At 42.3% G+C, this 72,089-nt stretch overlaps 3 non-coding genes across 3 annotated transcripts; 1 reads left to right on the top strand and 2 right to left on the bottom strand.

The window, feature by feature from the left end:
* Positions 1–20,994: 20,994 nt before the first annotated feature.
* Positions 20,995–21,109, top strand: TRNAL-CAA (transfer RNA leucine (anticodon CAA)). Its single transcript has 2 exons — positions 20,995–21,032; positions 21,065–21,109. It is a non-coding gene; the product is annotated as a tRNA-Leu (tRNA).
* A 25,214-nt stretch (positions 21,110–46,323) lies between these two features.
* TRNAR-UCU (transfer RNA arginine (anticodon UCU)) lies at positions 46,324–46,396 on the bottom strand. The gene has a single exon. It is a non-coding gene; the product is annotated as a tRNA-Arg (tRNA).
* Positions 46,397–50,102: 3,706 nt separating this feature from the next.
* On the bottom strand, positions 50,103–50,175 carry TRNAK-CUU (transfer RNA lysine (anticodon CUU)). The gene has a single exon. It is a non-coding gene; the product is annotated as a tRNA-Lys (tRNA).
* Positions 50,176–72,089: the final 21,914 nt, after the last annotated feature.

The raw sequence follows: 72,089 nt of genomic DNA, 5'->3' as shown, positions 1-72,089 counted from the left end.
TTCCGACATCCTGGCATAAAAATGACTTCACGCCACTTCTTCCTTAGCGATTTTCTTTACATATTTCACGGAAGTATTGTCATGCATTTTGACTGGTTTGCTTCACATAGTTTTTTGTTTTGTTTTCGTCTGAGCGGACCACTTGCACAACTTTACTGAACGTCGTAGATGCGTGATATTAGATGAGCCTTAGTCATGGGGTTGGGATCAGCCTCCTTGGTTATCAGTCAAATTAACCGTCCACTCTAATTACACTTGGCTATCATAGGAGCCGAACAGAAATGGGGATCTCTGTCAGACAAGATTAACAATAAAGAAACTTGTCTGCTGTCACCTCAAGCTCTTCCGGGTAATGGACGATAACAACTGAGACCGCAAGAGTGAGGAAGTCCCCATCTCTCTCTCTCTCTCTGTTTTCAGTTTCACACACCGACACTTGTACACACACACACACACACACACACTCTCTCTCTCTCTCTCTCAAAGATCAGCAATGTTCTATCACCAACACATGCCTCATTGTAGAACCGTAAAAAACTTGAGGCAGGCCACACCTCCGCGCTCAGTTTTAAATAATGTGGATCTACTGTAAATCTTTTCTTCCGTCATCCACTCAGCCACTTGAAAACCGTCATCCCTACCACCAAACAATGCCGATACCTTGGCAGATCCTTTACATCATATGCCTGTCACGCCACATCTGAAACATCACTATCACCTCTGTACGACTCTCAGATAAGGACATTTCTCAGAGGGGCGGTAAAATAATCATCTCTTTAGTCTGGAGAGGACGTCTTAAGTTTATTCTTGCTCTCAGATAATCCTACTCAGCCTGGGGAACAATTCTGGAATATAGTTATAAATGTATGTACTGCAGTGGCCGGCTTACACACGCATGACATGGCCTGGCTGCCTGTACTGAACAAAATATGGCTCAGGAAGGGGTTGGGAGAGAAGTGTGATCGAGGCAGGAGGAGGAGGAGTAGGAAAGAGAGGAAACGGGAGAGACGAAGGCGTTGAGATGATGAGAAAAGTGGGAGTGGGAGAGACTGAAGCTGGGGGAACGACAGCAATGAGAGGGAGGGGAAAAGGAGAAGTGGGGGAAGATGAAGAAAGATGGGGAAAGGCAAGAGTGCAAAAGGGAAAGGGGAGTGGAAGTCGGGAGAGAACTACAACACACACTGTACTCGTACAGCGTCTTTGCGGCTACATTTGGCTCAGCTGGGAGAAAATTACTAAAATGAAGACTGTCACAACCGATGCTGATCCACAGACTTCGGGGTAAATGCTTGCTGTTGAATATCTCAGGCTGTAGTAGTTCACGCTCACCTACATGAAATCCTCTCCCGTTAGCTGGAATGGAATGCTTGAGTTGTCCTTACTATGGCTGGGTTAATGGTGATAGTTTTAACACTTCGGCTCCTATGACTCATGTTCAGCTGAATCAAACTTGCTTGGCGTTAACTGGAGGTCTGGAGTGCAATACTAAAGAAGACGTGACCATAAGTGAGGGGAGAAGTAGACTGATTTTTTCTTTTTTCTTTTTTTTGCAATTACTACACGACACCTACTGCCTCTGATGAACACAGATGAGTTGGGGGGGGATGCATTCTGAGATGAGTGGGGGGGGGGTGTACATTCTAAGACCCACCATTAAGTCTATGTGTAAGAGCTGGAACCATGGAAACTGGCCAGACATTGCTCAAGAACCACCCATGCCGCCACGCACCTTCACTACGTTCCTACTGTGAAGCCGCTCCAGCGAAACACGTATTGTTGCGTTGGATGACACAGATACCACTGCATGTACTCTGCGTCAGTACGAGCATTTATATATATGTAAGTTTTAAAATCAGCTACAATAGTAAACCATATTCACAGGCATAATATACTACAGTCACATATAATCTTAGCATTAAAAGTGCAGATGAACAGCGCACGGTGCACCTGGAACGCTGGAGGTGAAATGCGTTTATAACCTCCATTGGGATAGGATATGCCGGAAATATCTAACGTCAGATAAGAACAGCCTCATCTCACATTTCACAGTGTAGTCAGCAACGATACAAAAACAAGTTGCCGTACTAACAACTCTATTCCAGCTAAAGTGAGACGATTTTATTCAGCCAAGAGTGCGTCGTTAGTGCCTGAGTGTAAATATGTCATCATCAACTCTCTTAATTATACTGTCATGTCGCTGCAAGTCTGGTATTCTATTGTATAGAACTAACATCAAATTTATGTAGTTGTATGTGGGTGTTGATTATCTCACCATTAGTTCTCCCGCGGTTGGGGAAAAAAAAAAAAAAAAAAAAAAAAAAAAAACTATTCTGTTCCTGGTGAGAGGAGACGATTATATTCAGATAGGTGCATACGGCAGCCAGAGTACACATCAGGAGACGTTTTTTTTAGATGCGGGAACATCTGTAGGAGTGGTTGGCCGTCTGTCTCTCACTAATGACTTTCGGACGCAAGGCGCTTCACTCCCGTATGCCTTAGCAACTTTAGCGAAGCCACACCACACCACAACACCCACTTACAAAATCACTCGCAAACCGCACCACACCGAGGGAACCGAAGCGCCCATGCACCAGCAATGCATTTGGCGCTTTTGCATTTGGTACCTATCAGTCACATGCTCCCACGTCCAAAATGACGCAACCGTACTGAAGGTTAACCTTTTCAATACGGTGACGTTCTATTCATATTACTGCTTCCCAAGGCGATTCTATTAAACTTTGGAGAGATGCCTTGTAATGCAGGGATAAATGAAGGATGTATATAACCCACCTTGCAGGAAAAGTCTCTCCAAAGCCGAATGAAACCACCTGGAAACAGCAAGATTAAGATGGAAGTACTTTATCAGACGGAAGGTGTTAAGGCTACAGACGGCTGTGAGAATATCGGTCAACTCTTCAAGATTACAGTCAACAACGACGACGATGACCTTATAAAATCACCATACAACACAATACAACATTCAGCATATCACCATGTTTATACGTAACCCCTTCTGCCTGAGGATGTAGTTACTGTCTTCTTCCTGCTGCACCTGACGATTCTGTCATCTTAAGAAAGCAACTTATAACAGTCACAAACTCATTAAAAGCCATATCTAACCCTTCCTAGTTCCAAAAAGTCTCCCATGAGCTGAATAACATCGTCCAGGAATAAAGGAACAGAAAATAAACATGCCAGCGTATTCCAGGCGTTAACATAACTATCTTGCTTTCAAATCCTTCACGTCAAAACAACTAACATTTCCTTCCTTGCAAGACTTGGAGACTTTTTCTTAAGCAGATCTTCCCTACTGGTTTATTTCTGTATAGCACATTAATATTCTCCAGTATGGTACTTATGCAAAATAATGTACCGGTTTATATTCGAAAGATATACGGCATAAAATACAAGAATACATTAAGGTGTAAATTACAAAACAAATAGCGAAGAAAGTATCCTCCTGAGCCATCGAAAATACAATATAAAGTTACAATCCATAAAGAAATCGTACATACACTGAACAGGAAGAATTCAGAACAAACATACAGAAAAAAAGAAAGAAAAACCGTCAACAGCATTCGTTCATCCCAGAGGAAATACAAAGAAAAAAAAATAGGGAACTTGAAAATGCTCCTCGAGATATCTGATCATTGAGAAATTAGAAAAAATAATGAGGTCAGAGGAAGTTATAAGAGAGGGGAATGAAGTGGTTATGGAGGAATGAGAGGGAGGCAAGTGTAGGGGGGGGGGGTGGAATGCTGAATGGGGTAGGGGGCAATAGAGGAGGGGAGGGAGGACACATAGAAGGAGGTTAGTATATTGAAAACAAAGGGAGACGAGCAAGGTAGGGGAAGAAGGAAGGAGGAGAGGAGGAACTGTATGGAGTGGCCACATGGATAAAAAAGATGGAGACCGAGATAATAAGTTGGATTCTAAGATATCTGATAACGTTATTTTGAACGTCTGTTCTGTGAGTGAGGTGCATGAGGCAAATATGTTGAGGTGTGAGGCGCGGCATTTCAACAGGAGTAGACAGGGGTGTTCTGTGAGCTGTATTTTGTGCTGTGAGAAAAAGATACAGGTGTTGTGTTCTGCAGGATGGCATTAAAGTGAGAGCTGAGTACATTGTATTGTTTTCGCTGTGAGAATAAGATGCACGTGTTGTGGTATGAAGGCTGGTATTACAATGAGAGAAGAGCATGCCTTTTTTTGAGTTACATTTTGGTTAGTGTGAGGTGCAATGTGTGTTGTGGTATGAAAAGCAGCATCGTAGTGAAGGCAGAGTCTTTTTGATGTCAATTGTGTTATAAGAATGAGGTGAACTGGGTGATAGCCTTGCATGTGAGGGGTGGTATAGTATAATCAGAGCACAGAGGACTGTCTGTGAGTTGTATATCTGTATTGTTTGGTCCTGGTGTATTCTAGGAGTCTTTCTAGAGTAATATTATCACATGTTTCAGGGTAAACTGAAAATGCACAGGTGTATGCAAGCCCCTAAATTCTGACGGGTCATTTATGGAACACCTGTATTTATATATGGTCATTCAGCATCCCGCATGACGATACAGCAACGATACAAAATGCCACAAACATGTATTTTCATCACGTTTCAAAAAATTTCGGTCACAAATTGGGGGCTTGGTCACACCATCTTGCTCGCAAGTTTAATAATACGACCATAACTCTTACTTAAGTGTGGTCAAGCAGAGAGAAGTGAAGGGAGGATTTGTGTACCGCAGTGTTTAAGATGAGAAGAGGCGATGTTTGTCATTCTATAAGGGGTTGTCTATAAAAAGTACGTCCCCCCCCCCCATGTTTCTGCAAATGAACACAACAAGACGTGCAATGAAAGATGGAACACTAAGACTAACGGTAATAAGGTCTACTAACATAATGCAGGAGTATACATTTGACAATCAGAAGCCTTCGTCCATTGTGTCACACTGTATCGATGAGGTATGGGGCCAAGATTTTTTCTGAGACGCTGTACATCGCCTACTGAGCCGTGTTCTCGTCGGTTTAAGACTTCCTGGTTTACTATTCATATTACACAGTGCACCTTAATATTATCTTGCAGCCCAATATTCTCTTGCACTTTAACAATCTCTTGCACCCTAATCTCTTGTCTCTTCGTCATACCTCTGTTATATTGACATGCTTTTTATCAGCAACATACAGCAGGATATTGACGCGAATTAGGCAACATAAATTAATGAGAAAAAAGTGTTACGAATCTAATAAACCAAACAGAAGACGGTCTATTGTTTCTTAACGATGGGTGACTGTACCTTGAAGACGTATTCTATGGCTGAAGGGGTAGCAACTTTTCCTTAGCGATTTGTCTTGCATATTACGCCTTTGCATTGTCTCGTAAGCTGTTTACATCGTTTTATTATCGACAGTTTGCATCAATAACATACAAGAGATTATTAAGGTGTAATGTGCGGAACAAATCGTTAAGGAAGAGACAATACAAATTTACGGACGTGATGTATCGTGGTAAAATAGATCTAATAAAGGATGGGAAATATTCTCGTGGGGTAGGAAGCCTACTAACAACTCTTTCTTACCCATTTATTCCTGATTCTGCTAAGTTCCTATATTCTTGTGTTTTATTTATGAAATCTATGTCAGTATTAAAAAAAGATAAATTAAGCAACACTCAGGATTATAATGGGCAGTTCGGAAAATAAATCGCTAAGGAAGAGGTGCTGGGGAGTACCTTTGCTTCGTGGGAAGGATGACCCGTCCGTACAATTATGGTCTAAGTACATCCTGCAGCTCCTAGTGCCGCATATAGGAGGCTTCGTAGTGCCCTTTCTTCAGCGATTTACTTTCCATATTATACAGTACTTTAGCATCGTGAATGTTAGTGAGGGAAACCATATCGAAATAAGGAATATATAAAGTATGTAAGTACTTTTTTTTTTTTTAAGTATAGCATAAAAAAAAAAAAATCGCTGAGAAAAAGCTGCCACGAAGTATACTAATCCACCTAGGCTCGTGTCCTCTTCCTTAGCGATTTATTATTGGATATGGCTGGTTAATATCCTTTTGTACGTTATTTATACTGAGAAATTGTAATGTTCGAAGGATTTATAGAACAGAAGAGGACAGGAAGGTGTAATAAGCAAAATAAATCGCTTACGAGAAGGTGTTAGAGAGCTTCCTTACCCGAAGAGGAGCCAGCTCTAGAATTCTAACTTCTAACCCTTTCATTACGAGAGGCTTTCCTTAATCTGAACAACACTGTCACGATTTAGCTTAGATATAATAATGAAGATATTGTTTTAAATCGTCTTGTATTTAATTTCAACCGTCAGATGATTTTATTTATTTTTTAAGAATATATAAGTGTTGTACTGGTATCACAAAGCCTCTTATGGCTTGGAACAATTCTGCAATATTAGTCCAACTGACCCCAGACGGTTTTATTAATTGACCTCGGACGATTATACCGGCCCAAGACGATTTTATTCACTGACTCCCAGATGAATTTATTCACTGACTCCCAGATGAATTTATTCACTGACTTCCAGGCGGTTTTATTCAGACCCCAGACGATGTTATTTACTGACCCAGGACGAATTTATTCACTGACACCAGACGATTTAGTTCATTGCCTCCAAACAATTTTATTCAGTGACTGCAAACAATATTAAGCACTGACTCCTAGACGATTTTCTTCAGTGATCCCAAAGGATTTTATTCACTGATCCCAGACGATTTTATTCACTGACTCCAGACGATTGTATTCATTGCCCCTGACGATTTTATTCATTGACCCCCAGACGATTTTACTCACTGACCCCAGACGATTTTACTCACTGACCCCCAGACGATTTTACTCACTGACCCCAGACGATGTTTGCTGTGATTTTCCCCTCTTATTTTTCCCCTGTTTGCTGTGATTCCCCCCCCCCCACCCTGTTCGCTGTGAATTTCTTCCCTGTTCGCTGATTTTCCTCCCCCCCCTCCCTTCGCCGAGATTTTTTCCCCTGTTCACTGTGATTTTATTTCCTGTTCGCTGTGATTTCTTCCCCTGTCCGCTGATTTTTTTTTCCCCCTCATCGCTATTATTTTTCCCTGTTCGTTGTGATTTTCCTCCCCCTAGTCCAAGGTCACAGGTAAGAGTTTTTCTGTACGCGGTAAGGTCACGAATTGGTCCTTGCAGTACGGCTCGTCCACCATCAATTGCAACTCGTCCTTTTGCACCTTCTCACACGCGGCTTAACTGCAAAATATAAAACTACGGGTCCACATCCTCTCCACAGCACTTCTTCGTGACTAGTGCCGTACTGAAAAACTAATCTCTTGTTACAACTGAAGATTCTTTTCGCCCCTTTACAACTTACTTTACAAGTTGCACGTCAATGGCAGAAAATGACGATACTACGGCTCTGCAACCTTTCCACGGCACTTTTCTGTAACTAGCACTGTACTACAAAAATTATTTCTTGTAGCAGTTCAGGATTCAAGATGGAGAGGTGCCAATTATAGACCAAGTTGGAGTGGACAGACTACAGGATCAATTCAAGCTGTGCTGATGACTACAGTTCTATCACGTTAACTTGGCCCCCTCTCGCAGCTATTTCTCGTAGCTCATTTACAGAAAGACTATTACGGCTCTACATCTTCCCCCTAACACTTCTTCGTGACTAGACCCGTTTTCTAGCGTTAATCTATTGGTACAACATAGCAATCAAGTGGAGAGAGAATTCCAGGCAAAGTTAGAGTAAGAGTCTTATTTGCAATCTGAACTCAACTATTTTTTCCTGTAGGTCAGAGGTGGGGTGAGTGAGCTATTGAGTGCAGTGAGGTTAGAGAAGGCTCCTTGCACTGCTCAGGTAGCGCCTCCTTGCACTGCTCAGGTGGTGATGTAGTGCTGCGTTGTGTAAAGGTCATGTGTGTCCAGCACTCACAGAACTATTAGCCAAATCCACCGGCAATGTGTACACAGTAATGGTATCTCTGGTATCCCCTACTCTGTAAATACAACACAGTCCTCTGTCGATAGAACTAGAAGATACAGACATGCACGAATTACAAACTCACCATCATCATCATCATACAGACCTCTTTCCCCACTAACGGTGGGAGAGAGGTAGGGTCCAGATAGCAAAGAAAAACAGTACAGTCGGTTGACTTCTAGCTTTTCAACGTACCTGCCACTCGAAGCATCATTTCGCGCGACATAATCTTACCGATTACTTCATTTTCTTCAAATTTGGTTCGCACCAGACGGTTTCTTTCATCAAAGGAAAGATGCCTCAGACAACAAGGGTTTGGAACAACCTCCATTAAACTCTTCGCTATGATGACATACCAGTACATTACGGTAGCCTTCAGACGATTTCATTCAGTCTGCAGAGTAGCCGCTCATAAGAAGTGAAACATGCTTAGGACCACCGTGAGGAACTCAGACAAGCCTTGAAAGAAAACGGCATATATGAAATAGTGCCAAGAAATAAAGGATGTTAATATTAAAGTACGATTAAATGAATGTCGTGGGTGTGGTGGTGTGAGTGGCGGTGTTGGTGGCGGTGCAAATAGCGAGGAGGCGAGGCGGGGAGTGCTCTCTCATCCCCAGCCGCTCTGTTACCCGGGGCTGCTGCTGCTGCTGCTAGGTCTGACAGAGGGGCTGGGGACGCGCCGAGATCTACGGGGCCAACACGCATTCAACCAGGGTGTCCGAGTCGGAGGGAGGGAGAGAGGGAAAGGGGGAGGGATGGAGGGGAGAGAGAGAGAGAGGGTGGGAGACATTGACAGATCACCCAATTATTTTCCGGGGATGTGGGTGGATTTTTCAACACCTCCCAAATCAAATCTCCCGCCATAAACACTCGGTACGTCAACACAAACACTGTTATTATTATTTTTAGGCTCGTAGGCAAGGTTTGTTTACAAGGGTACGTACGCATATTCATTAAGGCTAGAATGAACGTGTGTACGCATCGTGGATGAGTGTGTGCGCGCGTGTATGTGTGGGAGTAAGGACGTGGCGGGCGGTGGCGTGTGTATATGTGTGTATGTGCGTGCGTGTGCGTCTCCTCCCGGCCCGGTACAAGGGTGACTCAACCATTTTTGTCCAGGGACCGAACCTGACAATATATTTGGCCTTAACTTCGAAGACTGCGTAATGAATATTTCCTGTATAAATGTACGGTGATGGACGGAAGGAAAGGAGGGGGAATAAAGGGGAGGAAAGGGGAGAGGAAGGTAAGGGAGAGGAGGGAGATGGAGAGGAGGGAGAGGGGAAGGGATGAAAGGGAGGGTGGATGAGGGAGACAAGTGTGAAGGGGTAGAAGGGAGGGAATGATGTAGGACGAGAAGGTACAGGAAGGTGGAGGTGATGGAGAGTGAGATGATGGGTGGGGGAACAATGGGGGAGGGGTGGAGAGAGGAACGAAGGGTGGAAAAGAACTGAAAGTAGGTTACATGAGAGGGAGAAAGGACGGGAGTGGGGATGGAAAAATGAGGGAGAGGAGGGAATGAGGATTGAGAGGGGAAGGTTCAGATGGGGAGGGAGATGGGGAGGGGGGAGAAAGAAAAGTAGAGCAGGAGGGGGGGAAGGCAGGCGTTAAAGTGGAAGGGGAGAGGGGAGGGATATGAGTGGTGGAGATGGGGGTGGGGTGGGGGGAGGGGTAGGGGGGCGGTTAGCCTAGTCTGTCCTATGGGGTCAGTGTTGCCATACCACCATCACCCTCATCACCACCACTCCACGCCGCACTCCATCATGTCACAGGAAAAGAAAGTAATAACAGGCGTTAATTAAGTCCTAGCAGATGAACTCGGGGGTTAATTAGGGGGTTAGGAGCATACATTAATGAAGGTAATTAATGGAGCCCTATATGGCATCACTACCAGGCTATAACCACTAACGGGGGAAATTATGGGGGGGGAAGGGAGGAGAGGGGGGGGAGGGGAGGAGGAGAAAATATGAGAGGGAGAGACATTGAGGGAGGGAAGAGAGGGGTACGAGGGATGAAGGAGGGGGGGTTGTTTGTGGGAGGAGGTAGAGGAGGGGGGGGAGAGGTGGTACATGGGAAGAGAGAGAGAGAGATAGAGATAGAGAGAGAGAGAGAGAGAGAGAGAGAGAGAGAGAGAGAATGTGAAAAAGAAATGAAAGTAAAGAGGGAATGGGAAGGAGTGAAGGGGAGGGGGAGGAAGAGGCTGATAAATATAAAGCGAAGGGAGAGGGAAAGTAAAGAGGGATATTAGCAGAAAGAGACGTAGAGAAGACATAGTGAAAGGAGAAAAAACGTGGGGAGGAAGACGAAAGAATGAAGGAGAGAGAGAGAGAGAGAGAGAGAAATAAGACGGAAAGCAAAGATGGGAGGTACGAGAGGAAGGGACGGAAGAAGAAAGGGAAGAAGGGAACGCAGCAGGAGGGAGAGAGGGAGAAAAGAGAGAGAGGGAGGGAGGGAGGAGAGGGAAGGGAGGGAGCGGTAAGTAATTATGGAGGGCTGGTGGGAGAGAGGGAGGGAGGGAGGGAGGGAAGGAAGGGAAGGGAAGGGCGAGCTGACGATGGAAGAAAAAGAAAAGGAAGGAGGAGGAGGAGAGGGAGGAGGGGAGGTAGAATGGAGAGAGAGATGAGTGAGGACGGGAGACTGGAAGGGGATAGAGAAGGGAAGGGGAGACGGGGGAGATGGGAGGGGAGAGGGAGGGGGAGGGGAGGGGGAGGGAAAGGAGGGATGGGGGAGCTAACGAAGGACGAAAGAGGAGAGGTTGGTGGGGAAGAGTTTAGAATGAAGATGACAGAGGAAGAGAGGGTGGGGGGGTGATGGGGGTGGGGGGAGGTATGGAAGGGATGGGGAGGGGAGGTATGGAAGGGATGGGGAGGGGAGACGCGAACTAACGAAGGAAGAGGAAAGAGTGGAGAGGAGGAGTGGTGGGGAGGTTACAATGGAGAGATGACAGAATGGGGGGTGGTGTGGTGTGGAAGGGGGAGGGGGAGGAAGAGAAGGGGAAGGGGGAGGATAAGGGGGAGGAGGGGGAGAAAGGCAAGTTGACGATGGATGAGGGGAGGAGAGAGGGAGAGGGAAGGGGAAAAGGTACAATGGAGAGAGATGACAGTAAGGGTGGGGGGAGGGGGAGGGATAACGATGGAAGACAGGAATAATGGAGCCCGCGAGAGGGGAGGGGTGGGAGGGAGAGGGAGGAGGGGAAGAGGGGATGGAGGGGGAAACTGGTGGGGGAAGACAGGGAGAATGAAGCATGAGGGAGACGGAAGGGGGCGTGAAGGTGGAGTGGGGGTGAGAGGTGGGGGAGGGGGTTTTAAGGAGGGGGTGGAGGAAAAGCAAGCTCACAGGATATGACAACAGTGGTGGGTGGAGAGGAGGGAGAAGGTAGAATAGACAGAGGTGACATTGAGGAAAGTGGGTGCTGAAAGGGGGAGGGGGAGGCAGGGAGAATGGAGGAAGGGAGCACGAAGGAAGCGAAATGGAGGAAGAGGGAGAGGGAAGGTGAAGATGAGGAGAGTAGAAAGAATGAAGGGGGTAAGGGAGAGTGATGGTTCGGTGGGGAGGGGAAGGGGGGGCGTTGGGAGACGGAGTGGTAGTGATAGAGGGGGGGGAGAAAGGAGGGTAGGGGGCGGAAAGGGGGAGGCTTGGAGACAGACAGGGGAGGGAAAGGGAAGGAGAAGAAAGAGGGAGAGAAATAGGGGGAGGAGCCAGACAGAGGAAGAAGAAGAGTGGGAGAAAGGAGGGAAGGTGCGTGAGGCGAGAGGATGAAGGGGGGGGGGTAGTGGGGAGAGAACTGGGGGAGGGGAGTAAAAACAGAGTCGCGAGAGTGCAGGGGAGGGCAGATGGAGAGATGTGATTGGGGGAAAAGATAGAAGGGAAAATGGGGAAGGGAGGTGGGTTAGGGTGGAAAAGAATGGCAACAAGGGAGGGTAAAACAGATGGTAGGGGGAGGATCGAGGTGGGAGGGCGAGGGTGAAGTATGGGTTAAAAGAGAGGGTCGCCAGAGAAGGTAAAGATAGGATAAGTAAAATGGGAGGATATGGAATGATGAAGAAATGCTGCATCAAATAACAAAGTACAAAAATTAACAACTACACAACTTGAATTAGTACAAACGAAAGTAAACAGCAAACAAAAGTCTTGGTCCTTTCGAGACTGGTCTATTTTGGCAGGATAATAACTACGTCTATTCAAAATTGACAAAAAAAAAAATAGAATTAGGAAATAGAATAAGGAAAACAAAGCTAAAGGCAAGAAGGCATCCTCTATCCAGTTCCTAGAGATAAAGAGATAGCCAGCATACTGAATATAAACAGTTAACTAGAGCTACAAGGAATGTGTAAAGCTTTGAGGATCACTTCGAGACTAACATAGGGGCCTTTTATGAGACCTTCTACTCTCAGAGGCTCAGCCTTTTCTTCATTTATAAGGATCCATTATGTGCAGTATCAATGGACTGGCTATGTACAATATTTCAACCAAAAATAAATACATAAATCATCCAGATCACAGGCAGGAGAAAGTGAGACACTATAATAACCTAAAAATGAAAAAGAGGAATAGAAACATTAGCTAATGTTCACCATTCTTTTCTAACATATATGTAAATAATAATCCCAAAACAATGACAAAGATATCCTAGTACTTTAATAACCAGCTAGCCATTTTAAAACGACAAATAATCTATCGCTTCACTATTCTTGAAACTATCGAACTAACATCTTCCAAGCTTGGTACTATTTTGTGTGTGTGTGTGTGTGTGTGTGTGTGTGTGTGTGTGTGTGTGTGTGTGTGTGTGTGTGTGTGTGTGTGTGTGTGTGTGTGTGTGTGAACTAATTTACTGTCAAACCACTTCTCTTGTCATTTTAATAATAATAAGTTTAATATTTCCAATCTGAAACTATTTGTACACTGTCTGTCCTACCTATGCCCAGCTTTGTAATATGCCATCAAGTCTATTAAACAGCTGTGGTAGTAAGGATAGTAGGTGTGGTACTGACGGTGAGCTGTAGTTAAAATGGTGATGCTAGTTCAGAGAAGGAGGCATTTGTGGTAGTAAAGGTGACAGCTGCGGTAGTAATGAGAGTAGTAATGGTGGTGGCTGTGGTACTGACGGTGACAGTTGTGGTTGTAAAGTTGTAGCTGTGGTATTAACGGCGACAATTTTGGTAGTAATGGTGACAGCTGGGTATTTGTGGTAGTGATGATGAGTGTTGTGGTAGTAATAGTGGTAGTGTTGTAGCAGTGATGGTGAAAGCTGCGGTAGTAATAGTGGCAGTGTTGTGGAAGTGATGGTGACAGCTGTGGTAGTGATGATAGTAGTTACAGGGATACAGCTTCGAAGGGGGTTATGTCTCCTGAATTTTACCTGCGTATCCTCTTTAACACTTCGATTAACATCTCCCCTACCTCTTCCGCCTTTCTATCCAGTATATATTTAACATCCCACAGCCTAAGGTGCCCCTTCGCTGAGTAAAAATCGACTGGAATTAATGAGAGTAATACATCTAAGCTTATCAGTTGAGAGAGAGAGAGAGAGAGAGAGAGAGAGAGAGAGAGAGAGAATGGCTGAAGTGGGTAAGGACAAAGTAGTCTGCAGGTCCTTCTGTCACGGTCTTGTCCTGTCGGGGGGGGGGGGGGGAAGGAACCCAGGAAGGGGGGGGAGAAACGCCATTAATAACAACCTCAAGAAAAGAACTGCGAAGCTAAGGTGACAGGCTAAATAATCCTTGTGTGTGTGTGTGTGTGTGTGTGTGTGTGTGTGTGTGTGTGTGTGTGTGTGTGTGTGTGTGTGTGTGTGTGTGTGTGTGTGTGTGTGTGTGTGTGTGTGTGTGTACGTCTCTCTACATCTATGTACAATCGCTTAAAGACAGAAATCAACGAAAAAACAACGTCCTCAGGCTGAAGATGTTAAGGTTTACGTATACACTCCATGCAAGTTTCATGACTGCAGGTGCATCGTCGCGTATACCTTGGAAAATAAAAACCCATAATGATTCTCTTTCTCTCTCTTACTCATTATATTGGCATCTGTGGACGTCGAGAATAACAAAGGGATTTCTAAATTTCCAAGCTTTCCATCACAAGTGCTGTTCCGAAAGACAATATACCCTTTTTATTCTAACCTGACCTAAAATTGCCATTACTTAATCCTGAATACAGTTATAAAAAGGGGATTAATGCTTGAATACGATGCTAGTCACAAAGATGTGCTATGGAAAAGAAGTAGAACCGTAGTATTGTCTTATTATTCCACTGAGTTCTGTGAAATGGCATGAAAAAGAAGAAACTCTAGGTCAAGTTAAGGTGAAAGGAGTATAGTACCTGACAGCTTGAGCGGAACAATCACATCTCACCTGGTCTTCGGAAAACCCTAATCCCAATGGTCTGTCGGTGTCTTTCTTAACCCTAATATAACTGCTAGGAAAATTATGTCTTCTTGCTGATGGGGTGCAATAAAACAGCTTGTGACACGAAAATGCTAACGAATCCACTGCTACGAAAAGAAAAGAGTGATAGGCCTTTTTTTTTTTTTCTCTCTCTTTTCAATTATCTAAAAGCGGTCTTTGCTTCCAAGATCGTGCCTGCTCCTTCTTGGTATACGCATAATTAATTGATTTACTTAGGAAGAGCTGACACATGCGACACCAGACCTAAACAATTACACGCTCATCATGCTCCTAAATATAGTTATCTTCATCAAGAGAGAGAGAGAGAGAGAGAGAGAGAGAGAGACTAGTGTCCTCGGTGAGCTTAGGTGCAAAAAGGCCCCCTAATTACTGAGTCATTATGTTTGGCTAATTTACCTCACTACTGACTGCGCACTGTAACGTGGCATGCTGGTTCGCCACATCTGATACGGAGTAGAAGATGGGATGGGGAGGAGTAAAGGGTACGGAGAGGCGGAGGATATAATTCAGTGACAACAGTGAAGAGAGGTGAGAGGAAGACGATGGACGGGGAGAAGAGGAAGAGGTGTGAGGGGAAAAAGGATATGCAAGAAGGGGTCTGGGGGAGAGAAATGAGGGTAGCACAGGGAGGAAAAGCAGAGAGGGGAGAAATATATATATATAAAGGGAGAAAGGGGAGAGGAGAGTGAGGTGTTGGGACGAGACAGGTGAGGAGGGTGGACACAGATGGGTGCAGTGGGAGAGGAGATAAGTAGAGGGAGAGAAGGGAAGGAGGGGTAGCAGAGGGTAGAAATGAGGGGAGTAAGGGGGATACACAAAAAGAGAGGGGGAAGGTGAGGGGAAACATGAAGAATGGAAGGGAGGAACGAGCAGCCAGGAAGCAGAAAAAATGGGGAGTGGGGTGAAGTGGGATCATGGGCAAGGGGAGGGGGAAGCGAGGGGAAAAAAAGGGACATCAAATACGGAGGGGAGCAAAAAGTTGAGAGAATGGGAGAGAAAAAAAAGGGGGGAGCAGCACAAGGGGAAAAAAGGTCGAGGGGAGGAGGGGACAGTGAGGGGAGAAGAGGGGGAGTTACTGGAGCAAGGAAAAGAAGAGGGGAGGGGCATGGATAAGGAGTAGAGGGAGGATGTGAGGGGAGAGAAGATGGGGGTTGACGAGTTGAACGGAGCGAGGGGAAGGTGAGTGAGTGAGAGAGAGAGAGAGAGAGAGAGCGGGGAGGGGGGGGGATACAAAGAATCAAGAATGACCGGGTGAACAAGGCACCAAGAGTCAACCCGTAAAATGGCGTAGTTACCCCGAGTGGCAGTACGCGGTGAGGTACAATCAGGGACAAAAATTCATGTTCTATTTCACCTCATATCCTTTTCACCTTCCTCTTCTGGCTATTATATTAAGGGTGACAAAGGCTTGGTATGTTTCTGTGCCTATGCATGACTCTCTTCAGGCTGCGTCAGGAATGGAGGCGACCGACATAACCCAGTGTAAAACAAGCTACATATTGTGGAATGGTAAGCGACCTTCTAACTGTACATTAGCGACAATACACGATGAAATGATAGCGAGAAAAAGACTTGGTAGATAACAATGCTGGTGGAGTGAAGAGCAGGGTGTAGCACTGTGTCCACGCCATTCGTTTTTCCTTCCTCTGTTCTATTATTTAAAAGAAGAAGTAGAAGAAGAAGTTGTGATTACACGTCCAGAGGCATATGTTCGTACTCTCAATGCTCTTTCTCGATAGGTCCTGCACACTATAGTCCATTTCAAGCACCGCGCACAATGCTTTCTCTTCTACGAATAATCCCTCTCATTACTCTTACCGGTGAACCTAACCTAACCAAGATCTGTTTATCTATTTACTGCCAGACGCCTTCATCCCGCAAGGGGTGGCCACAAACAAATCGCCTCCACGTCGCCCTGTCCCCCGCCATTTCACTGCCCTGCTCCTAGCTCACCCCCCCCCCCTCATATTCCTCTCCACTCCAACCTTCCATCTCATCCATGGCCTAACCCTCCATCTCCCCCTCAATCACTCACACTCTCCCCGTCAGTCTCTCGCTCCCCATCCTCTCCACATGATCAAACCACCTCCTATCACATCCACATCCACACCACAGCGCTCCTTCCTTTCCTTATTTGTCGGTCTGTCTCTCCATGTAATTCCACATGCTCCTCTCAAATAACTCATTTCCACTGCTGTCACTCTTGACTTGTGTCCCTCCAACCAAGATCTTCCTGCAAATGAAAAAAGAGCAGAAATCGTCTACTGTTCGGCAATTTGCTTCCTAGATCTTCATGTAAAAGAAAGGCAAAAATCGACTACAATTTGGGATTTTGCTTCCTACACCTTCCTGTAAAAGAAAAATGGCGAAAATCGACCACACTTGGGAACTTTCCTTCCAGTAACTTCTTTACACGTATGTGCACCTCCTTTCGATGGAACAGAATAGTTTACGTACATAACCTTCCTCTATTCTGGTCTGTTGCCTTACTCTGATGACATTACTAACTATTTTTACTGTATTTTACTATTTACAAAGGCTACTTTTTATAACATATGGCGAAATACCCGATTTTCCGATATGGCATTTTCAGTATTATCTAAGAGTAACGTGTAACATGCATAGCTGTGTATCAATTTCGCATAATCTATGTATAACCTATGTATGTTTTATACTGTATGTCTCCTTGCTGAATAATAATAATAATAATAATAATTATTATTATTATTATTATTATTATTATTATTAGTGATGATACAAGACGAACTGACAGCTTGAAAGTATAAGAAAAGAACAACGGTGTCGATCTACAAAAGCAAAATGGATGTTTACCGGTATATGATTACCACAGTGACGGGAAGTGGTACAGCTTAAGCGACACGACAAAGCTGTTGGTGTCATGGCCAAAAAATCAGCCATACCGTATCACTTTAACCTGACCTAAAAGAGTCACTTCTCCGAGTTGCTGGGAAAAATTAACACAAGAATATGATGCTATGAAGGCAGTGCTATGGAAGGGATGTAAAAATGCAGTGCTATCTTTTTCGCCACTCAGCTGATAGAAATATGAAAAAGGGGGACAAAAATCAGAGTCAAGGTGAAAGGAATATAACAATAAAGAGTCCACAGAGAACCACTGGGTGACGAGAGAGAGAGAGAGAGAGGTCACACAACCACACCCCCATCAATTGCCACAACAAAACAATGGCGCTCCTGACCTTGTGACAGCATCTTATATACCGCCCGATACATCACGGTAAAAACTTGCACCATCCACTTTTTCACTTAGCCTGCCCACTTCTCTCTCTCTCTCTCTCTCTCTCTCTCTCTCTCTCTCTCCAGAATTTAACCAGGACTGTACACAACTACACTCCTTTTACCCTAACCTGGCCCAGATCTTTGTCCTTTTGTAGCTTGTTTCACGTTGCTCAGGGGCAGAAAACGATAATGCTACGGCTCTATATTCTTTCCACAGCACCTCTTCCTGACTAGCAGCATATTGTGTTGTAAGTCTGTTGTTACGGCTCAGCATTCAAGATGGAGGCAGGGTAATTTGGGGTCGGGATAGTGTAAAAACAGTACTGCATATACAAAGTGTCTCCCACGCCATATTCTCAAACTTTCAATAGTTTTCCTGTCGCAAGTAGGATTATTTTATGTTCATATTAAAGGAAGACACACTCCATGACTTGACTATATGGACTGCAGGTTGAAGTCCCCCCCCCCCTCTCTCTCTCTCTCTCTCTCTCTCTTCGGGGGAATAAGAAGGGAGCTGAGGGGCGTTTGTATCACCGGGTCATGTCGTTGCCACCACGTGAAGGCACCCCTTTTCAAACCCTTAAAGACGACAAAGAACTAATCTATAATGAATGGAAAATGAAGGTTATAATCTTACACGTCCAGTTGGAGGTCGCTCTGAGGCCACACAATTATTCTTAAAAAATCGTTTTGACACCGTTATATTAGTCAGGTGGTATCAGGCACTAAAATAAATAAATAAATAAATGAATGGAATACGATCTTGCTGGGAAAAGGCTAAAGGGGATTCGATCGCATCTTTCTCAATACACCGTACACTTTTTTCCTCTCCTCACTATTCTTTGCAATGGGATGTGATGATGGATTGCATACATGATAATGATGATGGTGATGGTGTAATATATGACGAAGATGATTATAAATGACGAAGATGATTATAATGGCGATGATGACGACGACAGTGCTGAATATTCCACTTTCAATGAACATTTTATTTCCATATTCACTTTACATACAACACTGGAAGATGGTAAAGACGATTGAGTGAGCAGTGACAGGTAAGCATGTAGGTAGGTAGATAGGCTGGAAGGAACGCAGGTAGGTAGAATGATAGGTACGTAGGTTGGAGGGTAAGTAAGACTGTGGCGAGATGGATAAATAGATATGCCAGGAGCTAAGCAGATAGGTAGGTAGGAAGTTAGCAAGTGTGTGGCTGAATGAAAAGGTACAGTACAACCAAGCCAAAATTCACTGACACTTCTCAGCAAGATACGCAAGTGGAAGGTATAACATGAACAATTTTTACGTGTTGCAATACGAAGCACGAAGCAAAAAGAGTATGAGAATGATGGATACACTCTGTCATTTAAGTGGGAATGAGAAATACGGAAGGTAGGACACAGTGATGGCAGAAAAATGTCGGCGAATTTTTGTACATGGTTGTAGTGAGTACGTCAGCAGGTGTAGAGACAGGAAGACAAGCAGGCAATTAGGTAAGTAGAAAAGTATTGTACCACAGTTATTTCGGGAGGTACAGGGTATTTACACGTTGGGTAGGTAGGTAGGTAGGTAGGTTGGTAAATAAACAGGTGTAAGGAGAGAGGACGAAAGAGTGAAAGACAGACAGGTTGAGGGGTAGGTCCGTAACTGATTAGCTGGGAAGGTAAGTAGAAAGGTAGATTGACAGGTGTTAGGGAAGAGGGTATGGGTGAGGGACAGAGACAGACAGACAGGTGTGGTGAAAGTGAGAGGTAGGTTAAAAATTGGCAAGTCAGGAAGGCCAGTATCAGTGTGTGTGTGTGTGTGTGTGTGTGTGTGTGTGTGTGTGTGTGTGTGTGTGTGTGTGTGTGTGTGTGTGTGTGTGTGTGTGTGTGTGTGTGTGTGTGTGTGTGTGTGTGTGTGTGTGTGTGTGTGTGTGTGTGTGTGTGTGTGTGTGTGTGTGTGTGTGTGTGTGTGTGTGTGTGTGTGTGTGTGTGTGTGTGTGTGTGTGTGTGTGTGTGTGTGTGTGTGTGCGTGCGTGCGTACGTGCGTGCCAGAGAGAGAGAGAGAGAGAGAGAGAGAGAGTTAAACCAGGTGTGACCATTTTGCACGAGGGCCTGAGGCAAGTAACGAATGGCTTTTATCTTCCAGTAAAAATAAAACAATAATCATAGTGGCGTAGAAACAACTAAGAAAAACAAGACATAACTAAGGTGTGTAACTAAAACTAAGGTGTGTAACTAAACCCAAGCTCCTTAAAACTTAACACTAAAAAGCCTTAAGGATAAAACACATTATTGAAGGATTTAGTCTTTACATATAAGAGGTCAGATACAGTGTTCTATATTCCTTTTAATACGACAACACCTTCATTTATTTCAGTCTTACTTCATGTCCAGACGACTTTTATTTGGAAGGATGTCTCGCAGTGAAAAGGTTGAGAGATCATTAGAAACCAAGGAGGAGGCGACTGTAACAAGTGACTCATTATGACAAACACTAGCTATGTAACGCCACGTGACAATAACTCAAATAAATAAATGGTATGGATGTATAAATAGTGCCATGAATGTATAAATAAGAGGGGTAGGATGTGGAAGCTGACGAGGCAAAAGAACTTACGAAGGACCGAAGGAATTAAGAAACAAAATAATAGGTGCCAGTATGCTCGGAAATACACACGAAAAGGGTTGAACTCCTTTGTTTACTTTGGTAGTGGACGGAATGCTCTCTCTCTCTCTCTCTCTCTCTCTCAAGGGTCGTATGGCCTGTGAAGTGGGCCCAGTAACTTCAAAGGCCTAAATGAAGTGTGAATGGATGCAGGAACCATTTCACTACTGGTACCCTAATAATACTTATGGTAGTTTCGTGACTTACTGTTACTATACCCAGATCCTTCCCTCCAAGGAATAAATGGAAAACAGGATATAATAAGATCTGATAGGATAGGATGATGATAATGATGACGACGACGACGATGACGATGATGATGATGATGATGATTTACAAAACTGGTGGAGAACATTTTAATATGCCATTACCCGCTTAGCTGTAATCATGAGGAGTAATCACCCTAACAATTCCTTCTGCTTTACAGTCATTACGATTATGATACCATTATCAAAATATCCCAGTAACTATAATTCGACATGACAATTACACCCATGTTTATCGGTGGAGTTAAATTGGTTACACACGATCACGTCAGGGCGCCTACCTATATTTTTATAATTACTTAGCTTGAATGGAGAGCTACTGAGGAAACTGGCAAGGGGAAAGACAGCGTATATACTGAGGCAATACTATCGACAGCCAATAACATTCTGAGTCGGTAATATCCTGAGGCGGCAACAAGACATCGAAGTGATACACCTTAGTCCACCGTCAGGATGGCCGAGTGGTCTAAGGCGCCAGACTCAAGATAATCTTCCCCTTGATCGGGGGTGCTGGGCTTTCTGGTCCTCTCTGAGGGCGTGGGTTCGAATCCCACTCCTGACACACTTTTTACTAACAACGCCAAGAGAACATACTTTAAGATACTTTACTGACTCTACATTTACGACAAAAACCCAACAGAGAACATTCGAACACTTGATCAGGCTCTCCCCCAAACAACTCAGGTGTGCCATCGACGTAAGCACCATGTAACACCTCTCACTGCAAATTATGTTTACTTACAGAACCAGAAGAAACATGAAAAGGCTCTGGCTATAGTTTAAATACCTCGTGACACAAAAGAAACAAAGACATTAGCTGTGACTTAACTGTTCGGCACGGGAGATGTCCGCATCAAACCAGTTCTCTCTACACGGGATGATTTAAAAAACAAAAAACACTTCATTACTGGGACATCGAATGCTCTATGACAAATCTCCCCCCCAACACACACACACACACACACACACACACACACACACACACACACACAAAGCCCCTATGGGTAACAAATAAACTGCCAGGATCTTATGACATGTAAGGAAAATTCAGTATCAGTCAGTGCTGCTGCTCTATAGTGATATGAACTGGACCAATACTTCCAAGAACTTGTGTACTGGTGTCCATATCCTCCCAGTTCACTCACAGAAATTTATAAGGATATTCTCAGCAAGAATCCTACATCTAAACGGTAATTGTTTTTGCTACACAGCTTACCTTCCATACTGAATGACCAATCCTGCAGAACGGAGACAGTGAGGTGGAGTACTGGTCCAATACACTTATAAGATCAGCTGTCTTAGTAGACTGAATGCCTGACAGTGTGATATGATAATGAGGGGTGCAATTTTACCACACACACACACACACACACACACACACACACACACACAGATGGGACAGATGCTACCTTGATCCACCCTGTTTGACTTCTGAGGTAGGTTAATTAATCCGATAAATCAATAAAGCTTTTCTCTCAGCATGGAATTCGTCTACCCTGTTAAGTGCATGATGTGTGATAAAGACGTGGCTCTGCATACTTAGGACAAGCAGTTCAGGCCGTTCCAGATCAGGGAGAAACGTTAATCTAGGGAAGAACAGGAATGGGAAGAAGGGCACTTGATAAACAAAGTATACTGTCCGTATGTAAACCAAAAATAATACATGTAATCAGTGTCGCCTTCCCGTTCTACCTTGGGGATCGGTAACCTGAAGTATAACAAAATTTCTGTAACTTACTTAAGGAGAGGTCAGAGAGGAAGGCAAAGACTACCAGTGACGTTACGAGTGACCTAAAGAGAAAGGACGCTTCTTGAATAAGTGAACAAACGAAGGTAGAAAATATAACACAATATATAGAAAATATAACAAAATTAATATACAGAAAATGGCATGGGCAGGTCAAGTCCTTCGCAGAACAGATATTACATGGACAACCAGAGTAACTTTTGTGGCAACCCGGACACCACTGACAGAACCAGATGCAGAGGATTTATAAGCAAATTTGATGGGAATATTAAGGCAGTATAAGGAAAATGAATCGCTAATGATTAGGTGTTGAGAAAGTCTTCGATGCCCAGGAGACAGGCCTAATACAATATACACTGCGCTACGGAGGGGGTCCCCGGGAAGGCCCCACCATTGTCGTCCTGAACAATGGTGACAAGTGAAGGATCTGGAAGGGAAGGGAGGGAGAGAAGTGTGTGAGAGAGGGAGAAGTGAGAGAGAGGGAGAGAAATATGCTGGGTGAGGGAGAGAAGTGTCTGAGAGAGCGGGAGAGGGGGAGGGAAAGGAGGAGAAGGGAAGAGTGTGAGAGAAGGAAAGGGAGAAAGGAGGGTGAATGGGATGGTGTAAAGGAGGGGGAAAAGATGGGGTAAGGGAGAGGGAAGGAAGCGTGTGAGAGGTGAGGGTGGAGTTCAGGAGGGGGGAGGAAAGTCAGGGAGGTACAAACGATACACACAGAAGAAAGTAAACAACAGAAGCACTGGCCCTTCAGAGGCCGTTTATTACAGAACAGGTGATAATTAACAATTCTACGCGTCAAAGACAAGGATAGGCAAGCAGGAGGGGATGAATGGAAGAGGAAGATACAGAGGTGAAAAGGGAGAATGGGTGAGAAATGAGGGTGAGGTGAGATGTGAAGTAATACAAATGGAAAGTGAAGAGGGAGAGTTAAGAAAGGAAGGGTGAAGAGAAGAAGGGTGAGGAGTAGAGATAAATGAATGGGAGGTGAAGAGAGGAAGGGTGAAAGAGAAGGAGGGTGAAGAGAGAGAGTGGGGAGGGTAGAGATAAAGGGGGTGTGGGGAGGTGAGAGGGGGGTTAGCGGGATGCAAAGCTGAACGATGGTGATAAGAGACTGAAAGGAAGCAGAGGGAGGGTAATTGAGAGAGAAGGGGACGGGAAGACAAGTGAAGCGAAGCGAAGACAATTATGAGAGGCGAAGACAAGGGAAGAGAAGAAAAGGAAAGAGAAGACTAGGAAAAAGAAGAGATAAGAAGAGAAGAAAAGAGAAAAGAGGTAAGTAAAAAATGACATAAGTGAAGAGGAGACGTGAAGACAAGGAGAGAGGTGAGAACAGAAGAGAGGAGACGAGAGAAGCATTTGAGACAAAGCCGAAGGGGGATGGTGTGGCGTGGGGGGAGTACATTTATGGGGGGATGGGGGAGGGGGGGGCAGCTGGCAGTGACAGGAGGGGGAGAGGGAACGAGAGTGAGACAAAGCTACAGAGGGGGTGGGGTAGGGTGGGGGAGGGGGCGGGTGGCAGTGACGGGAGAGAGGTGGGTCGGGGGAGGAGGGGGGGGAACAAGGGGCCCACAAGACGGATGGTGATTGGCTCAACCAGGGTGAATGGCGGGGAAAAACACCAATCGTAAAAGCCAATCTTAATTTTTCGGCTGTGTGGTGAGGAAGGAGAGAGACTGATATAGAGAGAAAGTGTGAGAGAAGTCTGTGGGCGTGATAACAGATATTTCACGAATCACACACACACACACACACACACACACACATTCTCTTAAGATATATATATATATATATATATATATATATATATATATTTAATGAGTGTGAGAGAGAGAGAGAGAGAGAGAGAGAGAGAGAGAGAGAGAGAGAGAGAGAGAGAGAGAAATAGCACAGGGGGAAAGGGTCATGACAAGACTGAGAACAAAGAGGTGGAGAGAGAGAGAGAGAGAGAGAGAGAGAGAGAGAGAGAGAGAGAGAGAGAGAGAGAGAGAGAGAGAGAGAGAGAGAGAGAGAAATGAAACAAAGGAAAGTAAAGGAAATGACACTGAGGAAGAATTAAACCTGAAACAGAGGAAAGGGAAAAATAATAAAAGTCACCTCTAAACTGATGTTCAGCCCTTTCAATCCAATGGCGTTTTTTTACACTAATTTCTGACACCACAAGACTACTATTAAACTCAAGACGGGCTTCTGTCTGTAAAGGAGGGCATGCTGGCTCTATATTTAATTCCAACACTTCCTAATTTCCCTTTTAAGCTGAATAAAGTCGTCTGGAGGTGGCAAGAATATAGAGTCATCTTAGAAGAGGTTAATCTACACTCCCTAGTTCCTTCCTTCTGTCTTGTGTATACCTAGAAATTAAGCCACTGGTAACTAATCACTCCGGCCTCCCCAAACCAGTCCGCCCCCACGTACTTTCGGCCTGATTAGGTAAGGTTTAATGAGATTAGGTCAAAATAGGTTACTTTAGGTTGGGTTACATATGATCAGGTTAGGCTGGGCTACGTTAGGTTGGGTTAGGTTGTTACGCTAGGTGAGATTAGGTTTTATTATAATTAGGTTAAGTTTAATTAGGTTAGCAGGTAGGAAAATACTGGGGACGGATAGACTTTGGGGTAGGATGGAATTAAAAAAATAAATAAATAAATAAAAAACTCAATCCCTTCTGCAGGATGATGATATTTTAAAGTTTATTCCTCCTAACCCCAGGTGATTTAATTCTGCTGAGGTGAGATTTATGGTACTTATGGAACAGGAAAAAAAAAAACATGAATTCCAACACTATCAGGATCCTCCCTACCCTATGGCAAATAAAATCGACTGGCAAGAGAGGAAATGTAAAAAAAAACAGATGTCATAATGCTGAAAAGAGAGAGAGAGAGAGAGAGTACAACTATCTTTCTTTCGCCTAGATTCCCAATATGCGTTTCCTCTTGTTTTTCAGGACCCTCAAACTCTTCAAGAAGCTGACTCAATACCTCCTCAACCCCCTCAGTAGGAAGGTGTATTTCTCACAGGCATACTTCCAAACTACTTGATATGTGTCCAGGAGAAACTTTTTAAACTGGAGTGCTTAGATTTGGCTTAACTCAATCTGATTTATATTAGATGGCTTTCCTAAACTGAATATAATCGTATGGTGGTTGGAAAACTGCGTCAGCGTAGTGTAGAAGTTAGGGCGTCCTATATGTGAGATGATATACCGTATGTAAATTCAAACTCCCACTTATATTCCCTATATTAATTTCCTGCGACTGTTTCGGGATCGTAAAATTTTCCAAAATATGGTTTATCCTTTCCTCTCTTACCTTTCTCGGTAAATGGAAACCAATTTTTCTATTCTGCCTACCTCCGTAAGATTTACTTCAACTCCACATCTCTCTGAATTAAGGAGCTAAAAACATCAACCCTTCCGGATCAACGATGAATTTTCAATCTTACTATTATCGAGACTATTAATATCTTGAATCCAGTAACGTATATATTATTTTCGTCTTGCTACTTCCAAAGGATTTTTTTTTTTTTTTCAGTTTCGTAGTGACCCCCTCCCCCCATCAAACAAACAAACGCAGACATACACGACACCCATAGCCCTGTATAGTCTGCAAATGATTATGGTGCTTTCATTAGCCGTACTCAGATTTTTTTTTTCAGGGGTCACTTTTCACTATGTTGAGTAAGGCCTTCATGTGCTTTTAGATTATTGCTAAACAAGACTGAGTCAAAGGTGTTTAGTCTCATTAATTACCTCTCTCTCATGAAAAAACAAGATTCGGTAGGAGTATTTCGTGCTTAGGGAGTCAGTCTGCTTTCCTATCCTTGTCTTTAACACACAAAATACCTACATTAACTATACCCTACCACACACACACACACACACACAAAGGCTCAAAATGACTAACGGGGCTGTTGCTATCTGCCTTCCTTGTTATTTCTGTAAAGGCTATTTGCTTTTGGATCTTTTTAGCTTGTACAAAAAAAAAAAAAAAAAAAAAAAAAATCAGTCTTTATTGAACGTGTATATAAGGAGCCACTCATCTAAGCAACTGTAATGACTAAGTACCTTCTTAAATTCTCTTTCCCTACACGTGCCTGTGTCCTTGGCAGCTATACTCCACAAATCTTAATGAACTCCCCTGAATCTGTTGTGGTCCCCCCTAAATGGTGCCTTGTTTGTGAAAGATCAGCCTGAAATCAATATAAGGAGGGTCTGATCCTATAAAATATTTCTTCCCTCACCGCAGGAAGATAAAATTGTCTCCCCATGAATATTAACCCAAGTATTAAAAAAAAAAAAAAAAATCAATACCTACAAGACTCCTACCGTGAAGTCCAAAATCTAATCTCCTCCTTTCCCTATTTTTCACCCGATCCATATTTTATCCCACTACGAGGCCTAGCGTCTTAAACTTCACATGTCACCACTGGGGCACTAATACCCTCCGTCCATACTAAATTCATACAAGGGCTGTCATTCAGAAGTGTGTGTTTTCTATATGCACACACCTACCAGAAGCAGAGAACAATAGCCCTAAAGAGTACCCCGTCAGTGTATAAAACCTAAGATCAACACCTGGTACGTGGAAATCTGCCTTGTAATCTCAAACTATTTTTTTTGCTCAATTTTTTTATATGCATCTAACCCTTAATTTGGCGTCGTAAAATTCATCACATGGGGAGGGGGAGGGAGACATGGAAATAGAATCATGCTGGCTCTATTTACACCAAACGATTTTACTCTCGCATAGAAAGCTAAGAACATATCCATCAATGCCATAACCTGAGTGATGTCTTTGTAATTTTACATCATTTTACCTCTGGCCCTTCCAGACTACTATATTCAGCTTTACACAGATCTCATAAACGATTCAAACCTCCATTAATCCCTTAAATTCGATAAAATCATTTTCCAATATATTTTTCCAATCGTCAGAGGATTTGTTTTTAGGTTAAGGAGAATATCACGCGAAATGAAAAGTTAGAAAGAGTCCATTAACGAGCCCGATAAGAATGACGTCTTTTTTTATTATTATTCCTGATACCGTCGAACGATTTTATACAGCTTCATTAGGAGGGAGGTAATGAGGGAGGGAGGTAAGGGGGAGGGTGGTAAGGGGGAAGGGAGGTATGGGAGGGGATCTGGTAGTGAGGGTATATCGTCTCCCCTAAACCCTATACCCTTTTCACCATAACTTGGCCCAGATTTTCGTCCCTTTGCAGCTTATTTCATGCAACAGCAGATGATAATGATAACACTGTGGTTGTATATCCATTTCACGGCACTTCTTCGTGACTAGGATCATATTTTAGTGTTAATCTCTCATTACAACTTAGCGTTCCAGATGGAGAGAAGGCAGTCTTAGGCCAGGACAGAGTAAAATGGGTATAGCTAAAATCGACCCCTTCATAGTCTATGACCCTCCTGATAGTCTATGACCCTCCTGATAGTCTATGGCCCTCCTGATAGTCTATGACCCTCCTGATAGTCTATGGCCCTCTTGATAGTCTATGGCCCTCCTGATAGTCTATGACCCTCTTGATAGTCTATTCTGGAGCTCAAGCCGTAGCCTGTAAAGAGTGCCCTGCCTCAGCCTGTGCCGGGGGCCAAAAATCAATAGATGTGTGTGTGTGTGTGGGGGGGGGAGGTTAGGAGGGGGTTCGTCCTTGATGCTCCTGGCACTCACCCCAAACCCCCCCTCGCCAGCACCCCCCTAGATCTAACCTCATCTAACCTCCCATCAACTCACCTCACCACCTCAGTTCATCTCAATTCACCTAGCCCAACCCAATCTGACCAAATCCTCACCTCACCTCACCTAGCCTAACCCAACCAACCCAAACCGAACCTAACCTACACTAACCTTTCAATGTTACTGCTGGTGCCTGACCTTAAACTGCTCCCACCACTACAAAAAAAAATAATAATAATAATAATAATAAAAATAGTCTCCTCCTCCGAACCCAGGTTAACCTAATAAGCCAAACTTAACAACCACATGAAACTAATCTCTCTCTACATCAGCCAATATAATGTATCCTGATCTGACCAAACCTACATCACACTAACGTAAGCCAACCAACCAAACCAAACCAAATCTGGCCTGCCCCACCTAACTCAAACCATCCCAACATTACCTACTTTGCTTTAACCTAACCTCTCCTACCCCAGCGTGGTGTAATCCAACCTAACCTAACCTAAACTTACATCTGAAAAGCTATCGAACCCCACCTCACCCTGACCCAACTCACCCCAATTAAATTCTATCCACCCTAACCCAACCCCAACCTAAACCAATTCAAGCTTACCCAAGTTAACCCAACCCAATCTAAGCTAATCTAATCAAACCAATCCAACCTTCCCTAATCAAATAAAACCCAACTCAACCTCACCCAAACCAACCCAACCCAACCTTCCCTAACCCAACCATACCTAACCCAAACCAAGCTAACCCCACCCAGTGACCCAACCCAACCCAAGCAAACCCAACCCCACCCAAACTAACCCCACCCAAACCCAACCCAACCCAACCCCTGCTGGCTCTCCCTGTTTACCATCCTTACGGCAAAATTGATTTCCCGGCCTTCTCCTCTGAGCCTGCGCCCTGATTCTCTCTCTCTCTCTCTCTCTCTCTCTCTCTCTACCTCCCTCCTGTCCTTGCTCTCTCTCTCTCTCTCTCTCTCTCTCTCTCTCTCTCTTCCTGGCATCGCTCTCTTTTGCTCTGTCTCTCGCTTTTTCATACACGCCTCGACACGTGCACACACTCTCTCTCTCTCTCTCTCTCTCTCTCTCTCTCTCTCTCTCTCCTACACGCCTCCATACACATTCTCCTACACGCACACGCGCTCTCATACACACAGTATACACCCACGTACACACTTGCTCTCAACAATACTTCAACTCACACACACACACACACACACACACACAAGCATAACAGTCCACAGACGCATGCAGCCCTGTTCATATACAAACACAAGTATGCCTCTCTATCTATATGTATTGTCTGTGTGTGTGTGTGTGTGTGTGTGTGTGTGTGTGTGTGTGTGTGTGTGTGTGTGTGTGTGTGTGTAAATATATCAAAAACGTATTATTTCAATCTCCATTCGTCCCTAATTTATCTGTCTAGTTATATTCTGCCTATATATTTATCTACTTATCTATCTATCCAGAATGGCTGCGACCTGAGATGCCTGCCAACACCTGTATCACCACTAAAATCCACTCAATCCAGGCCATCCTCCATCTTGTACTCTCTCTCTCTCTCTCTCTCTCTCATTTCATGTCGCCCTAATTCATATTAAATTCCCCGCATACATGTGTTTATATAGACAGATAGATAGAAAGATAGATAGACATATAGATAGATAGATATAAACAAATGGATAGATAGATGTATACAGTATATACCCGTATATTAACTTCCTAGATACAATTTCATACATACATACTGGACAATAAATTTCATTATGAAAATGATAAACCGAGCACAGCTCTCATATACGCTTTTAAAAATTTCTCTCTCTCTCTCTCTCTGACACACAAAAGCCCGCACATATAACGAAACTCATTAGCAGTCACACACACACACACACACACACACACACACACACACACACACACACACACACACACAGCTACCTTCTCTCAAATCTGAAAATAAACCCTTCACTGAACTTTAATGAGAGAGAGAGAGAGAGAGAGAGAGAGAGAGAGAGAGAGATTGAAGTGTGAAGAAACTGTAATATATGGACGAAAGAACACGGAATGGAAATGAAACGAAAAAAAGAGAGAGGAAAAGTGAAAAATAAAAACAGAGACGAATAAAGACAGGAAGAAAGATATTAAGACAATTCGAAAATATAAAGCAAATATGAAAACATCGAAAACCAGAGGAACGTAGGAAGCAAATAAAAAGAAAGCGAGAAATACAGTGAGGAAATGAGGAAGAAGAGGCGAAGAATGAGAGAAAGTGAGGGAGAAAGAGAGTGAGCGAGAAGGAGAGAGAGAGAGCGAGAGGGGGAGGGACTCGAACGCTGGATCAATAAACACGACCAGTGGGCCCCCCGTGGATCCGCCCCCCCCTTACGTCCCCCTCACTCTGCCCCCTCATACTCACCCCCCTCACACTTCCACCCTCCTGTCCCCCCTCACACTGCCACCCTCCTCCCCCCACCTCACACTGCCACACTCCTACCCCCTCACACTGCCACCCTCTTCCCTCCACCTCACACTGCCACCCTCCTGCTCCCTTCACACTGCCACCCTCCTGCTCCCTTCACACTGCCACCCTCCTGCTCCCTTCACACTGCCACCCTCCTGCTCCCCTCACACTGCCACCCTCCTGCTCCCCTCACACTGCCACCCTCAAGCCCCTTCACACTGCCCCCTCATACTACCCCCTCTTGCCCCCCCACAGTTTACATACAGCAAATAGCACATAAAATAAATCAACCCGCCGTAACAGATATATACCGGCCAGGGAGAGGTGTTTCGCCCCTTCGCTACGGTGACGCCTTATCGCTAGCTAAGACCTGATATTTTGCGATGCACAGGAGGGCGCCTTACGATACTTGTTTTACGCTAACATTACGATATTTGTTTTACGCTAACCTTACGATACTTGCTTTACGCTAACCTTACGATACTTGCTTTACGCTAACCTTACGATACTTGTTTTACGCTAACCTTACGATACTTGTTTTACGCTAACCTTACGATACTTGTTTCAGGCTAACCTTACGATACTTGTTTCAGGCTAACCTTACGATACTTGCTTTACGCTAACCTTACGATACTTGTATTAAGCTAACCTTACGATACTTGTTTTACGCTAACCTTACGATACTTGCTTTACGCTAACCTTACGATACTTGTTTTACGCTAACCTTACGATACTTGTTTTACGCTAAGTTGGCCTAAAACTGCCATCTCTACATCTTAATAGTGACTGGATTAACCCCCGGATTTTCTTTTTGTTCCTGTTAATCCTAGAAGAAGGATTTTTCGAACTGGAGAGGTAAGATACAGCCTTCATTAACCCTTCCCAAGCTGACCAAAACCGTCTGGAGAAGATAGTATAAAAACAAAGCATGAATCGCCATCGTAGTAAACAAAAATGCATGGAATATATATTTAATTCCTTCATTTCCAACACTTTCCCTCCTAAACAAAAATTTAATCGTCAGGATGTAGCATGAATAAGGCAAAAAGACGTCAGTGGGTCCAAGAGATTAAAAGAAAAAAAAAATGCTCTTCTCATTTTACTTTTAACTTGGCCTAAAGTTCCCATCTCTCCATCTTGAATGCTGAGATATGAGAAAAGGACTGACACACTGGATGCCGATGCTAGTCACGAAGAAGTGTTGCAGAAAGTGTTTAGAGCGGTAGCAATGTCTCTTTCCGTAACAGAGCTGCGGAAAGTTTAAGCTGCAAAAGGACGAAAATCTGGGCCAAGTTAGAGTAAATAAAAAAAACTGTTATGATAATAGGACTGACACTGGATTACGCTGCTAGTCACAAAGAAGTGCTACAGAACGTCATTAGGATGGTAGTACTGTCTCTATCTGCTACAGAGCTACGGGAAGTAAGCAGCAAAAGGAAGATAATCTGGACAAAGTTAGAGTACAAAGAATATAAAAAGAATACAATGCTTTCATCTGAGGGACTGGGTCACAAATTTGACGTGAATACAAAGTTGTTGGCAGAGCGTTGGCAGATACGAATGGGTCTCCTTGGTTACTAGTCAAATCAACCCTCCACTCTGACTACACCTGGCCATCAACTAAGTAAAAAAAAAAAGGGGGGGGAGGACTGCTTGTCAGGTTAGAATGAAAGGGGTAGAGATTCCGTTCCCTCAACATGTAGCTGTTCTATTTCTACTCTCTCTCTCTCTCTCTCTATTTCTGTACTATTGCTATTAACATTCTATCTCCGTACTATTGCTGTTTACACTCTATTTCCATTTCCATTCTATTTCCATTTTCTTTCAAGTCTATCCCTATTTCCACTCTACTTCCATTTCTTACACTGCTATACTTACGTCGTACAGGTAACAAATCAACCAGGTGATATTATACCTCTCTGACGACTGACCTTAGTTAATTAATCCCTTCAACTCAAGACGATCACATTCATCTTAGACGTGACCTCTCGATATTGGGCCTCTTCAACCCGATGACGCCAACCTTCTTGACGCTATACTATAATTCATTCATCTTGGCCCGTACCATCATTGGAAAAGGAGGCTCCCTAACAATTCTTCCTAACCGATTTATTTTGCTTACTGCACCTTAGCACCCTTTTCCGTGCTATGTAAATCCTTGTCACATCTCCCAAACGTCTTTTCCTAACCGATTTATTGCCGTGGTACACCTCATTACCCCCTTCCGTGTTATAAAAATCCTTCTAATATCGCCATAATCAGCATAACTAACGAACGCAAGGATATTAACCAGCCATATCCAAAAATAAATCGCTAAAGAGGAGGTGCTAGGGTCCTTCCGTAACCACTGAGCATACGGGCTCTCAATTTGCCTGAGAATTTCGTTCATTTGCAGCCTACTTCTCAGCGGCAGAAGAAAACGACACTACGGTTCTCCATCCTTTCCGTGGCACTTCTTTGTGACTAGCACCATATTCCAGTCTAGCCTATTTCCAGAAGCTCAGCGGCAGGATAAAACAACACTACGGTTATCCATCCTTTCCATAGCACTTCTTCGTGACTAGCATCATATTCTCACCTCAGCATTCAGGATGGGGAGACGGTGATTTCACGTTGAGTTAAAATGAAGGAGGAATTTTATCTTTTGCTTTCGTAAGATCATGTTTTTATTTGCGGAAGATAATTTTTTCTTTCGGTAGACCATCTTTTTTTTTTTTTTTTTCGGGAGACCATTTCTTTCTTTCAGATTTTTTTTTCATTTCGGGAGACAATTTTTTGCTTTCGGAAGAGCTTTTTTCTATATTTCTTTCTTACGGGAGACCATTCACAGTGAACAAGCTTAATGGAGATCGCTTCGGACCTCTTCACAACGTATTTTTTTTTAATATATATAATCAAATAAAATCTTGTAAACACAGCATGAATATATATAACAAAATACGTCATCGGATGGAAGGGGTTTAATATAGCCTTCAACACTTCCTTCGAGAGAGAGAGAGAGAGAGAATAATGGTGAACGAAATTTGTGGCTTCTCATGCTTAACTTCCAAGGCACAGAAGCTCCCTAACACCTCTTCCTAGGCGATTTACTTTGCTTTAAACCTTGCCGTCCCCTTCTGTGTTACTTAAATCTAATATCACCATACTCTGTATAAATAACGTGCAAAAGGATATTACCCAGGCGTATCCAAAACCAAATCGGTGGGGAAGAGGTGTTAGGGAGCTTCCTTCAACGACGAGCATAAGAACCAGTATCTCTTGATTTTTCTATCCCTTTCCCTCCCCCTCCCTCATCATAAAGGAAAAATAATAAATAAATAAAGAGTTAATAAGCAGAAGTACTGAAATATGCAAAAACACAGCCAAAGTTTGAGCAATGATTCGTATCTATAACTGCCATTTACTCTCTCCAGACGATTTTCCTCAGCTCTGGGAGGATTTTTACAGCTGGTGGGTTCAGTACAACCTCCAATAACTTCATTCACTACTACGCGGCTCTCCTACACTGAATAAAAGCGTCTGACAGTAGCTAGAAATTAAAAGGTTAAATCGGATTGGGGAGAATAAAGGTTTCGCGGTGAGGTTTGATTTGACAGACTGGCTACGTTAAATTAGGCTGTGTCTCGGTTTGGAGAAAGAGATGGAAAGAAAGAAAAAATGGACAGGGGAAGGGAAGGGAAGGGAAGGAATGGGAAGGGAAGGAATGGGAAGGGAAGGGAAGGGAAGGAATGGGAAGGGAAGGGAAGGGTAGGGAAGGGAAGGGAAGGGAAGGAATGGGATGGGAAGGGAAGGGAAGGGAAGGGAAGGGAAGGGAAGGGAAGGGAAGGGAAGGGAAGGGAAGGGAAGGGAAGGGCAAAGTAAACAGGTCATGAAGATAAATGCCAGGTACTTAAAAAGGCATAAATCACACCCTTCCCCCTCTCCCCCTCCCTCCCACTTCCCTCTTTGTCTCCCCTCCCTCCCTATTTCCCTCCCTCCACCTCTCCCTCCCCTCCCTCCCTCCCTCTTTTTCCCTCCCCATCTCCCATTTCGCTTGGTGTAACAAAAGGATGGAGATGGTGGGAGGGGGGAGGTGAAGGGGCCATACTTCCTCCCTATTGGCTGACCCGTGACCGCCCCTCCAAACACACACACACACACACACACACACACACACACACACACACGAAAACACCAAAACACACACCCACACCCATCGACCCATACCCACCCACACCTGGCCTGCACAGATAGCAATCATCAGCAGGTGTGTGTGTGTGTGTGTGTGTGTGTGTGTGTGTGTGTGTGTGTGTGTGTGTGTGTGTGTGTGTGTGTGTGTGTGTGTGTGTGGTCTTGGTCTGGCTTCATGGTACCCGCAATGCTTAACCCTCTGACCACGAAAAAAAATTAACCCCTTCAATCTGATAAAGCCTTTTTTTGGCTTTATTCTTGTTAACATTAGTCTCTTTTACTACAGTTTACACAGGAGTATATATAAAATACAGATTACAGGTGGTTCATTGGCCTATAACGATTGTAACTGTCGGATACTTGTGCTAAATGTGCGTAGTGGAGGAGGAAATGTGCGTGTGTGTGTGTGTGTGTGTGTGTGTGTGTGTGTGTGCCCAACAAGGGTATACAGTGTGGGTAAGTGGGAGTAGATAAGGTAGGTGTGTGGTAATGTATCAACACGACTGAGGACTGGCTGAGTGTGTGTGATATAAGATAAGGCTCTTGACGCCACGACAGCAGTGCGTCACGCGTCTAGAGAGCGTATATCATCATCATCATCATCATCATCACGAAAAGTCTTAAATCCGAAAAAGAGAAAATGTGGTGAGGTACGATCCAGAAATAAAAAGAAAGAAGAAAGACAGAACTATCAACAGGATGCCCAGTGAAACAGAACACATCCTCAATCATTCCTCAGAAATCCTGGTTCTAAAGACTAAACAGACGGATATAAAACATCAACAAAACTACACCTAATTAGAACACCAACAAAACGATCCCTAATTACGAGCCAGTTTGTAAGCAGAATGTTGAATGGAGAAGCTAATACTGAGTTGGGTTTTGGGAAGACGTAACAGGAAAAAAAAAAAAAAAATACTGATCATTTTCTCACAATCTGTTTCAAGTAAGCTCCTGTGAAATGGTATGACTATAAGCCCAGTCGAAGCCAGCAGGAAAAAATGCGAAAAAAAAAGCCATGCAGTACAGAATAACAGACATACATGATACTGTATACGTGAATGAAAATAAAACTATGTACTAACCTACACACACACACACACACACACACACACACACACACTGAAGGTAAGGGTGTAGACTCTGTAGAGGCATAAGTGTGGCCCCTTAAAACCCCTTGACAATGGAGGTAGGCAAAGGGTCAGGTGTCCATCTTGGTGGGATTAACCTGGGAGGCCCTTTTTGATGTCTGGGTGGGGGAGGAGAGGCAGGTGGGGGTAGTAGGGGAAAGGAGGGGGCGGTGTGAGGGTGGACAGAAGGCAGTCTCTCTCTCTCTCTCTCTCTCTCCTGCTCTGAGGAGTTATTCACCAAGAGATGACTTTACATTTTTCCCTCATTACCTGCGACATAAACAAGTCTCCATCCCCTTTTGAGTACTGGATTAAGGCTGTCTTTAAGGAAGCGCCCTGACACCTTTTCCTAACCGATTTACTTCGCTCATTACACGCTGATGTCCTATTTTGCGTTATATACCGTAAATCTCCCTAAAATCGTCACTGCATAGAAAACGTAAAAAAAGATATTAACCAGCCATATCCCATAATAAATCGCCAAAATGTGGTGCTATGGAGAATACAGGCCTCGGTTTCAAAGGGCGATATATACGGTCGTCCATATATAGCACTCGTGTACTCCGGGGACGGCTCTATGTTATGTCTATCTTGCATCACTTAGAGTTTATACAGCAATATTTACCCATTTCCTACTGTCACTGACACACCCATGCCCACACCGGCAGACCGAGCCATTGTAGCAACATATAAAATTCTCCCAACGAGTTTCTAGTGTGGTGCTATTTACAGACAACCTTGCATACAGATTTTTATGGGTAATGAGGAAGAACACGACCAATACATCTCCTGTGTTGCTGTACGAGATTGCAAGGATGCGGTTTTTTTTTTTTTTAAGCTGGGAAAAAGGAACCAAAGGCCAGGAGCCCGCAAACCGTTCCTTCCATTAAAAACAAACAAACAATACAAAAGACAGCCAAATTCAAGATCCGTTCATTTCGAGATGCCTGGACACACTGCGTTTGAAAGACAGGAGCTAATAGGAAGTAAGAAATACGGACAGAGGGAGACAGTTCCAGAGCTGGCCTGTTGGTATTAATCCCTGCAGATTTTTCCTGTATATAGAAGCAGACAACCATCATCCTCTCATACTCTGCTCCGTCGAGGACGATTGGAAATATATATACCAAATAATACATATATAAATTTGTGATGGTTATTTTTCATTTCCATTACACACACACACACACGCACACACACACACACACACACACACACACACACACACACACACACACACACACACACACACACATCTTCAGCGAGATAACACGACGTAAGCTACTGTTACTGCATTTAATTTTGCGACTGTTTTTATTTCCTTCGTTACATCACAACCGAAACTAAGCACGCGAAACACTCATTTATCAACATTACCTACGATTGCACAATGCCAGGTAGTCGTAATATTTTCCTCGCCATACAAATGCATGATGAAAACAATTCTTACCTTATCATTTCTAGGATGTATGAGGTCTTGGTGATTCTTGCTATCCTTCCTAGAGACGAGGATAATGGTAAATAATAATCTTACCTTGTCACCATTATCCCTGGAACGCAACCTGTCTAGTATGGACGCACCCGCATAATATAGCTTCCCTGATCACTGATACACAAAAAATTCTTCGCAACATCAATGCAACATCAATGCAATTACGAAGAAGGCAAATGCACAATCAACATTAACCCCTTCAATCTGATGACGGGTTTCACTTACTGATTTGTTTATTTTGTTTATCTGATTATTTCCTTGCAACCTACAGACGCTTTAACAGAATCTCGGAAACCGCTTGTATTGCAGTTCACAAAGTCTCTCTCTCTCTCTCCCTCTCTCTCTCTCTCTCTCTCTCTCAAAAATAAATAAATAAATGTCGACAGCAACGATACAATGAAGAATCACGTCATCGGAGTAAAAGGGCTAAGGAGTATGGGAACCCGTACATTGAATTAAATTGAATGCAAGTAATATTTCTCCATACATGGCTTTTCCTAATGAATAAAATGAATAAGTGGGAAAAACAATGAAAAGAATGCAACTCTTTAACGCCAATCTACATAAGAACTTTTTAATTTACTCCCGGCAAGGTCGAACGATTTTATTCAGCTCTGAGATATTGATAAAGAAAAATGAAAGAAAGACAGAGAAAGAGAACGACAAGGTGGCCATGAAAATAAACGACAAAGAAAAAAATAGGCAAAGAGAAAGAAAAGTAATGAGGAAGAAAAATAGAGAATAATAAGAAAAAAATGAAATTAAAAGAAAAATGAGAGACAAAGAATGAGAGAGAAAGAGAAGGAAAGAATAAGAGAAACAATAAGAAAAAGAAAAAAGAAAAAGACTGAGAAAGGAAAAGAAGGAAAAAGTCAAAATCAGCTGCAATTCACGTTCTGGACCATAATTCAAATCTCTGAACAGTGTATTTCTACTAAAGCTAACTTCATGACTAATTTATTTATTTATTTATCTATTTTTTAGCACCGGGAATCTCACTACTGCCATAATACGAACCTCACTTTTTAATCAACTGGTTCGGACAACTCTGCGTAGTCAGAAACGTAAGCGATAGAAAGAAATTAAGCTTTACCCTTTGCTGAGAAGCTTAACTTCAACTTGATCATTTAATAAGGTGCTCAGCTTTAACAAATGGCACATCAAAATACATACGGTGACTGAGATCGGATACACATTAGCAGAAGAGCATTATTTCCAAGCTCTACATCCCGTGTTTCGAAGTGTAAAGTGAAGGGCAAATCAAGAATACATGATTATTGAAACTGGACCTACTTATACTACAGAAAATATTAAGTACAGCAGGGGTCTCCATACTTTTTTGTGTTGACTGTACATTTAAGGTCAAAAATCCCTTTACATCTCTGTGCTTTCAAATTAATTCAGCGAAATTCTCATCCCACTTTCTTACTGTTTATAATACTCCGCTCACTTCAACTTGGCGTAAAATTGCCATCTCTCTATCTCGAAAGCTGAGCTGTAGCAAGAGATTAATACTAAAATACGGTGCTAGTCAGGAAGAAGTGCTGTACAGGGGATGAAGGGCCGCAGTATCATCTTATTCTGCCACTGAGGTACGTGAAATAGGCTGCAAAAGAACAACAATCCCTGCCAAGTTTATGTGAATGAACTATAGCAGGATCGAACTTTTTTTTTCCCTTGAGAGTCGAGTGTAAAGGAAATTTTGACCTCAACCGTACCTTTATGACAAATTCTTAAACTTACCTGGTGTTTCGGTGTCACAGGTGTTAATGAGGCTTCTACCTGGACTGTTACCGCTCTTAATCAACAGCAGTCCCTCTTGTGTTTTACCTGTAGAGAGAAGCGAAAATATAGATACAATGAGGGAAAGATGTGTTCTAATGTTAGCTTTAAGTCATCATCTAAACTGGTAAAATCTCTAATCCTGTGTGTGTGTGTGTGTGTGTGTGTGTGTGTGTGTGTGTGTGTGTGTGTGTGTGTGTGTGTGTGTGTGTGTGTGTATTCTTATTTCCAGACCATGCTATGTGTGTTTGGATGAAGCTTTTCGAAACGGGGGAGTTGGATACAGCTTTCACTATCCTCTTCACTTTTACAAGTCCGGCATAAGTTGAAAAGTCACATCTACAGTGGTAACAAGAGAAGAATTAAAGAAAAAGAAGAAAAGAAAAAGTCATCAATCAGTGGGAGTTGTTCGCAAAGACAAAGAAACAAAATCTGAAGACTGGCCTCTCTTCATCTAAAACAAATTTAAAAAAAAAAAAAAAAAAGTTTATCATCTTCACTTTAACTTGGCGTAAAACTGTCATTTCCCCAACATGAATGTTGAGCTGACAATCACGAAGAAGTGCTACGAAAACGATGCAAGACTGTAGTAATGCTTTATTTTGTCGGGGAAATACCTGATATAAGCTGCAAAGGTATGAAAATCTCCAGGTGAAAGTGAACGACCTACTGCTAACCTAAACAAAAAAAAAAAAAAATACCACACAGGTTAGTTGTTATTATTATTATCATCATTATTATTATTACTATTATTATTATTATTATTGTCGTACCTTCTTACTGGACAAAATCATCTGCTTTAGCCTGAAATTAAGATACCCAAGGACCTGGACATGAGACGGAGGGGTTAAAGGGAGAGCATTCCTTAAGACGTTACCTGCTCCCTCCCGAGTTATTCTCAATTCTCACTTCCAACTCTTTTCCTTGCCTTCCCTCCACAAGACATCCACCAACCTCTTGAAGGAGACGGACTGGAAGCGCAAACAAAGACGCCACTTCATTCTCGACAAGAAAAATAATAAAGATCAATAGGTGCTTTGATTTCCGTTTATTCAAAGCAAGGAAAACAGTAAAGATGAACAAGTGCTTAGATTTCTGTTCATTCAAAGCAAGAAAAATAGTAAAAATGAACAGGTGCTTTGATTTCAGTTTATTCAAAGCAAGAAAAGTGATGGTAATGAACGTCTGTTTTTACTTCATTCTCGGCAAGGGAAATGAAAATGAGCCGATGTTTAGATCTTTCTCCATTCTCGGCAAGAAATTAAAGGGAGTGTATCCATTCTCTTGTTTTATTTATTCTCAGCCAAAATATTTATAGGAAAAAAAAAATGCATCTACGTTCCATTTCTCCTGAGCAAAATAAATAAATAAATACTCAGTTTCTAGACTTCATTCTAAGCACCATAATAAATGAACAAAATAAACAACCCATCTAGATACTACTTAATTCTCAGTCAAATAAAATTATAACAATCAGCCCGTATCTAGATTTCACTTCATTCCCAGCCAAAAGTATAATAAAAATCATTCCGGTCAATATTTTACAGCACGGCGAATTAATCAAGAGAAGACCATACACCTCCATGCTGACATTGCGTTTATTATGAAGATACAACAGTTTCTGCCCGACCTGGACCCTCTTTAGGTTCGGTATCTAAGTCAACAGTCTATCTATCTATCTATATACCTAGGCTGCTTCCCCCAAGGAAAGGGAGGTAGCCGAGACAGGACGACTCACTCTCCATTTACTCATCCATTCAAACACATTCATTCGCATCTTAGCCCCAAAGGGGAGAACGGACAGATCCTCACATCATCACACCGCACAAGGGTCAACTGCGCAATGCAAGCAGTGACATCCACAGCAGGGCCCGACAGCAGAACTGGTTTACCCCTGCCACATCATAACAGACCCATCCCCTTACCCGCACCTGACCTGACTAGCTGATCAGACAGTACTTTCAAAATATATCCGTATTGTTAAAGGCTTCGGATGGTGTCCAAACGCGTGTTCTTCTGCGATTAATTTCGAATATACAGTAAATGCAGTATTGGTCCTTCAACGCGCTCAAACTCTCATGACACCCGCTGTCTGGAGTTAGCTAGAGAAGAGAGAGAGAGAGAGAGAGAGAGAGAGAGCGCACGCACACACACACACACACACACACACACACACACACACACACTGAACCGCCATTATCCATTACCTTGCCCTTACACCAACCCTGTCTTCCACTTCCCTCTCACCAGGGGAGTAAGAAAAAAATATCTATAGTCCTTTTACACTAACCTGACCCAGATTTTTGTCCTTTTGCAGCTTAATTCATGGAGCTTAGTGGCTGAAAATGACAATGCTATGACTCTACATCATTGCACTTCTTCCTGACTAGCAGTATATTCTACTACTAATCTACTGTTACAACTCTGCATTCAAGATGGAGGGATGACAATTTTAGGCCGAGTTGGAGCATGACCTGTGTAGTGATCCTGATATGACAACTATAAGCAAACTTTCACCGGCACTAATACGCCGGCTGTGGCAATGGACGGCGTAATATAAACTACAGTATTTTTAAGAGATAGCAATATGAAGCAAGCAGCAAAAGAGTATGAGAAGGAAGGATAGTCTGTGTCGTTTGGGGAGAAAAGGGAAAGGAAGGATACTCTGTCGTTTGGGGAGGAAAGGGAAAGGAAGGATACTCTCTGTTGTTTGGGGAGGAAAGGGAAAGGAAGGATACTCTGTCGTTTGGGGAGGAAAGGGAGGGGAAGGATACTCTTTGTTGTTTGGGGAGAAAAGAGAAAGGAAGGATGCTCTGTCGTTTGGGGAGGAAAGGGAAAGGAAGGATACTCTGTCGTTTGGGGAGAAAAAGGAAATATGGAAGACAGGTAACACTGGGAGTCTAAAATCTGCTGATGTTACCTGTACTTGTAATAATCTATTCAGGCTGACAATTTTATTACAACGTCTTAATTAACACAGAATGGATAGCAAGGTGTAATAAGCAAAAAATAAATCGCTTAGGAATAGGTGTTAGGAAGCTTCCTTGACTGACGAGAATACGGGCCATTATCTACCTCCTCCAGTTCAAAAGGTATCTCCACAGCAATAATAATAATAATAATAATAATGATAGAAAGGTCTCTCCAAAGCAAAATAATAGAAATAATAATAATAATAATAATAATAATAATAATCGGCAAGACAGGAATAAAAATAGCGTCATCGGGGTGAAGTGGTCCATCTCCTTCCCGTGTTTTCTTCCCATCCTGGTCAAGAAAGGTCAAAGGTCACTCTACGCCCGTATTCTCTCCCGTATTATCGTCGGGTAAGGAGGCACCCTAGCACCTCTTCCTTAGCGATTTATTTCCCAAACTACCCAACAATATCCTCTTGTTTTTGCTTTATATCTTTTTTATGTCGACACAGAATAACACACAAGAATATAGTAAAGAAGCAGAATCTGAAATAAACCGGTAAGGAAGAGTTGTTAAGTAACTTCCTAACCGCACCAGAATACCGTCCTCTGATTGATGCCAATGATTTAATCCAGTGAAATATCCTGTTTTTAAGGGCATAGGGCTAATAAAACTTGCAATACACTTGAAATAAATCGCTGAAGGCTAATAAAACCTGTAATATACCTGAAATAAAACGTTTGTAAGACTACTGAAACCTGTAATATACTTTTAATTAAATGCTTGTAATATATTCTTAAATGAAACAAGTATGAGAGTAACTTAATTGGTATAGAAATAACTGATAAAGAACTAGCTACATTGCCCTTGCTAAGCTGAGAATTAATAGTTTTCCCGTAAAACTCTGACCTCGCATGACCCCTGGCAAAGTTTTTAAAGATTTACTGAAGACAAAAGAACTTGATGCATTTTCCTCTTACTAAACAAAGATGTGAATTTCTATATATCATGGAGTTCATTTACAAATATTATAAACTGGAAATTATACAAGGGAGGGTGAAAGGGGAGGACGAAGGAGAGCGTGACCTAGAACAAGATGGAGGATGGGCAAAGTGCGGGATTATATGGGACAATGTAGGGGTGCTCAGAAGAAGAAGAGGTAGCCCAAGAATAAGATGGAGTTTAAGAAGTGAGAGCGCGGTATTTGGAAGAAGTATACGAAGAGAAGTGTGAGGGGACAAGGTACTCAGGAGTGACTGAGTGTGGGGCGTAGTTGGAAGGCAGGGGAGAGGTAGACCAAGAACAGAGGTGTGTGTGTGTGTGTGTGTGTGTGTGTGTGTGTGTGTGTGTGTGTGTGTGTGTGGTTTTGCATATTTTCCAACGTTCAACTAATACAAAAATAAATACACCCATACTCATGTAAATTATAAAAAAAAAAAAAAAAAAAAAAACTAAATCAGGCACACGTCTCCAACAGCAATTAACACGGCGCAAGCAGCAGGTGATTAGGGGTCATTAGCCTAGGGTCATTAGAGGGCAATTATAGGGTCATTAGAGGGCAAAAATGACGTGTGTGGGGGGGGGCGGTGTTTGAGAGAGAGAGAGAGAGAGAGAGAGAGAGAAATTTTATGGGAGGTGAAGACTAGGCAGGAGTGGACAGGAATGGGGATGGGATGGGAGGGGTGGGGAGAGGAGGGGAGGGGTGGGGAAGGGCTGGGGAAAGGGGCGTTAGTAGGGGAGAGGCAGAGGGAATAAAGTGGAGAGGAGTTGTGGGTAGGTTAGGGGAAGGAAGCGAGAAAAATGAGAGGATGGGGATTGGGGGATGGGGAGGGGGAGGTGTGGTGGGGAGGAAAGGGTGGAATGACGGAGGTAAAGAGGGGGGGTTAAGGGGGGGAGATGGAAGGAGAGGGATGGATGGAAGTAGGGGAGGGCGGCTGGGGGAGAGGAGAGAGAGGCTGAGGGAGGTGTGGGAGGGATGGCGTGAGGTGGGAGCGAGGGGAGAGAGGGAGTTGGCAATTAGATCGAGTCATTAGTAGAGCAATTAGCTGAGTCATTAGCCAGATGTAAATTACAAGACTGTGATTGCTGTAGGGTAGGACGGACACACACACACACACACACACACACACACACACACACACACACAGGTGGCCGTAGGATGAACTGAGTGAAGGGGAGAGGGTGAGATGGGGGTGGGGGAGGATCGGGGAAATGGGGGCAAGGGGAGGGGAGGGGAGGGGAGGGGGAGGGATTGAAATAGAAGGTGGGGAGGGATGTGCCGGATAGGTGGGATGGGGACAAGAGTGGAGTTACAGAAGGGCCGGAGTGAAGACAGAGAAAGAGAGAGAGAGAGAAAGAGAGATTAAAATGGAGAGGAGGTTAGGCAAAAGAGGAGACTGAATGAAGAAGTGAGATGACAGAATGAAAAAGGGGAGAGGGGAGGCGAGGGAGTAAAAGGGGAGAGAGGGGCGAGGGAGTAAGAGGGGAGAGAGAAGGGAGGGGGGGAGAGAGGGGAGTCGGAGGGGAAGTAGAGGGGGGGGAGACAACTGGCAGCAGCTCGTGTGATCAATAGCAGTAGCACAGAAAACGAGAACCAACACCCATCACCAAGGGGCACTTAACTAAAACACACACACACACACACACACACACACACACACACACACACACACACACACAGAACACCTTTACAGTCTGAAACTTTCCACTGTCAGTTCTGCTAAACACACACACACACACACACACACACACACAGTACACCTATACATTCTGAAACTTTCCACGGTCAGTTCTGCTATACACACACACACACACACACACACACACACACACACACACACACACACACACACACAAGCATGAGAAACAAATGGGAAACTGGAATGGGCGCATACACCATTCATTCCATCGCTAATCAAAGTTTACACGTTAGTACACTTAAAACACTATCTAATAAGCACCTTAGAACACAAGTAAAGCCACACACAAATCTACTCCCAAGTTCACGAGTAGAGCAGGAAACACCAATCACTTTGTTAGGTCCGCGTCTCACAGGATGCTGCGTAAGGCGATGTGCGGACAGGTATGGATAGGGAGGCTGATAAACACATAACAACTGACGTATCAAAGTAATTATATATCTCCTGCAGACAGCCAAGAATTTTAAGATAATGGATACCGACTTTACCAAAAGGAATTTGGAAACATCAATGAAAAAGATATGTAATAACGCAAACCCACTCAAATAAATCAAGATATATTCATATTCAGAAAAATACAAATACGCTACATATACAGGCTAGCTAGGAAATAAAATACAGCTATAAAAACCAAAGTTAAATTAATTACGGTTACACATACAAACATCCCACCTAAAGCAACAGGACTGAGCTATTTCTATTTCCTTTCCTAAATACAAACACAAGATCTAAACAGAAATATTATACACAACAAACAACAAAAACAAGCCCACAATGACCATCTAAAACTTTCATTAATTAAAAAAAAAATCAAAGCCAACATCTTAAATCATCAGTCCTTTCCTCACAAGCGATGAAGCCACTTTATATGAGAGAGAGAGAGAGAGAGAGAGAGAGAGAGAGAGAGAGAGGCTGATACCGATAAACATTTCCTCTACAAATAACAATTCCTCTGCTACCAAAATTCCTCTCCCGTATACCTCCTTGATCATCAAAGCTAATTAAATCTTGCAGTTACACAAATACAAAAGCTTACAGATGATAGCAGACAAATTATATAAGAAAAATAACATAAGGAATCCACATAAACACACACAAAACTCAAAATCAATCAAATCTCCACTCTCAAACACCACCCTGATCAGTAATCCACTCTTCCACCTACAGTACAGTATCCCAAACACATACAATAAGACAAACAGACAGGTACATTACGGCATGATACACAAAATCTATATCAAAACACAAAAAAAAATTTCATCCCAAACACCAACCTAATCTATACACCTAATCGAATCTTACACAAACACTTGGGAATGATGGAATACAATGCCAGACGTGCAACTCTATACCTCTAGTTATACTACAAATCTACATGAAACCAGCAAAAAAACACCCGTCAATCAAAGCAACTTGCAAACACTGGCCAAATCAGCAGACCTAATCGACGCTCGCACCTGGGTCAGTACGAACACTCAGGGAGGGTAGAATATAACGCCAAATGTGTCACTGCAAATGGCCAAAGTATTTGAAACCCACATCAAAACCACAAAACCAAAATTCCACTGCCAACCACCACCCTAATCAGCAGAACTAATGCAATCTCTCACCTGAACCAATACAAACAACGAGGGAGGGTAGAATATAACGCCAAATGTGTCGCTACAAATGCCCATAATATATGCATCCCCAGCGGGATTCGAACCCGCGGCCTCTGGATTAGAAGTCCAGCGCGCTATCCACTGCGCCATGGGGACTAGTAAACGTGAAGGAAAACGGGCCTGAACTCACTCTCGCTCCGCACACACAGATATACCTACGTTCTTCACCTTCTCTACTACACTTCGCTCTCTCTCCCTCTTCCCGTCTACTTCTATCGTGTACTTAGAACTTACACTTTCATCTTTTACCTATACACCTTGGCTTTAACTTATACTTTACACTTTACTATTTATGCTCCTACTCTCACTCCCCACACTGCCTCCTTCTCTCACTCCATCTCTGGCTTGCAAGACGAAATCCTCACCCGTCTTTCTCCACTCTGACTTAATACTTGTTAGCCTGTTCCATCCCAGACCAACACATTTCATCCTTTCATCTCGTTCTACTTGCCTCTTCCTCTCACTCCATCTCTTGGCTGCCACTTACGCTACCCTTACTAACCACTCGTTACCTGTGTGCTTAAGTTTTTTACTAGGATGTGTCAGCTGGTGAAATCAAAGCAAGAAATATAAACAGTAACAAGAACAGGGCTAATGAACACCTGATCACCCACTCAAAGCAAGGATCACCCATTCAAAGCAAATATCAACCACTCAAAACAAGAATTACCCATTCAAATCATGGACCACCCATTCAAAGGATCACCCACTCAAAGGAAGGATCACCCACTCAAAGGAAGGATCACCCACTCAAAGGAAGGACCACCCATTCAAAGCAAGGATCACCCATTCAAAGCAAGGCTCATCCATTCCAAGCAAGGATCACCCATTCAAAACAAGGATCACCCATTCAAAGCAAGGATCACCCACTCAAAGCAAGGATCACCCACTCAAAGCAATGATCACCCATTCAAAGCAGGGATCACCCATTCAAAGCAAGGACCACCAATTCAAAGGATCACCCACTCAAAGCAAGGAACACCCATTTAAAGCAGGGATCACCCATTCAAAGGATCACCCACTCAAAGCAAGGATCACCCATTCAAAGCAAGGATCACCCATTCAAAGCAAGGGATTTCTCAATAGCTGCACAGAATATAATAACCGCTTGGGGTTAGCAAGAATAAAATAAAATAAAACAAAATAAAACAAAAAGTCCCAGTAATAAGGATCTTAATGTAGACTTCTTAACCCCTTCCATACAAGGGGTCTCTAATGAACTGAATAAAATCGTCCGGCGGTAACTAACAAGAAAAAAATTTAGTCACAAAAGATGGGATGATTACACACGAGTATGGAGACAGTTATGAAAATGAGCTGTGGAAAGGATGTAGGCTATGACAGTTGTAGTGACTTTTTCTGCCACTGACCTACGTGATATAAGCTGGAAAAGGATGAAATTTTGGGCCGGTGTAGAGCAAAAACAGCATCGTAATAGTTGCAATCTGGGCTCACCTGAATGTGAACCAGGTGGACTGCAGGCTGATGTCCCCCTCCCCCACACCTGTAGTCCACTATCCTCCATTTTCAGGGGTTCAGGAAGCGGATGAGTCATTTGCACAACCGGCCAGTGGAACAACCGGTCAGCGGAGCAGCTCGGTTTTACAGGTGCCACCACATGAAGGACACGAAGGCGTCCCTCTCCAGAACCATTACACACACACACACACACACACACACACACACATACACACACACACACACACACACACGGAAAGCTGTTACTGGGAAGATGCAAAAATTCCGGTCTTCAGGATTCGTACGATAAGTCTCGACACTTTTTTGGCTGACTGCAAATTTTCGAATGAAGTCATGGAATAGGTAAGCGAGAATGTATAAGGGTTGAGAGTTCTACTGAATGTCTTAATAATAATATTCAATACCTGCATTTTCACGTCACTCCTTGGCTCACTACGCCTACATAAAGACAGTTTATAGCACTAAACAGAGTCGCATCATCAGTTCGTACACACACACACACACACACACACACACACACACACACACACACACACACACACAAAATACGAAAACAAGCAGTGGAATCAATAATGTTACTGTGAAGTGTTACATTCCCACATACATACACATACGAACACATACATACACATATGAACAAACACACATATATATACATACCGTACATACACACGCGAACACACAAACACACACATATACATACTGTAAATACACATACGAACACACATATACATACACAGAAATATATACACGACAATGACAAACGATAAAAATCAGAATGAAATTAGCAATGATAATACTGAGATACGATACGACTCATCAACATATTATAAGTAAGCCATTGATCTGTTTTCTATTTCTAGCACTTCTCATCCTTTTCTATGGGCTATTTACCTGTTCCATCCAGCTATCTACGCTACACAAAGATATACGGTACATACACACGTAGCCAGTACCTGTTCTCTCCTTTCTGCTAACTACGGTACACAAAATACAGTATATACCAACACACACAGCCACCAGTAACACATCTTCAACCAAACAATATCCTTCACGACCCCCAAATTATCCCACAAAATCCATCCTTTTCTGTAGAGTAAGAGTACACCCTGCCAAGCTATGATGTGGCCACCAACCTTCTCTTCAATAGTACCAATACAAAATACAAATCATACATATAACCCGCTACGCCTCAGTTATCTTCCCGGCCCTCAGAACAAAACACATGCTCACCTCATGCCCCTTACTGTCTTACACAATACACCTGACAAACAACCCAATCAGCCTTAGCTATAATGACTCCCATCACACTTCATCACCTCACACACATCACTCTCACAATGCAACAGTCCACCACCACCACCATTATTATCATCATCACACCTACTATATGCAAAACCGAGACATGCAAGATCATCATCATCATCACTTCTCTTCCCACCTAAGGATGGGGGTAAGAAAGGGTAGAGAAAAAAAAAAAGACAAAATCCCTAAACTCTTTCACCTTAATTCATGTGGCTATGTGCAGAGTATGACTGTCGATTTGAATAGTAACCAAGGAGACTCATTCGTATCTCATAACTACGGCTCATTGAGTTTCATGCAACCGCGACTTAATATGTCACGTGTTAGGAGCAACCATATATTACTTTCTCACATCCGTAGAAAAAAAAAAAAAAAAACTGCTCGAACTGTTACTAAGTCAATATTCTCGTTGGATAAGGAGGTTCCCTAGCATCTATTCCTTTGCGATTTATTCTCGGCTATGGCTAGTTAATATCCTCGTGTGTGTTACTATGTAGAAAATGGCGATACTGGAAGGATTTATGGAACACGGAAGATGCCAGTAAGGTGTAATATGCAAAATAAATCGCTTAGGACAAGGTGTTAGGGGCTTCCTCAACCGACGAGAATTCAGGCCTGAGTTTATAAGACGCAGCTACACTCCGCTCACTTTAAATGGGCATAACACGGCCGTATCACCACCTTAAATGCTAAGCTGTAACATTAGATAAACCCTAGAATAAGATGCTAGTCATAAAGAAGTACCATGGAAAGGGTGTAGAGACGTAGTGCTTCTGTCACTGTGATACATACAATAAGTTACACATAAACCTGGGCCTAAGCCATTTACCATTTTTATTCTTGACTTCTTCTTTGCCCACTAAATCACTTGACATTACTCTGAAAAATATAACACCGTGCATCCATAACAACGAAACAGCTGCAACACGAACCAAAGAACTGCAACATGAGTAAAAAAAAAAACTGCAACACGAGCAACAGAACTGCAACATGACTTCCAGCTGGTAAAAACTTTGGACGCCCAACGTGGGGCTCGAACCCACGACCCTGAGATTAAGAGTCTCATGCTCTACCGACTGAGCTAGCCGGGCACACCACCACGAGCGACAAGGAATTAATTTATGTCCATGTGTAATATCGATACGGTACCCAGTCTCGAGTTTATGACGGTAGTTCTCTCGGTTTGTTTATCATCATCATCAATTACCACGCTATGCCCTACACTGTTCCAATGTGAAATGTTATCTGTGGAGTATACAACGTTTTTATATTTTACGATCGTTACTCGTACTGTTCAATATCATCATCATCTATTTTCCAGAAAAGTAAACTTGCTGGAAGGAAGGAAAGAAGAAACAAAATGAAGGAAGGAATAATATGAAGGCAGGAAAGATAAAAGGGGAGAAGAAAAAGGGAGACAATCAGAAGGGAATGATGGGTAAAGGATGGAAGGAAGGAAAAACAAAGGGGTGAAGAAGTACAGGACAAAAATGGAGAGGAAAAGGAGAGAGAGAGAGAGAGAGTCATGGAAATATTTGCATGCATTTTGTGGGACTGTGAGAGATTCGTAAAGTGGAGGGGGAAGGAGGGAGAGGAAAGGAGGGAGGAATGGAGGGTAGGTGGAAGGAAAGGAGGATGGGGGGGATAGGAGGGAAGGGGTAAGAAGAGGGAGGGAGTGGGAGGCGGAGGGACAGGAGGGGAGGGAAAGAGTACAAAGGAAAGCCAACAGCAACAGAGCAAATGGTCCTCTTGAGGCTATTATACAAAGACTATGATATCTACTTTATGAGTTTAAGGATAGGGAAACATGAAGGCTTGGAGGGGAGTGGGAGGGGGAGGGAAAGAGGGGGGAAGGGGAAGGGTTAGGGGGGAGGGAAGGAAGAGTGGGATTAGATCAGCTGTTGTCCCACTCATTATCAGGTGTCATAAATTCACGTGTTGACAGGTGCACTACAGACAACCCCCCCCCTTCTCTCTCTCTCTCTTATCCAGTACAATAAAGAAAAATATTGCAGAGTATGTAAAGAATATACTAAAATAAGTCGCTAAAGGTGCTACGGAGAGTCCTAAGACCAGGAAAATAAGACCCTCCCAGGTATTGAAACTCTCAGGCACGTGGTTTCGCCCCAAGAAGCTCATTTCCTGGTCTAAAAAATGGGCCGTCACGGAGAGCAGGGGGGATGGGATGGGATGGGATGGAACAGGAGAGAGAGAGAGAGAGAGAGAGAGAGTCATCCTGGTGGCGTTTAAGGAATCATATAAAAGCTTGGACAAACTGAATTATTGCTTTGTATAATTATCGTTTATTCATTTACCTATAATTCACTATATAATATGGGGTGTATTATTTTCCAAGAATCTTTTACCCATTCATTAGTATGGATTCTGGTTTCTATTACCAAAGTATTATATATATTCAGATTAAATTTTTCTGATGAGGGATTAAATACTCTTATATCTTTCACTGACCCCCCTTTTGCATTTGGGGGTTCTCCTTAGCAATATGTAACTCTCTGACGGGAGCAAAAAATATCTGTATATAAAAAACGTATCTTTAAAAAAAAAAAATAGTGTAGGAAAAGTGAGATATGTGAGGGTTATGTATTCAATTATCCATCCACCCATCAATTAATTATCGATCTATCCGTCAATCAATCCTTCATCCATCCATCCATACATCCACCCACTCATCCATCCATTATTATTTTCCATACTGAATATTTACCTACTTATTAATTTGCCTACGGTGCTCACTGTACCGAAGCTGACAGTAAATAAAACCCGTCCATCAACACACAGTAAAAAATATATTGATGTTTGACGAACTGACGAAGAGTTGGCTATAGCGAGTGTAAAATGACAAAATGTTAATGATCATATTACACTAGCTAGGTTCTACTTGTGGCTGGTTTCATTATTACTATTGTTATTGTCTACTACTACTACCGTACTACTACTGCTACTACTACCACCATCACTACTATTTACCAACGTTACATTACTTCAAGGTTTGAATGGTGTTCTTTTATATCATTTTTATCATCCTACCATAATCATTACGCAACAGCGAGGGAAAAAAATTTATTGGATATCAAAGCTACGATTTATTGATGATTAACCGATATAACAAAGACACAGCGATTTACTGAAGAATTACTGATTTGATGACCTCACCTGCCCTTCAAGTTTGTTCAGGTGAGGCTCAGACCACAACCCGGACCTGTGTCTCCCCTTTACATATGCAATTGCTAGGAATCTCTTGCAACACGTAAAGCATCGTCTCTCCACCATCTCCCCTTGACATTTGCAACTGCTCGGTGTCTTGCAATACGTAAAGCATCATCTCCCCTTTTAACTTTTGCAATAGGTATCTCTTGCAAGACTATTTCCCTTTAATATTTGCGACAGTCTCACTAACTCTTCCAAAAGGTGCATCTTCCAATACTGTCTCTCACCCTCTCTTTTATACGGTAAGCCTGCAATATTCGCCCGTTAATTCTTGCAACAGCTCTCTTGCCATACCCTCACCTTTGCAATACTGTCTCACCTTCAACTCTTCCAAAAACTATCTCTTGCAATACGTATAGCTAACACTCACCCTAACTTGAACAATAAGTATCTCTTGCAAAAAAGTCTCCCCCTTAACTTGCAGCAGAAATATCTTGCAATAATGAAAGCAATCTCCCATTAACGTTTGCAACAGTTTCCCCGCATCTTATGCAACGGGGCACTATTGCAACAGATAAACATTCCGCTATTCCTTATAATACTCTTCTTTCTCATCTCCCTACATTGTTCTCTGTCCTCCTCACCTCCTCCTTCCTATCAGCCCGCTCTCTCTCTCTCTCTCTCTCTCTCTCTCTACATAGCCGATCCACATACGTTTTTCTCCTCCTCCACCCAAACTACCCTCACACACTCTTCTAGTTAGTCTTTCACCCTCCACTGAATTCCTATGCTCAAATCACACCTTACCGTCTCCCCCTCCTGCCAATCTCATAAGCTCTCCTCGTCAGTCTCTCACTCTCCATTCAACTGCTAAGGCCAAACCACACTTATTCTCAACCTCCCTCGCTTTCTCCTTTCATTCATCCCACTCTTAAGTACTCTCCTAGTTAGTCTCTCAAGTCCCACATAGAACCACCTTATTTTCTTTCTTCTCACCATCAACATCTACACCATATGATTCAGTAACAAACGGCCATCTGTATCTACCAACACCTTCACTACAAGCACTCTCTCTCTCTCTCTCTCTCTCTCTCTCTCTAAGCTGTATAAAACCATCAGGCAGTTAGCAAGAATAAAAATCGTCTGAAATCGTCTAGCCTCAGCAAGAAATAAATAAGAAAAAGCCCTCCTCCTCCCGGGGTTAATGGAGACGCATCTAACTCCTTTACTAAGATGAAGAAAATCGTCCGTCATAAGATTTTAGAAAGACGTCATCACGAAGAAAGGATTTAAGGAGAGAAAGAGAAATTAAAAAGGAATATAATCAGCCACCAAGAGCAAGACTCAAAATTAAAACTCGTCACATTATAATAAAAAAAAAAAAAAAAAAAAAAAAAACTACTACACACCACACACCGACAGAGCAGCTATTCAATCCCGTATCTCCCCATCGGCGTATCCAAACCAGCGGGGATAGTGCAATTTGACCCTTCGTGTGGGTGTCATTGAGGGTGAAAATGGTGAGGCGGTCATAGGGTGTGGGTTGCGTCATTCTTGCTCCCGTGTCGTGTATTCAATGATGTGTCAACGGAGTGCCAGATGTACGATGTGTGTGTGTGTGTGTGTGTGTGTGTGTGTGTGTGTGTGTGTGTGTGTGTGTTTCTATATTTCTCTCTCTCTCTCTCTCTGCGGAAGAAAATCGTGTGTGTGTGTGTTTCTATATTTCTCTCTCTCTCTCTCTCTCTCTGCGGAAGAAAATCGTCTGAGGCAGCCTTGAAAAAACCTTAACCGTCCCTGGCCTCTATAGCTTTTCACCCAGCTGAAAAAAATCGTCTCACACACACACACACACACACACACACACACACACACACACAAGCACTGAGCAAAATCGTCTGGGTCTATGAAGAAAAAAAAATCCATAAATTCCATATAAACTTTTAAAATCTACCTCTTAATCCCTCTACCTCCTTTGAGTCAATAATAAATAATCCTCTTGAGTAAATATAAATAAAATAAATAAATAAAGATACTGTGTTGAGAATTCATTTGTCTGGCTGAATAAGGGAAAAAAAGCAATGTTGTAATAATACTGATTTATCTTTAAAACATATCTTCTCCATATTATATAGATACAGACAGATAGACAGACAGATAGATAAGACAGACGCAGAGGCCCTCATACTACAGCTTTGTCCTACCCATATCTATCCACGCAATCTTCTCCATATGATATAGATAGATAGATAGATAGATAGATAGATAGATGCCCTTATACTATAGCTGTCCTACCCATATCTATGCAATCTATTACATTTATATATCTATTTACAAGGTAAATATGAATCTATCCATACTCTGTTCACTTCAGCTAGGCGTAAATGTGCCCCCCCCCTCTCTCTCTCTCACGACCTAAAACTTCTCTCTCCATTTTGAATACCGAGTCATATCAAGAGATAAACACTAAAATATGATCCTAGTCACAAAGAAGTGCTATGGAAAGGATGTAGAGCCGTAGCCTTGTCTTTTTCTACCACTGACCTACGTGATACAAGCTGCAAAAGGACGAAAATCTGGGCCAAGTTAAAATAAAAGGAGTACAGTATGATGCTGGTCAGATGAGATGAGACCGCTCGAGGTAAAATGACTATCGAACGAAAGAAAAAAAATTGATTAAAAGCTAGGCCCTCCATATATTCTTCCCTATGTGTTCCAGAAAAGTACAAGAAAACACTAATGTTAAAGTTATGAAAGTTATCGGCATTTATTTACTTATTTATTTATTTATTTAAGGTAATTGGTATTTCAAAGGGATAGGTGTTGGAATAAAATGGCGCCGAGAGAGAGAGAGAGAGAGAGAGAGGAATATACGGTAATCTTACCTTCACTCACACAGCTTCCAAGAACGTCACATCCAAAACAAAACTGATATTACAGCAAAAAAAAATGCGATCGAACAGTATTATTAAAAACGCGATAAAAACAGTACTATTCCTTAAAAAATAAATAAATAAATAAATAAATAAGAACCGGCTGAAAGGTTCCTTATCTAATTTAAACCTCTCATGGTCAATGTAATTCTAGTAATAAATTAAACCTAGCTCTAGACGATTTTATTCAGCCGAGAGTTGTGTCCAGGGAAACATGGGGGTGTTCACAGCGTCGCCATGAACAGCCTCATGACCGTGTTCTAATCCTCCTGACAGACGATTTTATTCAGTTTTCAGTGGGTTATTAAGTCCTTAAAATGTTGTTGGGGCTAAGGAACGGGCTTTAAATTGTGTTCAACTTAAGGCTGCTGTGTTACCGGTACAAAAGGCATCATGTAAACTATAATGCATGCACTTTAACTTGGGCCAATTTTTCATCCTTTTGTAGCTTATAAAGATAAAGAGAAAAATATCGGTAACACACGTAAACACTGTGCAAGCCATCAAATTAAACATAACAAAACGCTACAATCATACATGATATACGGAAATACACACAATATACAGGTAACACAGGTAAACACTGCACCAAGCATCAAATTAAACGCAAAAACACTGAGGTTAAAATATTCAAGGTACACGAAGTATGCACAAACTGACAGTGAGCAAAAACACCACACCTATACATGGATATAAAGGGGATGAGGAGAGAAACATACAAATAAAACACGTAAACACTGCGCCAAGCATCAAAGACAACAAAAACACTAAGGTAAAAAAAACACTGGGTACACGAAGTATGCAAACACCGAGAGTGAGCAAGCAAGAGTGACAAGAGATGATGTTATGACTGGCTCCCTGCGGTGACGGTAGGGCGAGTCTTGAACCAACAAAAGGCAACAATGAAAGCTACACGCCAGTCCAAGGTAAACAATGGCGGGAGGGTGTGAGGTCTGAGACGGTGTGAGATGGGGCGGGAGGGGCTGAGAGGTGAGATACGGACAGGGTTAAAAGATTAGGTAATATTTCAGGTAAGGAGAGGGGGAGGGAGGTAGAAGAGGTTAAGAAATACAGCCGGGAACAAAAGGACGCTTAGTATTTCACATGTGGGGGAGTATAAGGGAGGAAAAGTTGAGACGGACGAAGACAAAGTATGCCAAATATTTCACCTCATCTCCTCTTCTCACTTTCCTCTGCTGATTAATATTCCTAGGCTGAATGAGACTTGGTAACAACATCTGCCCTTTCACAAAATCAAACTAGCCTACATATTTACATGAACAAAACAGAATGACAATGGCCCATACTCTCGTTGGGTGGGAAGGCTCCCTAACACATGCTCCTTAGCGATTTCTTTTTGGATGTGACTGGTTAATACCTCTTGTACGTTACGTATGCAGAGTATGACGAGGTTGGAGGGATTTATGTAATACAGAACTGGACAGGAAGGGGTAATAAGCAAAATAATTCGCATAGGAAAAAGTGTTAGGGAGCTTCTTTCGGTGATAGGTTAGTAAAGCAAGTGTCTGGATCAACAGAGTAACAGTGAAAACTAGGCCTCGCTCCAAGACATACAAGGGAGTGTTGGTGTGTCTTCTGAGACGGTGTGGGGTCGGGGTGGGAAGAAGGAAATGTATTAAAAGTTGTTATTATTATTATTATTATTATTATTATTATTATCATTACGGTGCTACGATGAGATGGAGAAGGGAGCGTGGATATGTGCTGTAACACACTATCATCTTCAACATCATCATCATTATTATTATTATTATTATTATTATTATTATTATTTTTATTATTATCATTACTATCAAACTATGTAGTGAATGGGGTATATGTGAGCGAGTATGAAGGTGGAAGGGAGCGTGGTAGGCCAAGAAGACGAATACACATAACAAATTGGATGACAGGAGCAGGGCAAGAAGTTGACATAGCTCTGTAGGGAAATGACAGAGAAGAGTTAGATGAATGAATTACAGGAGAACATTATAAGAGACTGTTGCACCTTTTTTAACTTTGATAGTCATGCAATTGACTAAATGGTAGGTACTTATGATGCCAGAGAGAGAGAGAGAGACTACCAAAAATATACGAGTATGCATAGATGGTCAGGATTAAGAGGCAGACCCATGATTCCGGGGGCTTGAATTGTGAGTAATTGAGTGTGTGGCCCATTTCACTAGGCATGTTCATGATAGTTGCTCCTCTCTCGTTTTTTTTTTTTCATCTTCTTGCTGAACCTTACCAATATACTATCTTCTCGCGCAAGAACCCTTTTAGCTGTCTTTTGCGCTACGTAGGGAAGAGGTCAATGTTATCTTCAGTGTGTGTGTGTGTGTGTGTGTGTGTGTGTGTGTGTGTGTGTGTGTGTGTGTGTGTGTGTGCGCGCGCGCAAAGAGGAGGGAGGGAGGATAATGATAGGGTGAGTGTAAGTAGTCGTGTATTATTGTGAGAAGACCAGCCAAGACAAAGGCAGGAGGACAAAGAAATGAAGGAGAGGGAAGGGAGAGGGGGAAGGAGAAAGGAATAGGAGTGGGAAGACAAAGGTGGGGGAAAGACAAAGGTAGAGGGGTAGAGAGAGGGAGGGGGAATACAGAGAGGATGGAGGCAAGAGAGAGGAGAAGAAGGGAAGAGAGTGTGTAAGAGGGAAATGAAGAATGAAGGAGGGATTGAGACTGAAAGGGAGGGGAGGAAGAAAAATAAGGGGAGGAGGGGAAGGCGAGAGGGAAGAGATAAAGGGGAGGGAGAAGGAAAGACAATGGGTGAGGAGAAGGCAAAGGAGGAGGGAAAGGACTGATAAAGGGGGTGAAGGGAGACAAAGGGAGGGGTGAAGGGAGAGTGAGAAGGGAAAAGAATGATGAGACCAGGAGTGGGGGACCTGGGAGGGGGGAGGGGAGGTCAAACATCTCGTTGCGGGGGGATGGGGGGAAGGTTACACAGGAAAGGTGGAGGGCAGGTGAGAGAGGGGTCAAAGGTCACAGAGGGAGGGAGGGAAGGAGAGATTAAAGAGCACAAGGGTGGGAGGTCGTTGGGGGGGGGGTCTGGGAACATGGCGCCCTCCCGTGTGTGGGTGGTCGCTGTTATGACCCTGATATATTATAGTACGCGTGGGGGGGGGGGGTTAATATCAAAGTTAGGGCTCGTGAGGATGGAATAAAAAAATAAAGAAAATGGGTTGAGCAGGCTAATGGCGTCTGCTTGGAAACCTTCATAGACTGATTTTAGTCAATTTCATTCTCTCTCTCTCTCTCTCTCTCTCTCTCTCTCTCAATTACACGTTTCTCCAGTCCTAATCTCTACTTGGCAGGCATATCAAATTTTTTAAAATATTAGCAGTCCTTTCTATACTGGCAACAATTATGTCAATCTGATTTATTTATTTATTTATTTATTCATTTATTTATTTATTTACTGATGAACTAATTGCATGATCGCTAGTCCATCAGTAACTAGATAAACCGTAGTAGTATTGCAGTGTGTGTTTTCAGCATATACTCATTTCTTCATTCTGTTTTGCTAGACTTGGATGGCACCGTCTAACAGTCATGAGTGGAGAAAGAGGGATGAGGCTTGAATAATCTGATCTTAGCATGTGCATTAGCGTACATACTTTCAATTAACGTGGTATATACTGACTATATTTGCTCCTTAATGTTTGCAAATTACCGGTACGTGACTTAACAATACTTAAACTTATAACGTAAAATCAACATACTTAAGCCTCTCTAGTAAGGAAATATTAAGAATCACGAGGTAACCTGAGCAATATTTTTCAATCCAGTAACATTGCTTCCTCGTACACGGTATATAAATAACATGATCAAACAACTGATTTCCAACATTTGCAATATATGATTATGGCATGCACAGAAAATGCACCCACATATTAAGTGTGTGTGTGTGTGTGTGTGTGTGTGTGTGTGTGTGTGTGTGTGTGTGTGTGTGTGTGTGTGAAAATTATGCCCCCACTTCGACCCACTTCAGGTATCTTCAGAATAAACACTATTTCAGCATGCCAGCTTAATTTCTACACCGTCCAGAAAGTAACATCAAGACCGATAAAAACAGGAAATCGATGTGGACAGGTTAAACGAGGCAGTTAGAATAAGTTGATCCAAGTTCTGTAATTGTGCTTCTTCATAATCGTGCATAATATATTAAAATCTTCATGCATTTTCTTAACAGCAATCCGTTCAACACTGGTACATCAAATCTCGATATTATACAGTACAGTTATGTGGAGAGGTTGGAGAGTGAAAGACTAATTGGGAGTGTGAGTTGAAGGAGGGAGGGGGGGGGGGGACGAGGATGAGATGGAGTTGTGGAATAGAGAGGTACCATATATCAGAGACAGGGGTGGTTGGAGGAGGTGTAAGCTGGGGAGAAGGCAACGAAATGGCTGGGGACGGGGCGACATGGAAGTGATTTGTTTGTGGCCACCCCTTGCGAAATTAAGGAGTCTGGTTGTAGACAGATGGATAGATACATAGATAGACAGTAAAATATTATAGTAGTATAGTCAAACAATGACAGGATACCCGTGATAAAAAGAAGTGACTGGTTGTTATTTCACGGCAATTCAAAGGGTCTTGTATCCGACGCGAAAAAGAAATGGAAACCTGTTTATGATTTACAGAAGCTTTCAGGAACAAGGAGGGACTGCCATCAAAACTCGTGGTCTGGCAGGAAGAGTAAATCCGAGATATGTAAATCCTATATCTGATAAGAACAGGAAGCTGAGAATATGTAAACCTGAGATACTTAAAAAAAAAATAATAATAAAGATTGATAAGTAACAGAAAAGATATGGACAAGAAACAGAAAAGAGACGGATTAGTAACAGAGAAAAGGCTGATGAGTAACAGTAAAAAGTGATAAGTAACAGAAAAGAAGCTGATAAGTAACAGAAAAAACTCATAAGTAACAAAGAGACTGATAGGTAACAGAAAAGCTGATAAGTAACAGAAAAGAGACTGATAAGTAACAGAATGGAGACTAATAAATAACAGAAATGCTGATAAGTAACAGAAGAGACTGATAAGTAACAGAAGAGAGAATGATGAGAAAGACGAGAACTGGGAACGACAGACAACCAAAACTGACAAGTGAACTCCAGGATGTGATAGAAATTAAGAGAAATACTGTTATCTAAACCCGCGACAAGAGTGAGATAAGAAACCGAGAACAAGATAAGATAATAGGAGGAAATTCAGACTAATATAGGTGAATTAAGGGATCCGAGACGAAAAAAAGGAAGATAAATGAAAACGAGGAACCGAAACCAATAAGAAAACGATACTAAGCAGGCGCCGGACCTGATAAGAGAAGGTCGGGGATTGATAAGTGACCTCCGCGACCTGATACGAATAAGAGAAATAAATAAAACCCGGGATCTGATACGTAGAGGAAACCGGGACTGATAGGTGAACTCCGGGATGAACCGAAACCAATAAGAAAACGATACTAAGCAGGTGCGGGACCTGATAAGAGAAGGTCGGGGATTGATAAGTGACCTCTGCGACCTGATACGGATGAGAGATAAATAAGACCCGGGATCTGATACGTAGAGGAAACCGGGACTGATAGGTGAACTCCGGGATGTGTCGGAAACATAAAAAAATCAAAATACACTCAGAATTTGACAGCAACAAAGCACCAAAAATGATAAGCAAAATAGGGATCTGCCAGGGATATGGGACAGAAAATGATAAGCAAACTCCTTATCTGATATGAAGAGCGAACCGGGTATAATACGCAAACCCAGACTGAAAATAGATAGGAAACAGAGACTGATAAGCAAACCACGGAACTGATAAGAACAGGATATGGGGGTGGAGGTGAGGGTATTTACAAACTGGGAGTATTTACAAACCTTCTTTGGCGTAAACTGTGTAAAAAAAAAAAAAAATCCTTGTATATACTTAAAGGTTCACTCATACACCAACCATACACTTGACAACCAAGTGAATTAATAATAATAATAATAATAATAATAAAAAGAAGAAGAAGAAGAAGAGGAAGAGGAGGAGGAGGAGGAAGAAGAATGATAATAATAATAATAATAATAATAATTAATAATAATAATAATAATAATAATCCAAAATAATTATTAATTGCTATGGAGACCTATTCATCCTATACATTTGACAAATACAAACCCCGGGAGTGATAATCTGAACCTGGGGATTAACTGGTAATCTCCCAGGATTCACGTGTCTCCGCTAAATCCCCCATCTCCCACACTCCTCCCTCCTCGTCCCTTTAACCTCTTCTTGCCCTTTAAATTCAGAAACAAATCGTCTGGCGGAAGTGTGAATATAATACATGGAATACTCAGACATGCACAATGGTTTGAGACTTAAATTATCAAAGAAACTAAGCACATTTACGATTTACCATCTTCAGTGAGGAGGAAGTGCTGAAAATTATTCTATATGTAACAAAGGGTATTTAAATTCTACATAGGCTAATTTGGTGCTGTATTCTTGCTAACGGCGGACGATTAGAGCGATGAAATACTCGGCCAGAGTTAACGCTTATTGAGGTGATAGTCTTACTCTGATATTTCCTACCATATAGCTGACATGACTATTCAGGCGAGGGCCCCCTGCACGCCATCTGCTTTATGCAGGGAAGAAGGAACCAAAGGCCAGAAACCCACAAGATTGTTCCGGCCAAGAAAAAATAAAAATAAGATAAGAGCCAAATTCTGAAGATCTTGATCCTCATTTAGGCAATTTATTTTGGCTACGGACAGACGAATTTGTTCCAGTGAGGGAGTCGGTACCGTGTGCGTGACCACTACGGCGTGTATTGATCGTAATTTCAGTGTGGGTCGTGGGATTGACACGAGCTGATTAACATTGGACTACCTGATGCCCTCCACCCCCTACACCCCGTCACCACACCACACCACACCAACCATACTCTTACAAATGCCACGTAAAGGTTAGTTCGATACATCACCCATCAGACGTTCATCCTTCATTAACTCTAAAGCTACACATCAGTAAAGTGTTAAGGAAATAAAGAAAATATACCCAAACCGATACCTTATTTATACTTCCCACTGTCTTAACAACCAGGCAAAAGTGACAGGTACGCACATTACCATCAGACGTCCACCCCTCATCAACACAAACGCGAGACATGAGAAGTGTTAAGAATAAAACTGTTTCTATATTTTCACAGTGCCTTCTTTGCCACACAAGACCACCACAGCACGGAACTAAAGGTCATTCCAAAGGTTAGCGACATACCTGACACATTAGACGACCACCCCTGATCACCGCCCACGCCTGACATCACAAGAGTGTAAAATAAATCGTCCATAGTTTTCGCAATTCCACACTCTTATGCAACAGGAAATGGCAACTGACTTCATACATCACACATCCACCCTCAATACATCCTATTACTGACAATGGTTACTGACTTCACATATCAGACATCACCTTAATCAATCCTATAACTAAACACTACAGACAGGCCACACCAATACAGAGTTGCAAATACACTGCGTCCATTTTTCCCGTGTCACGACTTACGCCCAAAACATCACTAAAGACCAGTCAAAGTTTATCGTGGTGACATCAGACATCCAATCATCAATACCGCAGTGCAACCTCTTGGAAGTGGTGGTGTCATTTTAATACTTCATTAATACCACCAAACGATTTTACGTAGCTGGCATGGAAGACGGTTTTCGAGCTGGAGAAGTTAGATGTAACCTTCATTTACCCCACCTCTCTCTCTCTCTCTCTCTCTCTCTCTCTCTCTCTCTCTTCAGCTGATGAAAATCGTCAGGAGGTAGAAAACACGACAGAGAAAAAACTTTACCAATGTCAAGGTGTTAAAAATAATTACCTATATACCTGCTTCCATAAGGCAGGGAAATTATACCGTACTGAAATCTTACTGTAACTGTGCCTCAAGACATTCCCTCTTCATCAAATCCTTGGCAGACTAACTTAATATGGACTTATGAATAAATCGATCGTATATCTGCACTAAGATTTCCGACAAGGCAGCTTTTGGCCGTGGACAGAAAGGTATGGCATTTAGGGATCGGGAAAAGGTATATCACGGGGTATATCAGCAAGCATTATGGATGGCGGAAGAAGTATAATATCCCGAACTGACCCGCTGTTACTTTGGTTAGAGGCTTTTTTTCTCTCTCTCTCATTTTTTTCAGGGTAAACACCAACCCTCAATGGTGTACAGAGTGCCAGGAAACTTAAAGCTATATCCACGGTATACGGTATGCATGGTGAGCAAATACAGCTGTGAGACTGGGCAATGGATTACAAGTGAGTAATGAAATCCAAGTGCCAGATAGCAAAGATCATATGGCACTATGTTATGATCTGAAGGCATAGTAGAGACCAGGGAAGACACGGCAGAGGATAATCAGACACTAAAGAGGGGTATTTAGATTATGTGACGGATATGGATTATTTGAAGAAACGACGTAATGTAGTACAAACGCATTTATGAGGTTCAGGTTAGTTCCACGAATGAAGCAGATCTGTGTAATGTCTCCCTGGATATTTTGAGTTAATGAAATCATATGTGCGCTCTTGATCAAGCTACCTCAAGACTCAGAATCATACTTCAGGTGGAATACGAAGTTTCTTGCTATCTCGTTACTAGCGATTTATCCTGCATATTACACTTAAAACTCTCTTGTACGCTACCTACAAGGTCTGTTCATAAAGCATCCGACCTTAGCCTCAAAAAATAAATGAATAAATAAATAAATAAATAAATAAATAGCTAACCTGTTGAGCTAGCACACCAATCCCCCACAAAGTAGGCCCCTGCTGACGACACGTAGCCCAGCGTTCTCTCCACTGCCTGACACATGTTTCAAAGTCGGTTCTCGGTATCTCCTGCAGGTGTTTCGTACGCATTCGTCATGATCTCATCTCTCGGATGAATGTTGCTAAAGACATGTTGGAGTGTGCAAAAGCGATCCAGAATTCTGAAGACTGTTATCACTGGAGATGAGGCTTGGGTGTACGGGCACGACCCAGAAACCAAGTCACAGTCGGCCCATTGGAAGCATGCAGGGTCGCCTCGGCCAAAAAAAAAGGCATGACAGGTCTGCAGCAAGGTAAAATGCACACTCGCATGTTGACAGTTGTTTTCGACTACCGTGGTGTTGTCATCACTAATACGCACCAGGTCAGACTGTCAACGAATATTACCACCTCGATGTTATCAGTCGTCTTCGTGACACAGTTCGGCGGAAGAGACCAGACCTTTGGAAACCGGTAAGTTGGAAGCTGCATCATGACAACGCCCCTGCCCATTTTTCTCGACTGATTCAGGAATTTTTGGCCAAGCACAACATCCTGCAGGTCCGGCAGGCTCCCCACTCACCAGACATGGCTCCGTGAGACTTTAGGTTATTCCCCAAGTTCAAAACACAGTGAAGGGTTCCCTATTCGAAGCGAGAGAAGAGGTCATGACGAATGCAACGAAGCATCTGTAGGAGATATCGAAAACCGACTTTGAAAAATGTTTCAGGCAGTGGAAAGAACGCTGGGCTACGTGTGTCAGGTCAGAAGAGGCCTACTTGGTGGGGGATTCTTGTCCTACCTCAACAGGTTAGCCGTTTATTTTATTTATTTAATTTTTTTACAGCCTAAGGTCGGATACTTTCAGAACAGGCCTCGTCAATCGTTTTCATACGGACAGGATTTGCATAAGTAACAAAAATGAAGATACTGAGGCGTAGAATAAAGTGGTAAGGAAGAAGTCTTGCGAAAACTCAGAAGCTACACAATATATAACCCTAACTTAACACAGATAGGAAGAAAAGGAAAAATCAGTTCCATATTTCCCGTGTCCTAATTCGACTCCCTATGATTCTATATGTCAGAGGAAAGCTGGTTAAAACATGCAGACCTCCCTGAACAAAGTCCTATCACAAGCCTAAAACATCAAATCTAGTTACCACTGAATACTCCATGCATTAGTTGTTCTCTCCTTTGAATACGATTATAACTGCAACCTAATCAGTTTATTGAGCAGTGACTATGTTCCTTGCAGACAAAGTAGTTAGCATCATTATCTACAATCAGCAAAGAGATTCGTTAAACTAACTAACGATGTCTGGCGATAAAAATGTTAAAAGTGTGCTTAGAGGATGGTTAGAGAAAGGTTATAGAGTAGTGGAAAGGTCGTGCGTGGATCTAAATGTGAGAGGTGACGAGGTAGGCTAAGAATATAAACGGATATGACAGACGTGTAAAAAAAAAAAAAAAAAAAAAAAAAAAAAAAACAAGCAAGGTATAAAGAGGCTATAAGGAAAGGATGGTAAACGAACTGATGTGAGAAAGCGTAAGTTGAAGTTAAGGAATGGATATGATGGTGTGTGAGAAAGCACAGTGTGAAGATGCTAAGGAAAGTGTATGGTAGATGAGTGTGTGAAAGATGCGAGGAAGGAACTGTAAAGTAACAAAAGGGTAAAGAAAGAAATATATCAGATGTGTGTAAGAAAGCAAGGTACGTTCCCTGATGAAGCTAAGGAACGGAAAGGGCAGTGTGAGTTTACGAAAGCAAGGAATAACTAGAATGAAGATGAATGAAACAGACTATGCACGGAGAAGCACAAGACGATGATTTAGCACATAATTTGACAGGCGACGGACCGGCCATCCTTTATGCGTATATAAGACAGGGGAAGTAAATCCAGTATTCTGAAGGGTTAAATGTGTGTAAATTATTGTGTGCCTCGTTTTCCAGCGTTTCTTGTGGGATGGGTCTCTATAATTTTCTTGTTTCTGGATCCTATCCCGCCCCGTCTCGTTGGTGAGGGTTGTGATGATAATAATGATGATCATGATCTATATTATTATTATTAGTAGTAGTAGTAGCAGCAGCAGTAGAACTACTACTACTATTACCACTAATACTATTACTACTACTATTATTATAGGCATCTTCTATATAGACAACCATACGTCTAGACGACAGGTAGCTGTAAAAATATTTGTGAAATCAAATATTCCCATTCGACTGAGCTTTCACAAGTGACTCACAAGTACATTCATAAAATCTATTTCTAAAAATCGGGTGAAAGCATTTCTATCGGGCTCCTATATTCTTATCGGGGCATGCACGAATCGGCTACATTGCTCCAAAGCCTAAATCAACATACTTTTAATAATAATGGGATAAAAAGGCTAAAACATTCCTATCGGGTTTCTATATTCGTATCGGTGGTGCCTCCACATTTCTATAAACAGGATAGGCGGGCGAGCAAGTAAATCGGGTAAGCTGATAGCGAGTCACGTCAGAGAGAGAGAGAGAGAGAGAGAGAGCCAGCTTAGCGATACCACCACATTCACGCGCTCAAACTGTTGCCCTCTCTTTTGCTCTCCTTTTTCTCTCAAACTCGCGAACAGAACCTAAACTTCCGCGCTGGGGCGTTACACATATCCTCTTCTTAACAATACATCCCCGCTACGTAATCTATAGGGGTTAGAATGCCTGATAAGAGCCATGCACATCAGATAAATGATAAAACATAGAGCGCTACCCCGGCGTTGCCATCTAACGTACTCTTTATCCACCACTGGCTGAGAGGCGCCATGCGTTGCCAGGGGACCGGAGCGAGGCTAGCTGGAAAATTGCCATGTACCCCTTACTTCACACTTTATTTCCACTTACATACCCCATCATACACCACCTACTTCACTTACACACCCTCTGCTTCTCCCAATTTCTTATATAAGTAGCCATAACAGCAACAAGGCGCTACTTAAAGGCTTAAAAGACAGCTGACCTTTAATGGCTACTGGTCAACTACTACCAGTGACGTCATGTCTGATAAATTAATTTCCCGTCACCACAAGAAACCCGCCGCTCGTATAAATTAACTCCCGCCAATACCACACGAATTTTAGGCGCATTTTCACGCATAGCCAGACATTCTACGTAGAAAATTGGGGTTAAAAGAAAGTGACGTAAGTGGTAAGGGATGAGGGATTGTTTATGGCATGTCTTCCTTGCACGACTCGCTCTCAAGGATGACATATTACGTGCTCAAGGGTGTGCACGTACGCCCAAGCAAAGGTCGAGAGGCGGCAGTCACCCAGGAATGCTACTACTAGCTAGGACCGCCACACACACACACACACACACACACACTACAGTATATCACCTTGTACTATTTTGCATGCCGTTAATTAATTCCCTTGTATATCACAGGGCCGTATTATCGTGGCCTTAGAAGCCTCCCTGAAGCACCTGTTATTTCTTTTTCAATCTGTTCGTTTATATCTGCAGTTATGTTATTCATTCTGCACATCATGCGTTAATGTTTACCTTTTTATCGGCAAAGGATCTTACTATACGAAATAAGATGACCCTGGAATACTGTTCCCTTGAATGTTATCTACCTCGTATATAACGGCTTTTCATATATATATATATATATATATATATATATATATATATATATACAGTATATATATATATATATATATATATATATATATATATATATATATATATAAGCCGTTTGAGATATACATATATACCTTTATACACATCTACACATATATGCACATGCATATACAATACATATACACACATTATATATATATATATATATATATATATATATATATATATATATATATATATATATATATATATAGTATTATACATACAATTATATACATATACCGGTATATTCACATATGCAAATATCTACACATATATATGCACATGCATATACAATACATACACACACACACACACACACATATATATATATATATATATATATATATATATATATATATATATATATACATACCGTATTCGTGCAAGGTTATACGGCTTCCTATACCTCCTATTAACTTATCTGATAATTTCCATACGGTTCATTATTATCATTCCTGCATTTTACTCATTTTGTAAATTTTGCCAAGACTTATGAACATAGTTTCCGTCGTCATATAATTCAACTCTCTTGGGCTCCCCATAACAGTTCTTATTACTAATTATTATTATTCATTATCATCGCGTCCCCCCACCCTCTATTGTAACTCATTGACGAGACAGCTTTAGATATTCTTCACACTGCTCCCTATTACTTTCTGTTTACTATTTATTCTATGTAATACACCTAACTTTTTTGCTACCCGTCACAAGACGCCTGGTTAATATGCAATGCAAACTTACCTTGTTCTTGATGATGAACTTTGAAATAACCCTTAAACCATTAGTTCCATAGGAACTATTTTCACACGGTGTACTCATATGGCCTCTCCCCATCCCCATTCCCAATGCCAGCTCATCACACCCATTTCTCTTTATTACGCAACCATTTCCTTACCCCCTGACACTCACGCCTGGGCGACATCTTTAAGTAAGCCTTCCATACACCCAAACTATTAATCACACTACACACAGATTCACTGGGTAAACTTTCCTGCCCCAGCCCCACCGCCCACTAACAACCAAGTCCATCCCGCCTACTCCTTGGCTCACCACGCCCATTTCTTTATCCCTCTCCCACAAGGCGCTTTGACGGAGCGACTCAGGTCATGAACGCGTTTATTATACATCAGTATCGACAAAACGTCCACAAATTATTAACAACATGCAACATCCTGAAATAACCTGTAGTTCTATCACCTTGACTTGGCCCAGATTTAAGTCCTTTCGAGGCTTATTTAACGTATGTTATTATCAGAAAGTCATTACGACGGCTATAAATCCTAACCATAGCACTTCTTTATGACTAGCACCACCCTAGCCATAGCACTTCTTTATGACTAGCACCATCCTAGCCATAGCACTTCTTTATGACTAGCACCACCCTAGCCATAGCACTTCTTTATGACTAGCACCATCCTAGCCATAGCACTTCTTTATGACTAGCACTATATTACCGCATTCATCTATTGTTACAGCTCAATATACAGCATACACGAAGATGGCAATTACAGGTCAAGTGAAAGGAGTAAAGCAAGCACAAATTTTTACGCCTATATATGGAGGTTCCCTAACATCTCTTCCTGAGCGATTTATTGTACACGATTTACTATACATGATACACCTTAATCCTTTGAGTACAACATTCTCTCACGGCTGAATAAAATCGTGTGAAAACCCGAATAATAATAATAATAATAAAAATAAATGCGGTAGTTTAGTAGAAGCACGAGTATAATTCCTGTTTGACCACAGCATTCTGAAATCTAACATTCCCTAGTAAACCAATACCTTTATATCTAACAATAAATGCGGTAGTTTAGTAGAAGCACGAGTATAATTCCTGTTTGACCACAGCATTCTGAAATCTAACATTCCCTAGTAAACCAATACCTTTATATCTAACATTCTCTAATAAACCAATAAGGTACCTTTTTATTTATTTAACATTCTCTACTAAACCAATACCTTCATATTTACCTTACATTCTCTGGCAAACAACTCTACATCCATCGACATATATATACCTCACAATAAACGCTACAATACTGTATATGCAAAAGTTTACTTAAGGTAGAGTATAGGCTTAGGGGGCTTCCTTGACAACTCCATCTTTCCTATTTATTCCAGCACATATCTGAAACTTTTCTATCACCAACAATCCCTTCTAATTACTGAAAATAGTAAAGTGTGATATTACAATTGGCGATATAAACAGCTATCACGTATATTTTGTGGTAAATACTGTATATATATAAACATCTACCGCATATCTATCTATCAAGGTCTATCAAGTGTATCTAATCCATTTGTCAATCGATCCCAGAGTTGATCCTACATTCGTATACTAAAGTCTCCCTGGTATACTTCTTCCTTACATGCGTATTTCCGTATAACACCTAGCTTATACTCTTCACTTTAACTTGGCCTAAAATTGCCATCTCTCCATCTTTAATGCTGAGTTGTAAATGAAAATTAACACCAAAATATGATGCTAGGAGAGAGAGAGAGAGAGAGAGAGAGAGAAAGAGAGAGAGAGAGAGAGAGAGCAGGGGTATCATATCGAATGGAGATAATCATATCCATCTAAATAAAAGCCATTCGATAGGGAGGGAGAGAAATTAGAGAAAGCGAGATAAGAAGTGAGCGAGGTAAAGACAGTGGACAGACAGCGGGCTCGATAAGATAAGCGACCCATCCTCCAGCACTTAACGAGTAGGTAACGACAGGACTGATAATGAGTAACTACTGATAAGGGTGATACGGTAATGAGTAACTACCAGTACGAATGATAAGAACCGAAACGTCTACTGATAAATTGGCTACTGATAAAATGCGTAGCTACCGAAATGCCTACCAGGGCCAGTAAGCTTAGAATGTGTGTGTGTGTGTGTGTGTGTGTGTGTGTGTGTGTGTGTGTGTGTGTGTGTGTTCAACAATGGGCTTTTTTTCTTATAGTACGAGCCACGGTTATCCTCACTTTTCACACTCCATATGATGTTGCATATCTTACTTCTTTTTCACACAGAGTAATTATAAGCAAATCAGTAGGTCCTGCAGCAAGGGTAGTACGCCATCCTATGAAACTGACAACACATTCCCAGACACACTCGTACAATATCTACGCATTTCAGGAAGGCCAGTTTATAAAAATTGAGGTAAACGCAGATACTCGTGCCAGGTCAAATTAGGTTACAAAAGGGTGCATGTGACGTTGGTTGTACCTCTATGGAAAGTCATTGTCTGGTTTTATTTTTTTTTTTTTTATACTTCCACAAATATACCTTTTTTTTTTTTCACTTCCCAGAAAAGAAAATCTGGTCAGAATCAATGACGCTCAGGCTTCGCGGAGAAAAGCTGAGAGAATGGGTCTTTAAGTGTGCCATGTCTCAAACCTTTCTATCTATCTTTTGATCTATCAATGAATCGATCCACCTATCTATCTATGGCCACACCTTGATCCCGGCCACAAACAACCACTAATGTCCAAAGTCAGATCTTTATAAGCCCTTCCTTACGATTAAGTCATTTGAATATTCTTCGTGTTATCTCTTGTTATTTGTTCTTCCCTCTGTTCATCTAAAAAAAAAAAAAAAAAAAAAAAACTTCAATACCACAGAACGTCATCATTTTAATCAGGCTAAAAGTAAACTATTTTACTCCGCTTATAATGGGTCTCTAGTTTTTTTTTTTTTTTTTTCATCTGAGGGAACAGGGCCACTCACAACTTGAGTACTTCCAGTTACGTGAAATCTGATATCTTAGCTATGAGGTAGGAATGCGTCTCCTTGGTTACTAATCAAATTTATCCTCCGATCTGACGACATTTGACGTTAAACTGGGTTGAGAGAGGTAAGGAATTTTCGTCAGGCGAGAGTAAACAGACTACTGTTGTGAAAAGGTTATATTAAGGCTATATTTATTTCCTATTGTTGGACTGTCTCTCCTGAGCTCAAGTCCCTGAAAGGAGAGACACTTAAAATTAAATAAACAAATAAAATAAAAGCGTGTCATCGGAGTAAAGACGCTGATAACTTACTGCCTTTTACTGTGGATGCTGAACTGTGATAAATGAGTGACTAAAGAAACCTTTTCATCTCTTCTTATTATTACCTGTTCTGCTCGAGGTCCCTCCAATAAACTAAATAAAATCTACCGACGTTAGCAAGAATATACAGAACCAAAAGGAAGTTCTCGGGATGGTTGGCAGTGTCATTCCACTTCACTATTGCACTCCACCCTGCTCACTCCACTCCACCCTGCTCACTCCACTCCACTTCCACAATAATGAATGCTTGAAAGTCATTAATGAGTGCAGTGCCGTCTTAATGATGTGCTTTTCGAAACATCTGATAACGAGTGGCTATACCTAAGAGTTCCAACCATGCCTTCATGATCATGTTATTAAGAACAAGTAAAAGTCTTAAAATCAGTGAGTGCCGAAACGT

This window comes from Coenobita brevimanus, chromosome 97 (assembly GCF_032717465.1).
Source record: "Coenobita brevimanus isolate Jiangsu-jjx chromosome 97, ASM3271746v2, whole genome shotgun sequence".
NCBI classification, from domain to species: domain Eukaryota; kingdom Metazoa; phylum Arthropoda; class Malacostraca; order Decapoda; family Coenobitidae; genus Coenobita; species Coenobita brevimanus.
The sequence above is the reverse complement of the archived record's forward strand: the minus strand, read 5'-3'. Positions and strand labels throughout refer to the sequence as shown.